Genomic DNA, 72,089 nt, shown 5'->3' with positions numbered 1-72,089 from the left:
ATCCTTGTCAGATGTGTAGCTGGTAATAATCTTCTTCTATTCTGTGGGCTACAAATTTGGTATGTTTCCTTTGCAATACAGAACCTTTTTAGTTTCATGTATTCTCATTTGTCAATCCTATTTTTAGTTGTTTATTTTACATCTATTGAGATTGTTTTTATTCTCTTGGTTCAATTTTGGTAGATCCAATTTATACAGTCACAAATTTATTCATTTTTAGAATTTCCACTTTATGTGAATATTGGTATTCAAATTACTTCCTCATCATCTTTTCATTTTATTGTTATTTGCTGCTACATCCCATTTTCACCTTCAATATTATGAATTTGGTTCTTTTCCCTCTTCTTTCTAATCAGATTGACTAAGGGTTTATGAATCTTATATATGCTTTGAAAGATCCAACTTTTTGCTTCATTAATTTGTTTAATAATATTTCTGTCTGACTTCATTAATTTATGCCCAAACATTCTTTCCATTTACAAATTTATGGTTTGGCCTATTGTTATTTTTATAGGAGGTCAAAGTGCATCGTAGGGTCATTTGATTTTATTTTTTAATATAGATGCTCATGGTTCTAAGATTTTCTCTTCACTCTGCCTTTGATATATCCATAGTTTCTCTTGGTTGTGTTTCCATTTTTATTAGAGTCTACCAACTTTTCATTCTCCTCCTTTATTTTTGTAATGACTGCTGGTCATTCACTAGTGTGTTGCTCACTCCTTATATGCTTTAATATTTTCTGTAGTATCTTTGGTAATGACCTCTAGTTTTATTTCATCTTGTTTTATAACATACAGGGAATTATATCTTATTTCTCATATTTGCTAAGGTTTGATTCATGTCTTAAAATGTGATCTATTTTCATATTCAAACGTACATGTAGAATACATTTGTAATTGTGTGACTACAATAAGGGACTTGGGGCAGGAGGGAAAGGAAAAGGTAATGATACAGTGTCAACAATATCATAATACATAACTTCTGTGAAGGTAGCAGATATAAGGATATGTATGGAAAATTGTTGAAAAATAGAGAGTTGGAGAGAAAGGGTAATGGAGTGTAGTGGATGGGGTTGACCTGACCAAAGTAAAATATTCTCACAGTGGAAATACATTGAGAAACCCCATTGAACATTGACTTAGGAATTAATAATGAAAGATAGGACTGTTTGTATTCCTTTTATTTCTTCTTCTTGCCTAATTGCTCTGGGTAGAAATTCCACTATTATATTGAAAAGGAGTGGGGATAGTAGGCACCTTTGTCTGATTCCTGATTTTAGAGGAAATGGTTTCAATTTTTCACTGTTAATTATGATGATGGCTGTAGGTTTGTCATATATAGCCTTTGCAGTGTTAAGGTACTTTCCTTCTATTCCTAGCCTTCTATTCCTAGTTTTCTTAGAGCTTTTATCATGAAGTGGTGTTGGATCTTGTTAAAGGCTTTTTCTGCATCTATTGAGATGGTTTTTGTCTTTACTTCTATTAATGTGTTGTATTACATTTATAGATTTGCATATATTGAAGCACCCCTGCATCCCTGGGATGAAGCCAACTTATTTGTGGTGTATGATCTTTCAGATACGTTGTTGGATTTGGTTTGCCATTATTTTACTGGGGATTTTTGCATAGGTATTCATTAAGGAAATTGGCCTATTGTTCTCCTTTTCAGAAGTGTCTTTGTCTGGTTTTGGGATGAGAGTAATGTTGGCTTCATAAAATGACTTAGGCAGTGTTCCTTCTGTTTCTATTTCATGGAACAGTTTAAGGAGGGCTGGTATTAATTCTTTTTTAAATGTCTGATAGAATTCAGCAGTGAATCCATCATGTCCTGCCCTTTTGTTTTTTGGAAAACTGTTAATTGCTGCTTCAATTTTGTTTTGTATTATAGATCTATTAAGGTGATTAATGTCCTCTTGGTTCATGTTTGGATAGTTGTAAGTATCTAGAAGTCTGTCCATTTCTTCAAAATTTTCAAATTAGAATATAGGCTCTCAAAGTAATCTCTGATGATTTCCTGGATTTCTGTGGTATTTGTTGTTATCTCCCCTTTTGCATATCTAATTTCATTGATTTGAGTTTTTTCTTTCTTCATTTTAGTCAGGTTTCCACAGGTCTATCACTATTATTTATTTTTTGAAAGAACCAGCTTTTTGTTTCATTAATTCTTTGTATTTTTTGTTTCTATTTCATTGATTTCAGCCCTTATTTTAATTATTTCTCTGCTTCTGCTTGTTTTGGGGTTTGCTTGTTCTTGTTTTTCTAGGAGTTTGAAATGTAGTATTACATCATTGATTTGAGATCTTTCTGACCTTTTAATATGTGTACTCATGAAAGAAACTGTCAAAATGTCCTTATTTGCAGGAGATATGATCCTATACCTTAAAGATCCAAAAAACTCTACCCAAATCCTGTTAGACACCATAAACAGGTATAGCAAGGTGGCTGGATACAAAATCAACTTACAAAAATCAATAGCTTTTCTATACACCAACAATGAACAAGCTGAGAAAGAATATATGGAAAAATTACATTTACAATATCCTCAAAAAAATCAAATACCTAGGGGTAAACTTAAAAAAAAGATGTGAATGACCTCTACAAGTAGAATTAAAACCCCCTAAAGAAAGAGTTTGAGGAAAACCACAGAAGATGGAAAGACCTCCCATACTCATGGATTGGAAAAATCAACATAGTAAAAATGGCTATACTACCAACATTAATCTACATGTTTAATGCAATTCTCATCAAAATCCCAATGACTTTAATCACAGAGATTGAAAAATCTACCCATACATTCATTTGGAAACACAAGAGACTGCAAATAGCCAAGGCAATACTCAGCAAAAAGAGCAATGCTGGAGGTATCACAATATCTGACTTCAAACTATCTTAAAAATCAATAGCAATAAAAACAGCATGGTACTAGTACAAAAACAGACATGAAGACCAGTGGAACAGAATAGAGTACTCAGATATGAATTCACACAACTATACCCACCTTATTTTTGACAAAGGGGTCAAAAATATATGATGAAGAAAAGACAGCCTCTTCAACAAATGATGCTGGGAAAAGTGGTTAGCAGTCTGCAAGAGACTGAAACTAGATCCATGTCTATCACCCTGTACTAGTCTCAACACAAAATGGATCAAGGACCTAAATACCAGACCTGAAACTCTGAAGTTGGTACAGGAAGGAGCAGGAAACACTCTGCCTCTAATAAGTCTAGGGAAGGACTTCCTCAACAGAACCCCAGAAGCTTAGCAACTAAGAGAAAGAATGGACAAATGGGACTTCATAAAATTTAAAAGCTTCTGCACAAAAAAGAAATGATCTTTAAACTAAAGAGACCACCCACAGAGTGGGAGAAAATATTTGCCAGCTATACATCAGACAAGGGAGTGATAACCAGAACATACAGGGAACTTAAGAAACTAAACTCTCCCCAAATCAATGACCCAATTAAGAAATGGGCAACTGAACTAAATAGAACTTTCTCAAAAGAAGAAATTCAAATGGCCAAAAAACACATGAAAAATGCTCAACATCTCCAATCATAAAGGAAATGCAAATCAAAACCACACTAAGATTCCACCTCACCCCTGTTAGAATAGCCATCATCAAAAACACCACCAACAGCATGTGTTGGCGAGAATGTTGGGAAAAAGAAACCCTGGTACACTGCTGGTGGGAATGCAACCTGGTGCAACCACTCTGGAGAAAAATTTGGAGACTTCTTAAAAACGTAAACATAGATCTGTCATATGATCCAATAATCCCACTCCTGGGGATATAACCAAAGGAATGCAACATAGGTTACTCCAAAAGCACCTCCACGCCCATGTTTATTGCAGTGCTAGTCACAATATCCAAGTTATGGAAAAAACCAAGATGCTCCACAACTGATGAATGGATCAAGAAAATCTGGTATTTATACACAATAGAATTTTACTCAGCCATGAAGAAAAATGAAATATTATTTGCAAGTAAATGGATGGAACTAGAGAACATCATTCCGAGTGAGGTTAGCCAGACACAAAAGACCAAAAATTGTATATTCTCCCTCATATGTGGTCTTTAGTGTTAGGGCAAATATGGCAATGTTGTAGGACTTGGGTTATATGACAAGGGGAGAACATATATGGAAGGTACAAACTTAGATAGAAAACCCAAAACATGAAAGCATTTGATGTCCCTACTCCAAAAGAATTAATACAGAAACCTTAAAGCAACAGAATTCAATGTGAGAAGGGGATCAGGAACCAACATAAAGATCAGTTAGAGATGAATCAACCTGAGTTGTAACACATATGTACATAAAGCAATGTTAGGAATCTCTCTGTATAGCTGTGCTTATCTCAACTAGCAAAAACACTGTGTCTTTCTTATTATTGCTTATTTCTACTCTTCAACAGAACTGGAGAAAAGTTCTGTCTGGAAGGGAGGAGGGAGGAGAGGAGAGGGTGGGGGTGGGGTCAGGAGGGAGAAAAGACCCAAACAATATATGCACATGTGAATAAATGAATAAAAAGAAAGAAAGATAAGTTTCTTTTGGGAGGGGAAATGAAGGAGATGAATGTGAGGGAATATGGACGATGGATTTCATGTATTTATATCACATAGAACAGTGAAAACTGTTGCAGTTGCTTTAAATGGGGTGGGAAGAGCTGAAAGGAAGAGATTGTTGGGGCTATCTTACCAATATACATTGTATGCGCCTTCACAATTGTTATAATGAATCCCCCCTGTACAACAAATATATCCTAACAAAAATTCAAAATGAAAAAATATTTTTAAAAATGTGATCTGTTTTGTACAAAGTTCATGAACTGCTGAAAAGAATTTTTATTTGGAAGTATCTGGATTAAATTCTCTGCTGATACTTATTAAGTCTATTTGGTCTATAGTGCTGTTTAATTCTTAGGTTTCTTTGTTCATTCTTTTTAACAGGACATCGTATCTTTAGGGATATTGAAATCTCCCACTGTCATTTGGTTGAGGTTTACCTGCACTTTTAAAAATTTTTTTTTCCAAAACATAAATAATTTTACTTGTGAGAATATTTAAAATATAAAATAGCCATTTGTAGTATAAATTTGAATTCTACATAATTTCCAGAATAAAATATGCACACAAATATGTATCTATTATAGTCATATGTACATATATATGTATATTTGCATATATGTATATGTTTTAAACTATAGATAAATCATTATGAAAATATTTTATGGGTGAACTATAACCCATTCTCATGTCTGATGACATCTTACATCATTTGGAAAGCTATGCAAACAAGTAAAATAATTTTTTTTCAGTTTTCTACTTCTTTTTTTTAAATTAATATATTTGTTGTGTTATGTATGCCAATTTTTTTATTAATTTATTCACAAGTGCATACACTGTTTGGGTCATTTCTCCACCTTGCTCCCCTCCCCCAACCTCTTCCCCCTCCTCCTCTTTTTCCCTCTCAGTTCCAGGCAGGTCCTGTTTTGCCCTTGTCACTAATTTTGTTGAAGAAAAGATGCAAGCGTAATAAGGAAGACAAAGCACTTTTGCTAGTTGAGTCAAGAATAGCTATATGGAGAGATTCCTGCACTTTTTAGTGCAGTTGTGTTGTTTAATGAAAATTTGTTGCATATATGCTTGACAATTATTTCTTCTTGATGGATTCTTTGCCTTACTAATATGAACTGACTTTTCCTGTCTCTTCTGACTAATTTTGTTTAATGGAAATAGGGACAATGATGATATAGGTATAGGAAGAACAATGGGGGCAATACTACAATTCAAATTGGGAACAAGTAGTATGTTCTGTTATACAATAGACTGACTAAAATAAAACAAAATTATATTTCAAAATAGCTCAGGAGAAGGACTTCAACTGTTCTCACCACACAAAAATTATAAATGTTTTAAGTAATTGATATTATAATGAACTTTATCTAATATTTGATATTTATACATACCCAATTATCCCATTGTGTCCCTAAATATGTATGATTATTACATGAAAAATGGAATATCAGTGATAAAGGAAATGAATGAACACTCCCCAAGGAAGAAATACAAATGGACTATAGATATATAAAGTGCTCAACATTGTTAACATTAGGATAATGCAAAATATATCCACAATGACAAATCATTTCACACTGGTTAGAATGACAGTTATGATAAAGACAAAGACTTGTGTGGTGAGAATGTGAGGAACATGTACATTTGCACAGTCTTGGGGAGAATGGAAATCAAGCAACCATTAGGTAAAATATTCTGGACGTTATGAAAAATTATAGCTACAGCTACAATAGCTGAAGGATATGAAATTGGTAAATCAGTACACATCTCTGTCCTCATTATTATGGAGACATTACTCTCAATATCAAAGATATGGCATAAGACCCAGTGTCCATTATCTGATGAAGAGGGAAAGAAAAAGTGGCATATATAGGAAACAGAATACCACTCTCTTTAAAGAAAAGGAAATTGTGTCACTTCTTACAACATGGGTAATGTTGGAGAACGTTATAATAAGTGAAGCCGACAGAGAAAAAACTGGCACAAACTCACTTAAGTATGGGATCTGAAAAATGCCTACTCATAGAAAAAACAAAAGGGTAGCTACCAGAGGCTGCAGGTGGAAAACTAGGTAGATATTTGTAATAGCACATATAATTTCTGTTAGGTGGAATAAAACTTCAGATTTCTAACATTATAAGTATATATAAGTATAGCTAATGATAATAAATTATATACTTGACAAATTAGAAAATCAGAGAATTGTACAAATGTTTTCTTTTTATTATTTTATTATTCATATGTGCATACAAGGCTTGGGTCATTTCTCCCCCCTGCCCCCACCCCCTCCCATACCACCCACTCTGCCCCCTCCCTCTCCCGCCCACCCCCTCAATAGGAGAAACTATTTTGCCCTTATTTGTAATTTTGTTGTACAGAGAGTATAAGCAATAATAGGAAGGAACAAGGGTTTTTGCTGGTTGAGATAAGGATAGCTATACAGGGAGTTGACTCACATTAATTTCCTGTGCGTGTGTGTTACCTTTAGGTTAATTCTTTTTGATCTAACCTTTTCTCTAGTTCCTGGTCCCCTTTTCCTATTGGCCTCAGTTGCTTTTAAGTTATCTGCTTTAGTTTCTCTGCATTAAGGGCAACAAATGCTAGTTAATTTGGTGGAGGTATAAGTATGGAAAATATACTCAAGTCAGAAACAAAAAACATTAAGAGAAAAACAGATATACATATTTACAAAACAGCAAATGTTTAAAAAGATTTTCTCACAGAACATAGGCACATTGACAAATTGTCAACAAGCACATGAAAATGTGTTCAGAATTAGTCACAGGTAAATACAATGCAAAAGCATGATCAACTACTTAACATCCACAAGAAGGCTGTATATCTCTACATATAAGAAAATAACTACTACTGCCAAGCATGTGAGGAAATTATCACCTAATATATTGTGGGGATGATAAAAATGCCAACATCTGTGAAAAAAATTATTGATTTCTGAAAAAGTTAAGCATATGCTTTTCATGGACTGATGTACTTAAATTCTTAGGTATATCCCACAAATGATTGAAGACAAGTGCTCAGACAAAAGTGTGCTTGCAGGTCAATAGCAACATCATCCATAATTGCAAAATAATGGAAATTACCTAAATCCCTTTCAATGCATGAATGGATAAACAACGTGTGGTTATATATACAGTAGAATATTAACAAGACATGAAATTGAAAAGAACAAGTTAACATTAACTATAAAATGGCCAAAATCAAGTAAGGAAGGAATAAGGTAGCGAAGAAGGAAATTAGTGAAGAAAGAAAACCATAAAGAAAAGAGGGAAATAATTGAGCATGAAGAAGTTAGAGAGGGTAGAAGGAGGAAGAAGAAAGAGAAGCAAGTTGGGAAGGAAAGAAAGAAGGAAGGAAGAAATGGAGGGAGAGAGGGAGGGCAGAAGAAAGGAAAGAAGGAAAGTAAGAAAGAAAGGAAAAGAAAGAAAGAAAGAAGTTAAGAAAGACAAAGAGAAAGAAAGAAAGAAAGAAAGAAAGAAAGAAAGAAAGAAAGAAAGAAAGAAAGAAAGAAAGAAAAAAGAAAGAAAGAAAGGAAGGGAGGGGAGAAGGAAGGAAGGAAGAATTATTGAAAGAGTAGCAAAATATCTCAGACATACCCTAGGCATATATCACTATCACTATCAACAGAGCAAGTTCACTTTTAGTGATATATTTCTGTTTTCATGTTGAATAATCCCATCATCAATCTTATAAAAATTGGGTCAAAAATTTGAAACATGAGCTCAGTCAAGTATTCAAAATTATTTCACCTTGTTCTCAATTTCTTCCTTCAGAAATAGAGTGAATTATAGAACATATTTCACAGGGCTGCTTCCATGATTAAATGAAGTCATATCTAAAAATCAACAAGCATATTTATCATGTGGTAAGAAATATGGCTTCACTTTTGTATGATTATTATTCCTTTCTTTAAAGAATAGCATAAAACTAAATTAAGGTGAAGAATATTAAAATTTAAGAGGGTAAATTTTCAGATATTTTATTTTAAGCAGATAGAAATAATTTTATATATTTATGGGATAACATGATGCTTTAATACATGCATTCAGATATTTTATTTTAAGCAGATAGAAATAATTTTATATATTTATGGGATAACATGATGCTTTAATACATGCATTCATTGTGGAATCATAAAATAAGAGTATTCAAGATATTTGTGAAAAATATTTATCATTTCCTTATGATAAGAACATTTAAAATCACTGTAAGAATAATAATTTTCTCTTTGCATATTGTAATTGGTTTATTTATTTTCAATTAGCATACAATGATAGTAAAAGGGGATTTCATTGTTGCAATTCCAAAGATGTGCACAGTGCATTTTGACCACTTTCATTACTTTTATTATATTGTCATACAACAACCCACCCTCTTTTTCAGGTAGTATTTGGTAGATTCCATTATGTTATTTTCATATCATACTATGATACTCTTCATCCCTAAATATATAAGGACCATTTTGAGTAAACAATGGCATCATTTAATATGTTAAGAACTTTAATCCTCATGTAAAAATGTGAAGAATAACTACAGAAGAACCACCAAAGATGAAATTTTAAGGTCATGTATAGGGAAAAGATTTCAAAGGAACACCTGAGCAATGGATGTGGTAACACATTCAAAATCATATTCAGGAATATACCCTAGTCTTTTGGAGTAGGAAAATGAAGCATGTGTTTCAGTGGAGAAAATGGACAAGATTTTATAATTCACAATATTTCCCTGAAGAAACACAACCTTCATTTACTTCTGGGGTTAGTGAACCATCAAAGGCAAGAAGCTGCTCTGTTGAGAAGACTTCCCAGAGCCCACTTAATGTCCTGGTTCCTCAGGCTATAGATGAAGGGGTTCAGAATAGGAGTGACAACAGTGTACATTAATGTGGCAATCATGCTTCCCCAGAAAGAATGAGTCACAGTAAAACTGAGATATTCCACAAGTACAGGGAAACCACACAGAGGTGAGACCCACAGGTGGAAAATGCTTTATTCTTGCTAGCTGTGGAAGACATCCTCATTAAGGAGGAGACAATCTGAGAGTAAGAATAAAGGATCCCACTGACAGAAAACATACCTAGCAAGACAGTTGTTTCATATAAGACAATGTTGTTGATACAGACATCAGAGTTGTGTCTTCAGAAGTGGAGGCAGGTCACAAAAGAAATGTGGGATTTCAGTGACTACAGAGTAGTCTTGACACATTGCCAGCAGAAGATTAAGGAGAGCATCCCAGAAAATGGTGAACCAAGAAATCAGAATGAGGAGGCTACAGAGGCAAGGGTTCAGGATAACCATGTAGTTCAGTGGGTAGCAGATGGCCACAAAGTGGTCATAGGCCATCACTGTCAGTACGAAACTATCCATTCCAGCAAAAACCATTAAAAAATACATCTGAGTGAGACAACCTACGTAAGCGATATCTTTTCTATGTGCATAAATATTCAACAGCATCTTAGGGACTATGGTAGAGGTGAAGCAAATGTCAACAAATGACAGATTACAGAGAAAGAAGTATGTAGTGGTGTGGAGATGGGTGTCCGAGCTGATGGTCTGGATACTGAGCAAGTTTCCAAGCACTGTCACCAGGTACATGGACAGGAACAGTCCAAAGAGAATGGACTGTACTTCAGGGTCCTCTGAAAGACCAAGAAGGAGGAATTGTGATCCTCTTGTACAGGTTTCTGTTTCCATGTCACTCCTGTACCTGCTGGGTAGATGACAAAAGGAATGTCCCAAGAGCAGTCATCTGGCATCTCATAGAGGTACCTGTTTACAGTATCATGCTTTGATTGACATGCTTCATCCACTATTAAGTCCAAAAAATGACAATGCTTCACTTATCCTAATGGAAGCCTTTTTTCTATTTTAAATGTATATAATACATACTTTCTTCATTTTACTAGAAATATCTCCCTTTAATATTGACACTCTAGCAAAGGGTCTTCTTTTAAATTGATATATGTAATTAATTACTTCTCTATGAGATATCTGCCATAATAGAAAATATTTCATAACTTTTCCTTCACTATCATCATTCTGCTTCATACTAGTAATTATGCAATACTGATTAAACTGGATTCTCAACTCAAGCAATCTTTATCATAAGACTTTATGTTTCATAATATTAATCGCCAGTGCCTTACTTTTTCTTTCTAAACATATAAGTCTTACTATTATGTTGGCTGTGAGGTTTAACAATGACTTTCAACACAGCGCAATAGGATATCAATTGATTGTAATTACTGTTTTAAAGTATTGTTAATCCTCAAAACTCCTCCACTGATAATTATTTTATATACATATGTATATATATATATTATGGTAAAGCATAAGTGTGTAATTGAGACATTATGGTTCAGTGTTCCTGGTTAAAGTTTTAGTCCATCCATTTATAATCTATTTGACCTTAAGAAAGGAAGTGAAACTATCACAGATGCAAATATTTCACTTCTACATTACAAGTAGTAATGAATCACTATGTTAGGAATGAGTAAAACGAAATGAGATTATACATGCAGTTTTCCTACTATGGCACCTCTAACAAAAATTAGGCCAGCAACTGGGAACTTATTTATTAATATAAAAATAAAGCTGTCTTACATATTTATAATTTATCACTGTCCCTCTGAATTTGGGTCATCATGGATGAAATTCTGTTTATTATTAATATAACAGGTTTGTTACTTCTTTTAACTGCCATATAGCATTTTTAATTCATGTAGTTCCTGAAGGTTCCTTTCACAGAATCCAGAGAGCTGAATTCTTCTAAGAAGAGTAAAAAAAACCTTGTGGGCTAAATACATAAGAGGAGTAAACAGAAGCACATCACCACTCAAATCAAATATAAGCAGTACATGAAAGTATGCGTTCATATGTTCATGGATGATATAAAAATCAGAAGGTAATATCAAAATATATTTTAAATGTTTGCTTCCAAAAATTCAAGGTTTCTATGAATTAAAATATCTTGAAAATATTAAAATAGAAATATAAGTGCTGAAAATAAATGTTACAAACTCCATGATAACCAAAAGTTAATATTAATGTCTTCAGCATGGAAAATAATTAAAGAAGAAAAACATTCCAATGACCAATTGGAGGATTGGTAGGAGAATCTTCTCTATAACAGGAGTATTTAAGACAGGATAAGCAGGATGGGTCACTGTTAATCAGTGGAGTTAAGAAAGGTATAAACATTCTAATCTTAGTGGTTTCTCTATGAGATAGTGAACTTGTCATAGGAGGGGATTTGAGAGGTCATTGTGGAGAAAACCAGAGAATGAGAATCAGGAGTGATAGAATAGGTGAGGACCATTGAAGAGCTTCCTTAAATCTCAATAATATTTGTTGATATATTTTAAATTTAGGGTCTGATGTGGTGATATTTTTGGCTATTCTTTGCAGGAATGTAATTGGTGCATGTCATATTGTAAATTGAATAAATGCAAAATTTTGGAGATACATATGGAGACAAAATATCATATATATCAAAAAACATCTCTAATTTGTCATATTCCTGAGAATACATACAAAAACAAAATATTAAAAATAAAAATAATACATTGATATCTGTTTTAGGGGATGTGGGTATTGTTTAGTAATAGAGATCTTATCTAATATGCACATGTTCTGAAATAAACATATATTCAAGATTAACATTTAATATTTATTAAAATGGAAGTCATTTAAACAAAAGGATGCTTGAAAACATAACCAAAACAGGTCAATGAAAATAAAGAACAAAAATAATATAGTATAATACTAGTGTGATGCATCTCAGAAATTATAATATACATTACTGCATTTAGCAGTTTGGGCTGAGCCTATCTATTAACTGAAGCAATTGTTTTCAAACTAGACCCAGTAGGGATTCCATTAAGACATTAGTTTTTGTGTTCAATGTATGAACATGATAATTTGGTCTCCTCCAACTTCTAATATTTAGTATTTTACAGGAAAGTTAAAGAGAAGGTAGTTTGTGAAAAAACACTTGGACTGAGTCCTCAACATCAGAAATAATAACATTAATAATAAGTATTAATAATAAGTATGTTTGTAGACACTAAGGTGAAAAAACTACAGTATTGTTATTATAAAGATCCCTGTCTGCAACACAAATCAGGTATTACAAATACTTACGGAAATGAAAACTACAATTAAATCTGTACACAATACATAATATTTCATACATAATGGAACTTTTGAATGCAGGTTTTCTAAGTGATTAAACTTTATAAGAGTGAAGAAAAGTCACAGACTAAAGAAACAAGTGTCATAGAGAGGTACTCTAGAAAAGAAAGAGTGACAGAAGGAAACAGAATAAATTGAAAAAAGTAAACTAATGTGTCTCCAAAATTTAGTGACTTCACTCTCATGAATTAAAGAAATAAAAGATTTTCTAGAATCATTATAATAGAGACAATGTCCAGTACCCATATTCTCTTCCCTTTTCCTTCTTTTTCCACCAGCATGTCTGGGACCCACCGACTTTCTCCAATGGTTATTACTAAAGCTTTCTCTTCCCCACAATCTGTTCCCAGAAAGCCCATTTGAATTATCATTGAGCTTTCTATCAGAAAATTTCAGGGGAGGAGTAATGGGCAGGTTTAAAGTTTCTATCGTCTCAAGAGTTGAATTCTCAGAGCTCCTTTTTAAATAAATTGTTTTAAATTCTTTCAATATTTAATAATGTTCCTTTGAGGTGGAAAGATGGCAGAATGGACAAATTTTCAGTCAATTTTGTGTCTTGATGAGAAACTAAAGAATGAAATTAATTTATTCTCTCCAGGGAGAAATCCATTGTATGATTTGATTTAAAAGTTTTCATGTACCCCCTAAAGAAAGTTTAATTTCTAAGAGGATCCAAACTCAGAAGCTATCTCTCATGATATTCCTTATTTCAAGAGCTATGAAGATTATTTATACTTTGAGGTCCATAATGTTTTAGAAGTAAAGTTATTCTTTCTCTTTAAATATTTTTATGTATATCTTAATTTTTCCAGTTTTTCAATTAATATAAATAATTTTCCTATGAAATATTATATTATATTTTCTGCATTAATATATGTTTTTGTTTCTCTAAAATATGTAACCCAAAGTTCAAGTATTGGGTAATATGTTAATTTATGCCTAATTTGCAATTGTCTCACTTTTTAAAAATTGTCTACCACATCATATATTCCAACTCAATGAGGTTTCTTCAGCAACACAGATATTAAGGAAAATCTTCTAGTAGGAGAACATGCTTGATGGCTTAATAACATATAAATTGAAGAAATTTATTTGGAGAGTAGGTTTGGATGGCACTTAAAAAACATAAACAAGTGAGGCATATAAAGAATATATGAGAGGTATAGCTGACTTATTCAGAATAAGGCTGAATAGGCACAAGGAGCATAGATCTTTGAGAATCCTATTACACATAGGAAGGAGTTCATAAGTTACAGATAATCAGAATCTTATTGCTATATAATGGGAGCAGATAGATATGAGAATATATGAAATGCTAATATTTGACAACATGGAAATAAAGGGAACACTTAGAAAGCTCTTGAAATATCTAGAGATGAGATGATGGCAACTTGCTCTAATGTTATATAATACCATGCCAATGAAGTGGGTAGATATGGAAAAAGAAATCCATTAATTTCATATTGGTGTGACACAACACTTGTGTATTGGAGTCTTTTCATATAAGGCTTTTTCTGTCATAAAAGGACTTTTGCTTTTAAATAAACAGAAAATCAATGCAGTGTTTTGAGAAAACAGGTGACTTGATCTCAGTTAATTTTAAGAGATAATTGCACCTAATGGATTTAGAATGAATTGTAGGGAGTGTGATGCTTGGGATTGATGGCAGAATTCTAGCTATTATGGAGAGGCAAGATCATAGAGGAAATAAAAGAGTTGGGAGGGGCAGGTTTGGGATATTTTAAAGATACAATCAACAGTAATGTTGCCAAGCAAGATGAGGTGTGGAGAAAAAGAGGAGCTTAAGAAGGATCAATGTTTTAGGGTCTATAGAAAAATGCAACAATATCAGTGGAGACAATTTAAGAAGAAAAGGACATGTCAAAATAGATATACCCAAATGGACAAATGCTAGATAATTCCACTCACATGAAGTACTTGGAATACTCAAATTCACTGAGATAAAAAGTAGAGTATAAGTAACTCCAGGCTGGCAATATTTTTATTGTGCTTGGTTGGGATATATTGTGTTACCCTAAAAAGTTATGACAGTATATCAAACATGTCATTCTTGAGTTCATCCCTTCCATTATTGTTCTTTATATCTCTCCTCCCCATTCACGGAATAGTTTCAACAGAAATCATTTTTCCATTTACATACATGTGTACACAGCATTTGCACCATATTCAGCCATCTTCACCCTTTCCCCACCTCCTCCCCCATCCCACCAGTACCAATCCTCCTCCCAGGCAGGACCTGTTCTGCCCTCCTATTCTCTGATTTTGTGTAAGAAAAATAGAAGAAAGAGAAAATGACAATTCAATTGTTTAATATAGTTATACAAAGAGTTTCCTTGTGATACTTCCATGTACGTATGTATTACAGCTACACAAGGAGTTTCCTTGTGATACTTCCATGTATGTATGTATTATGGCCCAATTTGATTAATCTCCTCTGTTTTTCTTCTTTCTACCTTCATCACTTTCTTATGGTGGTTTCAAACAGTTTAAAATTCTATACTAATTCTCATATAGAAAGTACAAAATGCATATAGAGTTTCATTTGATTTAATGAAAAGCTTCAGGAGATGGATTGTGGTGATTGCTCCAAAATAGCATAAATATGCTTAATACTACAGAAGTGTACATAATGAAATGGTTAACTCTACATTTCATTATATATAATTATGTATATGCAAAATTATTTTCATATATAGTTTTTTTTGCTTCTTTTTGATATAAAACTCACAATGTCAGACCTGGGTAATATGATTAATTTATGCTTAAATTTCAAGAGACTGCCTCTGTACCATTTTAGATTGTCTGTGTATATCTGTATGTGTATATTTAATGACAATAGCTCAAGTAGTAATGCTTCGTTTAGATGCCAGTGAATACTTGAGTCTGGAGAGAAGTCTGTGCTGGAGACAGAATTTGAAAAGAGTAGAGCACAGATGTATAAGGCAAAATCAGTGCAGGTGAGAACTGATCAAGTACAATAGTAGCTCAGGTGACAGATGTATATGCTTGCAGAGATATGGCTATGATACAACAAAGCCATATTTTAGTATTTGTCTCTATTTGTTATGCCCATTTCCACACTATCTACTCTCTCCTCAATCTGACACATGAAGTCATTATAATTAGTTCCTACAGAATTTTGCAGTGACCTTACACACCTCCTAATAATTAAGGATAATTCTACTAAGGATATTTCAAATATTCTTGATATATTTGTTTAGTAGCAAAATAACTAATAACTTCATTCATTTTGAAACTTGGCTATTTCTTATACACTTCATTTTTAATACAAAGAGAATCTAAGACTCAAGGCTGTTGGGAGTTCTTATAATAGTAACACATCCCACAGGGAGGAACTCATGTCTCTGAAATTAAACATGTTTAATGGAGGGTAACAATTAGGACAGTACTTTAAAGATTATTTGGAGTTGTTTTTGAAGACAGGTAAAGGAAATTTTAAGTCTCCAGGAGATTTGTAGTATAACTGCAAATGGCTAAATATTCCAGATAAAGGAGAATCAATAGACAAAACAAATTTGCTATTCATCACAGCTATCTTTGGGGAAATGAACAGAAAGTTTCACCATCTACCCTTAGGGAACATAATTACTTAAAGAGTAGAATAATGACAGAATAATTTGTTGAATGACATACACCTCATTCTGCATGGCCTTGTAACCTTTAAATCATTTTTGACTCTCCCCAGGCAAACAATGGAGCACTTGGAGATGAAATTAGGAATTCACTGAATGGAATATCTCCTTGTACTTTCTGGAGAAAAGACGTTGGAGGGGGGAAGGAGACAGGGTAAAAACTGCTTTGCATGAAGCAGTCTGAAAAGGGGCATGAAGTATATATATGTGAAGGGATTAGTTTACGGTAGATAAGAAGTAATCATTGGAGATAAAACGTCATTAGAGTCAAGCACTAGGGAGACAGAAAGAACAAACTTCTCAAGTTGTCTCCAAATCAGTAGGAACAGCATCTCTGGGTGCTTTTTAAACATGCAAATTCTTGGCTTCCATCCCAGATATACTAAATCTGAAACTCCAGGAATCATAACTAAAAATGTTTGTTTACTAAGCCCTTATTTATACATAGCTAAAGTTGGAGAACAACTTCCTTCAAGTACTTGTTAGAATGGCTGATGAAAGACCCACAGAACATTGCATCTTCAGAGTTTCAGGCCTATGTGTATCCAAAAGCTTAACTACGTGTACATCTAAAGAAATAATGATGTCTTCGTTTTTTATATCATAATATTTATGTTCTTTTTCATTCTTTCCTTTTATACATTTGTTAGAATGATTCTTGGCAATGATGTTTCCATATAATTTTTAAGTCTTTAAAATTTTGATTTATCATACATTAATAATATGAGGTGATTTCATTGTTACAATTCCATACATCTATGTAGTATATCTTGAACAATTTATTCCCTCAAGTATATGCCCCTTCCTTCCATTTCTCATGCCCTCCCTTTTAAATAGTGTTTGATGGGCTTCATTATACTAACTTCATATTAATATATAGAGCATAATTTCATCTGTTTCAGTTTTCTTTCCTTCTCCTGTACTCTCTTTTATGGGTCTCCTGAAACACTGTCCCCCATATACATTCACCTCCTGTTATTATTATTCTTATCAAAAATTAGTGAGAGTATGTGATAGTTGGCCTTTGAACTTTGTTATCTCATTCAGCATAGATTGATCACCATTTATTTTCCTGCAAATGAAATACTTTCACTTTCTTTAGGGCTGAGTCATATATGTGCCATATTTTCCTTGTCCATTCATTGTTTTATGGGTACTTCAGCTGATTCCACAGTTCAGCTATTGTGATGAGAGCTGCAATAAACATGAGTATACAGGAATTTCTCTTGCATATTAATATACACTCCTTTAGATAGATGCTCAACAGTGTATGGCTTTAGCTCTAGGGCAAATGCAATAATGTGATTTGACTGGGACCACATGACAAGGGGAGAGCACAGATGGGTGATATAGAAATAGGCAGAAAACCCAAAATATGAAAGTGTTTGACATCCCCACTCCAGAGGAGCTAATACAGAAACTTGAGAGCAACAGAGGTTACCATGAGAAGGGGATCAGTATCCAAGGTAAAGATCAGTTAGAGAAGAATGAACATGGGTCATAATACATGTACACGAAAGCAATGCTAGGAATATTTCTATATAGCTATCCTCAACTCAACAAGAACACTTTGTTTTCCTTATCAGGCTTGTCTCTTTTCTTCAACAAAACTAGTGATAAAGGCAGAACAGGACCTGCCTGGAACTGAGGGGAGAAGGGGGACAGAGGGGAGAAATGACACAAATAATGTATGCACATGTGAATAAATGAATAATAATAAAAAACAGTGTATGGCATGGCCATAAGGTAGGTTGATTTTTAGTATTTGAGGGTCCCCCACACTGATTTCTATAATGGTTGCAGTAATTCACATCCCCAAAAACAGTGTATGAGTGTTCCTTTTCACCACATACCAGCATTTGATGTTTGTTTTCTTGATGATTGTCAATTTAACTAGGGTGATATGACATCTCAGTATGGATTTGATTTGCATTTCTTTTATGCCAAAAATATTGATCATCACTTCTAGTATTTATTAAACATTTGTATTTCTTCTTCTGAAAACTGTCTGTTCAGTTCTTTCACCCATTCACTAATTGGGTTACATGGTTTTTTTCCTGTTTAATTTTTTGAACTCTTTGTATATTCTGGATACTAATCTCTTATCTATTGAACATCTGTTGAAGATTTTCTCCCATTCTTTTTGTTATCTCTTGATTCTGGTAACTCTTTTTTTTGATATGCAGAAACTTTAATTTGATGCAGTTCTGTGTATCTGCTTTTTGCGCTCATTTCCTGGGAAATTGGATTCCTATTCAGCAAATAATTAGTCATGCTGATATCTTATAGAGTTTTCCCTTTTTTTTTTCTGTAGTAGCTTCAATTTCTTGTCATAAGTCAAGATATTCTCTACATTTAGGGTTGAATTCTGTATATGGTGAGAGTTACGGGTGTAACTCAATCTTCTGCTTCTAGATAGCCAGTTTTACTGGCACCATCTTTTGAAGAGGCTGATTTTTCTCCAGTATGTGTCTATGGTTCTTTTGTCAAAGATAATATTACTATAATTACGTGGATTATTTCTGGGTCTTTTATTATGTATCATTGGTCTTCATGTCAGTTTTTGTTATACATGTCTGTGGCATTGAGGTTTATAGATTTTTAACTATACTTTTTAATGCATTCATGGTCTATTGAATGCTTTCTCTCATTTAAAAATCAACATTATTTATGATTTTAAGTATATATTCTTTTTTTAAAAAGAACTGGCGGGGTTTTAATTCAAGGCCTTTGTGTTTGCTATATAGACACTCTACCGTATCAGTCACTCCCCAGTCCTTTTTACTTTATCTATTTTTTTCAAAGAGGATATTACATTTATGTCCAGGCCCCATGGAACATGATTCTTCAATTTATGTCTAGCAATTTATGTCTAGCACAAAGCTTCAACTAAAGCAAAGTGCCACTATGCGTTGTTTCTTCAGTTGTGATGGGTTCTTATGAAAATTTTGCCTGGGATGACCTCAAACCAGCATCCACCAAATCTCTGCTTTCTGAGTACATAGGATTACAGGCAAGATCCACCATACTCAGCTAAATATATATTCTTATTGTTCTAGTTCAAGGGTATGCATCTTCCTCATGCACAAATCCACACAAAAAATTTGTAGTTGGTGTTAAAATTATTTTTATTTCTATTGAATTTTGTTAAATATAGTTATATGACAGATTGATATGAATGGATGTCTCTAATTGAATCACATTTAAATTCATATAAGAAACATTATTGCACTGTGCTGTATTATTTTTGATTCACTGACCAAGATGACCCTAACATTTCCTTCAGCTTGGTGAATGTTATCTTTTAACCTTCCTGTCTCATTTCATTGTTGTTCTTTGAATTAATTCACCTAAAGTATCTTCAAGGTCTTTTTGGTGTACTGAATATTGAATCTAGGTTTTCACACTTTCTAGACAAATGCTATACCACTTAAGGCATGTTTGCAGCTCAATGTCAGTTCTATTTTCAGGCTTTTGGGATGAAATTTTGTACTTTTCCCATAATGCATATGCTTATGTACATTCCCACCAAGTGTATGAGAATTAATCTTTCTTAACATTAGCAATAACACAATTGCATTCATTTTCTATTGAGGTTAAAGGAAATTTCTATGCATTAAACTTGTAGTTTTACAATGAGCAGTCAAGTTGAACATTCTTTTTTGCTTGTTTTATGATCTTTGGAATAAGTATACATTAATAATACAAGGGGGATTCATTGTTGGTGATTTCACACATACATATAGTGTACTTTGAACAAGATTAACCCTTCATTATATTCCCATTCCTACATCTTGCTTCCCTGCTTTTTCAGGGTTTATTGGGTTTCATTATGCTGTAGTGTATTTTGATTCTCTTATTCTCTCAGTAACTTTTCTTTTCCCCTTCTTCTTCCCATTGACCCTTACCAGACTTTCCTCCTTTAACATTCATGTCATATTGTAATTTATTTTATAATTGTTCATGTTTTTAGAACAGTGATTTCAGGTTCTCCATATTTACTCTGATGACATACATAGACTTTATTATGTTGATATGCTTCTTTACAGCTTTTATCATAAAATTTTATCATGTGGAATTTTGTCAAAGGCTTTTCTGTTTCTATTTAGATTATCATGTGTTTATGTTTTCCCTTGATTCTGTTATTTGATCTATTACACTTAATGAGTTATTACATACATTTAACAATCTTCTCTGTCTAGAACAAAACCGACTTGACCATGATGTACAATTATTTCAATTTGTTATTGAATTTGTTTGTAATTATTTTGTTGAGGTGTCTGGCATCTATGTAATCTAACAGGTTCATCTATAATTTTCTTTTATTGTCTGGCTTTGGGTATAATACTGGCTTCATATAATGAATTTGGTAGCATTTATCCCCTTCCTATTGAAAATATTGAGGAGCATTGGGGTTTCTTGTTTTTTGACGATATTGCACATGTCAGCATGAAATCCATTTGGTCCTCAGCTTTGTTTTGTCAGGGGACATTTTATTTTATCTTCTCTTTCACTGGTTGTTGTAGATATGTTTGTATGGTTTTTATCCTGTTGGGCCAAATTGGGAAGGTCAATATGAGTCTAGAAATGTGTGTATTTCTTCTAGATTTTCCAATTTATTACAATATGTTTCTGAAGTATTTCCTGAAGAACCTCTGGATTTTATTGGTGCTAGTTGTGATATCCTCTTTTTCATTTTTAGTTTTGTTGATTTGGGTCTTCTCTTTCTTTTTCGTAGCTACCTTAGCCAAGATTTACCAATCTTATTTATCTTTTTGATCAACATTATGTTTCACCAATTCTTTTTATAGTGCTTTAGTTTCCATTGCATTGGTTACTATCTTAATCTTTATTATTTCTTTCTACTTACTTGTTTTGGGATTAGGTTGTTATTTTTTCTAAGAGCATGAGGTATATGAGTTGAGCAATTTATTACAGATTTCTTCTTTTTTTTAGATAAATGTTCAAAGCTATATATTTTCCTATCAGCACTACCTTTGCTGTATTCTTGTACTTGTGCTTTTATTTTCATTAAATTCTAGGATTTAAAAAACATTTCCCTTCACCTCTTTAACAGAAGGACCTAATGGTCATTGACCAATGTATTGTTCGGTCTCCATGTGTTTGAATGTTCTCCATAGTTTCTTTTGCTATTGATTTCCAGTTTAATGCCATGTGGTCTGTCAGAATAAAGAGGGTAATTTCCACTTACTTAAATTTGTTGTGACATGCTTTCCATACTACAAAATGCTCTATTTTGGAGAAATTCTGTGTGATACGGAGAAGAATGCACATTATGAGGCTAGTGTATGACATACTCGGTACAGGTCTTGTAAGACCATTTAGTCTATAACCTCAATTAGTTCTGAGATTTCTTTGTTGATTTTTCTTGTGCATGACTTATTTATTTCTGAAAGTGGAGTACTGAAATATACCATTATCATTATGTTGAGGCCTATCAGTGCTTTTATGTCCAGTAGTGTTTACTTAATAAAGCTGGGTACCTCAACATTTGGTTAATTCATTTTGATGGATTGTTCCCTTTACTAATATACAGTGAACTTCATTGTCTCCTATAAGTAATTTTGATTTGAAGTCTGTTTTGTTAGATATTAGAATAGCTACTTGTGCCTATGTGTTTGGAAGAACTCTTCCAAACCTTGTATCTTAAGCCAATATTTGTATTTGTAAGTAAGATATATTTCTTATAGGCAAGAATTGGTCTGCTCTTGCTTTTTTAAATACAACTCACCATTCTAGGTCTTTTGATTGGGGAATTGTGACCATTAAACTTCAGAATTAATATTGGAAAGTATGTAGTTTTTTCTTGCCTTTTTGTTTTTGTAATATTTCTTATTTTTTTATTTCTCATTTGCTAATCTACTGTCTTTAATTTTTGTTGCTTTTTTATTGTATTTTCCTTTATATTTCCAACTTCCAAAGTCCTTCTTAACTCCACCATAAAAGTAAAGTCTGATTGAGAATCTGTGTGGACCCAGTAACTTTGCAAGGACTTACACTGCTTCATAAATCCTTAATCACTTGAGTGGAGTGGGAAGGACATACTGCATGTAATGAAAGGGCTTGATTTTCTAACTTGGGAGAAGAGGATATGCTGCTCACAACACAGACCATGTGAGAATGTGTTACCCATGTATGCTGAGCCACAACTTGATGGAAGCTTCCCTGACTTTAATTGATAGACACCATTAAGGAAGCATCTCCTTCTGCTGGGTATTGAGGGGGTGGGGGAGAGAGGGAGGGGGAGGAGTGGGTGGTAAGGGAGGGGGTGGGGGCATGGGGGAGAAATGACCCAAGTCTTGCATGCACATATGAATAACAAAACAATAAAAAAGGAAGCATGTCTTCATGAATATAAACTCAAGGATCATGAGAGGAATTCTTATTTACCTTATCTAATGAGGCTGTATGAACCCAAGATAACTCCCCTATCATGTTTAGGATACCCTGAGTGCTGAAGACCACAATGTTGAGAAAATCTGCTGGACTCTGCTGGGGAACATCATAATGCTTCTCCACAAATAAAGTCACTGGCAGAGTTAGGAATCGCTGCCCACCAGAAGAGTTGTGGAACTAGGAAACACCACTTGCTTGGCTGTAGGTTCCACAAAGAGATATGACCACTGTGGGTCTGCCCACCTTGTAGCACCATCACTCTGAGTCTGTTGCTATAGCACCCATGGCTGAAACTCTTGCCCAGGCTGCAACTATAGAAGAATTGATAGAGGCCCTTCCTCAGAGTGACTCAGAGCTAAATACATTAGGAAAACAGAGATCTGTCTGAGAGCCAAAGATTAGAGAAGAATGCTGGACACTTGGGCAGGACCAAGACTGTATCTACATTTCTTAATGAGACTTATGGGTTTTTTCTTTCTTTGTTTTGTAGATTTTGTTTGCTTTTCTCTCTTTCCCAAGCCATTATGTATTTCTCAATAATAATATCATGCTCTGTCATAATATTTTCTGTACTTTCTCCACTCCTTCCTTATCTTTATAGTTCCTTCCTTTCTCCACACCACCCCTTATCTTTCTTAAATTTAATGGAGAAATAAAACAAACTTCCATGACAAGATTAAGCTAATGCAGTTCATGACCACCAAGTTAGCATTGCAGAAGCTATTTAAGGGAAAATCCTATATGCATAAGAGGAATAAAGACAGTAATAAACAGGAGCCCAGCAAAAAATAAAATTCAAAAAGGAACTGGATGTATACATTGGAACTAGCAGAGAATCAAATGTGATAAGCTCAGCAAACCAGCAAAACATGAAGATGAATAATGATAAAAAATAGAACAAACAACACTACAACCAAACTAGAATAAAACCAGCTGAACCACACGAAATAGGAAATATATCTCAATCATAATCCAAATGCAAGCTATGTTAATTCTTCAATGAAAAAGACCCAGACTTTCTGATTAGTTTAAAAAGTAGGACTCAGCAATTTGTTGTCTAAAAGAAACACTCTTACCAACAAAGAGACACAGACTAAAATTTAAAGGAAGTGAAAAGCTATAAGAAGAAAGAGGAAGTTGAAAGCAAGCAGGAGTAACTATATTTATATTGAACAAAGTGGATTTTAAGCAAAAACTACTCAGAAGAGATAAAGATGACTACATGTTAATAATGAGAACAGTTCATCAAGAAGATAAGAACACTTTTGAAATATATGTATCAACTATTGGTTCCCAGATCATAAAAGAAACATTATTAAATATAAAGTGTCAAATAGGCCCAAATACAATAATACTGGCTGACCACAAAAACTCAATCTCATCTATAGATCCAGAAAAAATCAACAAGCATATTTTAGAACTAAAGAACACCACTGGTAAAATGGACTTAACAGCAATTTAGACAGTAGCCACCCTATAAGAACAAATTACAGATTGTTCTCAGCATTCCAAGGAACTTTCTTCAAAATAGATTATATCTTATGCCTTAAAGCAAGTGTTAACAAATATAAAATGTCAAAAAATTTCCTTTGTCATAACAACCCATAATATTTGAAATCAATAGCAATCACATCTACAAATATTATTCAAATACAATGGCATCATCTTGAATGATCAGCATGTCAATGAATAAATCATGAAATTTAGAATTATGGAATTCATAAGATCCTTAGAGAATATTCTGAAAACTTACATTCCTAATAATTGGAAATTCTAGGATAAAAGGATAAATCTAAAGATGCATATGAATATTAAAATTATACTAAGAAGATATAAATAATTTAATCAGATATATAATGAGTAATGCAATTGAAATCGTAATTTAAAATCTCCCAACAAAATAGTCTAGGACAGAATCCTTTCACTGCTAAATTTTATTGGGCTATTAAGGAAGAACTAATATCAATGCTTCTCAAACTATCCCAAAAGATACAAAATGAAAGAATACTAGAAAATTTATGTCATAGTGTTACTTTAGTAACAAAGTTGGTAAATACATTAAAAAAAAGAAAGTTACAGACCAATTTCCTTGATAAACATAGATGCAAACATTCTCAATGGAATCCTTGCAGACTGAATCCAACAGTACAGTTAAAAAATCATGCTCCATGATCAAGTTGGTTTCATTTCATGGATGCCAAGAATTACATGAATCAAGAAAGGTAGCACAACACACAAACAGAATCAAGGACAAAAACCACATCATCATCTCAACACATGCAAAAAACTCATTGGACAAAATTGAACAACATTTCATTATAAAGACTCTGAAGAAAGTGGTAATTGAAGGAATGTACTTCAAGTTAATACGAGCTACATATGAGAACACATCACCAATGGGAAAAAGAAGAAATCATTTCCTTTTGAGTTAGGAATGAAACAAGGTTGTTCATTCACCATACTCTTATTCAATGTAAAACTATAATTCTGAACCAGAGCAATAAGACAAGAGCAAGAAATAAAAAGCATTTAAATAGAGAAGGAAGACTTAAAATTATTCCTATTTGTAGATAAAGCTGTCTTATACACCAATGACCATAAACAATACACCAGAAAACTCTTAGATCTCATAAACACTTTTAGCAAATAGCAGTATTCCAAATAAACATACAAAAGAAAGTATCTCTTCTGTACACCAAAAATGAATAGTCAGAGAAAGAAATCAGGAAAACAATACCATTCATAGTAACCTGTGAAATATAACCTACGTAGGAATAAATTTAACTGAGGGGTGAAAGAGCTTTACAATGAACAATATAAAAAAACTAAAGAAAGAAACCAAATAAACACCAGAATATGGACAGACTTCCCATGTTCGTTAATTGGCAGAGTTAATACTTTGAAAATGGTTATACCACCAAAATCAATTTATATATTCAATGAAATCCCCATCAAAATTCCAATGACACCCCACAAAAATTCCAATGATATCCTTTACAGAGGTAGAAAAATAAATCTCAAATTTAATAGGGAAGAACAAAATAAGTCCACCCAGTTAGAGCCAGGTTAGTTTTGACTTAAGAACCTAAAACATATATTGGATAAAGTATAGTCTCTGCAATAAATGATATTGATGGTAATAGATTCCATGTGTAGAAGCCTGAAAGTAAAATACTGACATTCACCCTGTCTTAAAATCAATTAAAAAGACTTTAATTATTGTCAGTGTAAGTTTTGACACTATTATAGGAAAATACTGGGAGATAATAGAGATGAGCATCAAGGTTAATATGCTGAAAGTAGAACATATGTATGTATTAAAATGATGAACCTCTTTTGTAAAATTAATATACACTAATAAAACTTTAAAAGGAAATGTTATCTCCTCTGAGAAATTCTGAAGTACTATTCACAATACATAAAAGATGAAATCAACCTGTGTCTATCGATAGATCACTAGATGAAGAAAGCATAATATAATACTATTGAACATTATTTGAACATAAAATAAATGCAAATCCTGTCACAAACATCAATGTGGATAAACTTGGGAAGCACTGTATTTGTTGAAATAAATTGGGCACAATAAGATAAATTTTACATGATCTCATCCATGTGTGAAATTTCAAAAGGTTGATCCCATAGAAATAGTAGAAGGGTTGCCAGCAGGTGGTAGAACGCTCAGTTTTTTGTGTTAGGAAAATGTTGGCCAAAGGCTACAAAATTTCATTTGGATGGAAGAAATGAGTTCTACTATACCACATGGCAACTGTATTTAATAACGATATATTGTATTTCTGAAAAATATTAGGCAGATAAGTATTTTCACTATGAAAATATTAACAGCTTATGTAACATTTTTAGATTTAAATATTTAATAATATAAAACTACTTCTATATATCATACTGTATAGAAAAATATATATATAATTCACCTATATAAATAATATACATTTGTCAAACAAAAATTTAGCATAAACAAAAATAAAAGAGTTGTTTTTCTCTGTAACACTGTGGACCATGAATTATTTCTAAAATATGCAAAGGTTTTTAAAGTAGATAAACCAGACAGAGAGGTTCCTGTGATTTGTTCTTTTTAGAAATTAACCTTTCTTTTTGGGACATCTTATGACTTATAAATCAAATTAAAATTGCATTTTTATTAGAGGAAATAAATCCATCTCCCCCTGCCTCTACCATAAAACTAGGTGAGAAATTTCCACTCACTACCTTCTTTTACCCAAGGGAATTGAATTATTTGGAGAGTAGACAAAAAATGTAGCAATTTATTTAATAGGAGCTCTGAGAATTCAAACATTGAGAAAGTAGAACATTTAATAACACTCATGGTGCCCCTCACTTTTATTTCTCTGGTATCATCCTCAACGAAAACCAAAGTGGGCTTCCTGGGGAGAAATCTTCAGTGAACAGCTGTGGAAAGATTCAGGGTGCACCAGTGAGGGCTAGTGGAGCAAGGAATAGAAGAAGAGAGAATGTGGCTCTGAAATTTACCTCTAAAATAGAATGACAAGTCTTTTCTTTGTTATTGTGTTCCAAGAGGAAGTCCTTGCACATTAATGACACTTCTTTAGTTTCTACAGAGAATTGTTTCTCACAGGTACTCCTGTGTTTCATTATTTAGTTCTTTGTTATCTAAAGTCTCTTTCCATTAAGAGTTACTTTCATGAGAGTCTATAACTCTTTGAAACTCTTTCCTGTAATTTGGAATCTCCTTTCAGGTGTACTGCACCTGATTATTTCCTACTTATTGAAGACCTGTAGTGTACAATGTATGGTCTATTTTGTTTGAGACTTGATTGGAGTTTTGGGTACATTCCCTAAATATTTTTTTCTAGCACATTAGGCTTACACTTTTATTAGCTGTATTTTGTTATGATTTCACCTTGATATCCACAATATACTTAATTAAATTTCTTATGATGTTCAATTTCTATTTCTTGTGTTACCAACCGTTAATTTTTAGATTTTTATTTTTAGTATTTTTGCAGTACTAGGGGTGACCTTTGACCATGTGCATGCTGGTGAATAGCTCTTCCACAGAGTTTCTTCCTCCGTCCAACAGTCCCTTTAAATTTTCAACCAAGTATGAAGTGATTGATGTTGGAAAAGAATTTCTTGGCATGCTCTTCAATTTAACACAAATACTATTACTTTTGTAATGTAACATCTGTTGCAAGTGGATTGAGTAAAAACATTTTAGTTGGTTAGATAATTTTCCTTGGTTTCTTATGTTACTTATACACTCACCTGTGCCATCTACCCAGAACGTACCGGCTATATTTTCAAAATGCGTTGTGCATATTGTGTTTGTAGTTATTATTTCACTTCATTGAGATAGTTTGTGTTGTGTTATACATTATTTGTATTAAATTGGCTTCTATTTGCAAAATTGGTATTAGTTTTTAATCCTTCATTATTGTCTTAAAATTGACGTAAATGCATTTTATCTACCTTAACTATACTTTTCTTATTTTAGCCTTACAATAAGTTGAGGATTTCTCTTTTGTCCAATATTACTTGTTTGTCATACAGGGGATTGAACTCAGAGCCTACACCTTGATTCACTTCTCTTGTATTTTTTGTGGTGAGTTTTTTCAAGATAGGTCCTCACAAATTGTTTACTTGGACTGATTTTGAACCGTGAACCTCCTGATATCTGTCTCCTGAGAAACTAGAATTACATACTACAAATTTTGATCTCAGTATTTATTTTGCACCCAACATTTGTATTTGGTTAGCACCTAATATGTGGTAAGTATGATGTGAATCCCTTAAAAGAATGACTGAAGACATAAAACTATCATAAAACAGACTTGAATATTAACATGAATTTACCAATGTGAGAGGAACATTGAGGAAAAATTGGGGAAGCTAAACTGTGGCCTCACACACTTGGTTGCTTCTTCCCCTTATCCTTTGCTTCCCATCACAATTTGTCTCTTACATCAAGCTCACCATGGAGAAACACGCATTTTGTTATTTTACTGTGTCCTATTTTTCATTTTTACTTTCCCTGATTAACAAAACCCATTATTCATTTCTTAGCTCAAATATTTCTATTTCAGTATAGACTCTCTTGTACACTGCCCAAACTAAAATGGTCATCAATTATTTTTTTTATGTTGAATTAATGTTCCTTCTCTAGACATTCAATTATACTGACCTTTTCTGTCATAGTATATATGTATGTATGTAGTATTTGAATCTTTGATTTCCTTTAACTTTCTCTAGGATGGATATTTAAATTAAACCACTTTTTCTGCATGTTTATTAATTATGAAAACACTAAATCAAACCCATGTACATAGATTGACCATTAATATGGTACATGTTCACTCATGATCATGGATACATGAGCACACACTACCACATGGGTGATGTATATTATTTTAATATTAGCATAATATTTTTGTCCCCTTATCTATGTAGTACTATTTCCTCTTCTGGGAATATTATCAAGTTAGTATTACCCAAGAAGCTATGGGGATCTTCAGTAATTCAAAGTGCCCTATGGCAGTACTCTTTGGTAACATAACTATTGTATTTATATTAATTAAAATATCATCCATGATGGCTGTCCCAGTTTAAGTGGATTTTGCAAATAAAACCCATACAGGAAAAGATTGATTGAGGTGTTAGGAGTAGAAGTTTACAAGGTGGGTTAGTGCAGGCCTACAATTCTAGCACTCAGGAGTTGGACGCAGAACCATTGTTAGTTTGAGGCTAGCATTGAGGCATCTCCTGAAGGATGTGAAAAGATCACAGAGAAAAAAACCACATAAGTTTGCATTTATGAGCAGCTCATATATGTTACAGGAAAAACAGTATAAATAACATTACTTCATTTAATTCTGTTCCTCAATACTATCATTTAGTGATACTTACTACACATGTGGAAAGGTTTGGAACTTGTAGTTTACACTTTAAAAATCTTTGTCAAGATCACAGATATGGTGACCAAAATTATACTCCAGGAAGCCAGACTCATGAATCACAATTCTATTTTTTTATTAAGCAATTATGCTAGCATTTTATTAATTCAAAAATCACTTTATAAAAATATATGTGTATATACCAATAGGAATGTTATACAAGGACTCATTATTCGCAGATTTTGAGTTTGCAAGAAAAAATGGGCCTTCAAGTTAAACAAAAATTTATAACCAAAACTTTAATCCCAAGGATTCTCATAAAACATATTACAAATTACAGCATGAAAAAGATTTCACAGTAACTCAGAAGTTCAGCTCTATAATGTATTCTTACTTGAGAGGTCATTGGTATTTTAAGACCTCAAATTTCCAAATAAATAATGTTATAGTTGCATATTTATCAAAAACAACTACATATGGAATTTATAGCACAAGCAAAAGTAAGCTTTCTCAAAACTTACCAGATTCTATACCAACTGGTTAACTTCTGCACAGGGTTTATACTAGCTAGATTTTTGAAAAACCTCTCATTTAGTTTAATAGTGCAGCTTTTACCATTCCTTGTTGGTCTGTGAACACAGCTACTTTTAAAGAATGTTTATTCATCTACTGCTGTTTTCTGTATCCCAGTTATCCATTTTTTGCTGTTTAATTTTCTATACCACAAGTACATCACACTTTACTAAGGCAGGATTTAGATCAAAGTTTTGTACCATATGTTGGGAGATTTTTTTATAGTCTTTACATCATAAATGAGTTTAAATGTCAGTAATAATAATAATAATTATCATGGTGAGATATCTATGGAGTAAAAAGTCATTTTAATCTCCTATTAAGATAATAACCATAAGCTCATTTTTGAAGAGAAAAATAATGTTCTGAGAGAGAACAATCACATGACTATAATGTGTGAAGATGTAGATACAAATTGTTGGAAATAAACATTCCAGTTTCATTACTGTAACACAGTTATAGCATGGAAAAGTATAGAGATTACCAAAGAAATGATGTGAAGGGCTCCAATTCTTTTGAAATGGTCATTTAAAAAATAGTACCTAGATTTAAAAAGAGGAGTAAAAACTGGAAGCTAATGATTAATAAGAGAGATTTCTGCTAATTTAAAGAAAATCTGGGACTGACAGTGTGGCTCAAGTGCCAGAGCATCTCCTTACTGAACATGAAGCCCTGAGTTCAAACCCAGGTACCACCAAAACATATAAAGTCTGATTGATTATATACACAAAAAAGATAAATATGCCACCATATGGCTAAATAAATCACTCAGAGTTATAATCAATACAAGAGTAAGAAAATCAATCCAAGATTGTGTTTAAAGTGATAACTAACTGCTGCTATTCATTTAATGTTGCTTTTTTCCTGTTTTCTCAGATGATACACCATCTACATGGAATCAAAAAACCATACAGGCATAACACAATTCCTCCTCCTTGGGCTTTTAGATGATCTTGAATTGGATCCCCTACTTTTTGGGGTGTTCCTGTCTATGTACTTGGTTTCCGTGGTTGGGAACCTGCTCATCATGCTAGCCACGTGTATTGATACCCAACTCCACACCCCCATGTACTTTTTTCTTTTCAACTTGTCCTTTGTTGACATCTGTTTCATTTCTACCACTGTCCCAAAGATGCTGGTGAACATACAGATGCAAAGAAAAGACATCTCCTACACAGAGTGCCTTACTCAGGCATATTTTTTTATTATTTTCCTTGGAATGGAGAATTTCATATTGACTGTGATGGCTTATGACCGTTTTGTGGCCATCTGCCACCCCCTGAACTACAGAGTCATCATGAACCCTTGGCTCTGTGTCCTTCTGGTTTTGATATCTTGGGTCATCATGTTCTGGATAGCCCTTGTACATATTCTACTACTAACAAAATTGACCTTCTCTATAGGCACTGAAATCTCACATTTCTTCTGTGAACTTGACCAGCTTCTTCAGGTGACCAATTCTGATACACTCATCAATAACATCTTTGTATATGTTGTCACTGCACTTCTGGGTTTCTTTCCTGTGACAGGGATTCTCTTCTCTTATTCTCGTATTATCTCCTCTTTAATGAGAATGACTTCTGTTGCAAGCAAGCATAAAGCACTTTCCACTTGTTCATCTCATCTCTGTGTGGTATCTTTGTATTGTGGAACAGGACTTGGAGTTTATCTCAGTTCTTCTGTGACTGACTCTACCAGGAGCAACACAGTTGCCTCAGTGATGTACACTGTGGTTACCCCCATGCTGAACCCTGTCATCTACAGCCTGAGGAACAAGGATGTAAAAGGGGCACTGAGGAGACTTCTCAGGAAAGCAGCCTCTTGGCCCTAAGAGACTACTGGACTCACACCTAATTGAGACATCGTGTCTCCTCAGGCAAATACCATGAATTTCAATATCTTGGGCCTTTTTCTTCTTTATAAGATCTGCTTCATTTCTTATATTCATTGCTGTTTGGGTTTGGAGTACTTTTATTTTTATTTCTCCCTAACTACTACTCAGTAATTCCTTTTGGATTCTTTCTTCTCTATACATGGTCTATAAACTTTGTTTTAGAAACATTCCTGCGATTTCCTCCCCAAACCATATATCAATATTTGACATAGTTTCTACAAAACATTGCATGAATATTATTATTCTTTTTGTGAATTTATTGTTGTTATGGTTTTCCTGGAAGAAATATAATGAAATCATCAAGGAAACATGATTGCTCTAAAGGAATTGTCATTTTACATGTATGACATTATCCTTAAATTTTTCTTTGAGATATATTCCTTCATTTACATAATATCTGATTGGACTTCAACTAGAGCCTGACACTGAGCACAGAACTAAATTGGATATCCTGCACTTTATTTATTTATTTAACAAAACAGTGATTTCATTATAACATTTTTCAACTTAAATATTAATAATGAAAGATAAGACTGTACAATAGGTACAATGTGTGTATGGGTAACTCATGGGGTGGAGGGTAAGTGAAAGAGATTAAGTTGAGAGTATAAGGTTGATGGACTTCATATACTTATATGAAATAGAACAAAGAAACCTCTTGCAATTGCTTTAAATGATTTGAGTAGGTGTTGGGGGTGAGAGACAATGGGAAGATCTAATCAATATACAATATAAACTTAATCAGAACAGTCACTATGTATCTGCCTCTGTATAATGAATATATCCTAATTTGAAAAAAACATTTTCATATATAAGAAATATATAAACTTTCCACATTTAAGACAGTGCTAGCATGTATTAAAAAGGTTGAGATTAAAAAACATTTTATACACATATACAATGTAATTTTGTCATATTTATACCCCATCATGCTCTCTTGTTTTCCTCCCAGTTTGGACTGGTCCTTTACACCAAAATAGTCACCTTGTAAAAGTAGGTCTTTTTGTTGGTTTGTCTGTTTATAATTCTGGACTATGAATATGAGGAGAAAAACATGTTATATGTGTCTTTCTGTGTGTGGCTTATTTTGCTCAACAGGGTAATCTCCAATTCCACCCATTTTCCTGAAAGTGACATGATTTCATATTTCTTTATGGCTCAGTAATACTCTGCTGTGTATATATGCTGTAATTTCTTCATGCATTTACTTTGCTCTTTGGGCTCTTTGGGCTATTTTGAATAGTGCCATAATAAACATATGTCTTCAGTCATCTCTTCTGAATCCTGAGTTGGGATTCCTCTATGTAAATAACAAGCAGTGGTAAAACAGAAACATATGGAAGGTTTATTTTTAATTTATTAAGGAATATCCATACTGATTTCCAGAGTGGCTCAATAATTTACAATTCAATGACCAGTGTATAAGAATTCCTTTTTTCTCACTCACCAGCCTTTGTTCCCTTGATGTTAAATATTCCAAGTAGGGTGGAGTGGAATCTCAATGTAGTTTTGATTAAGGTTTCCCTTACCACTGAGCATCTAGATCATTTTCATGTATTTGTTCATTTGTTTTCTTCTTTAGAGAACTATCCATTAATTTCCTTTGTTCATTAGTTGTTTATTTTCATTAGCATAATTAATTTGACAGAGGCATATATTGTGATGATTCTACAAGTATATAAGATGCTTTGATCATATTCATCCCCTCTGTTTCTTTTTTTTTAATCCATTCTACTTCCTCTATTTCATCTTTTCACAGTTTTAGTGGATTTTATAATTTTATTTCATACACATATAATGTAATTAAGTCATAGTTGAAACATATTTATAGAAAGTCCATCTGAGATGCATTGGTAGTAAAGATTTTATGCTGCTTATGTGGGATATCTTTTCCCTCTTCTGATTGTTTTCTTTAGTGTAAAAATCTTTACAATTTAATGCAATTCCATTTGACAATTCTTGCTCTTATTTTTTTACCTTTTGGAGTCCTATTCAGAAAACCATTGCTACACCTATATCTTGTGGCAGTAATTTCAGGTCTCAAGTGAAGTATTTGTTTAATTTTTCATTGATGTAGTTTCAGTCTTCTACAAGTGCATATACAGTACAAAATCATTTGCTGAAACTGCTGTCTTTTCTCCAGCATATGCTTTTGGGACCACTGACAATCAGGTAGCTGTAGCTAAATGTGATTATTTCCAAGGCTTTATGCTATTCCATTGAGTGCTCTGTTTGTTTTTGTGCCAGTACCATGCTGTATTTATTACTATGGCTCTTTGGTGTGTTATTATGGCACCTCCAAATTGTACTTTTTAAAAAGATTTCTCAGGGACATTTTGTGTTTTTCTATGGTTTTTAGGATTGCTTTTTCTATTCTGTGATGAGTATAGTGGGAATTTTAATGGGCATTGCATTGAACCTGTAGATTGTTTTTGGTATTATATTTGCCATTTTCACAATATTAATTCTGCAGATCCATGAACATGGAATTCTTCCCATCTGCTAGTATTTTATACAAGTTATTTTTTGAGTGTTTGTTTATTTTTATCTTAGAGATCTTTCATCTCCTTTGGTATGTTTATTCTTAAACATAATTTTAAGCTATTGTGAATGGGATATTTTCCTGGGTACTTTCTCAACCTTTTCATTATTGGTACATAGAAAAGCAATTAATTTTTAACATATTTATTTTTATTTTTATCATTCTTATTTTTGTATTCTACTTTTCCTAAGTGTTTACTGGATATAAGAGGATATTGGTGAAAACTTTAGAGTATTTTAAGTATAGAAACTTATCATGTGAAAATAGGGATAATTTTTGTTTCATTCACATTTGTATCCAGATTATTTCTTTTTCTTGCCTCATTACTCTGACTAAAAATTCAAGCACTATATTGTATGATAGTGGAGAGAATTTATACTCTTTCCTCTTCTTTATATCACAAGAAATACTTTTAGTTTTCCCCCATTTGGTTTGCTGTTGGCTATAGGTTTATCAAACACCATTTGGGTGAGGCAAGTTATTTCTATTCTTCATTACTTCAGGAATTTTATGATGAAGAGATATTGAATATGTTAAGGTTTTTTTCCTTATTTGTTTAGATAATCATTTGATTTTTGTCCTTAATTGTATATATGGTTTGTATTAAGTTTACTGATTTGCATATGTTGAAACAACCTAGAATCTATCCTTCAAGACAACTTTATCATGGCATATGAGCTTTCCAATGTGCTCTTGAATTTGGTTTGCAATTATACTATAAAGTAGCTGTGCATCTGTGTTCATGGAGGAAATTTGTCAATAATTATTTTTATTTGTGTGTTCTTTAAGGACACAAAAATTTTATTTTATGGAATAGTTTGAGTAGCATTCACTGAACTCTTCTTTAAATATCTGGTAGAATTAAATATTGAATCTGCCTGTCTTGAATTTCTTTGTAGGAGGCAATTTATTACTGCTCCAATCTATTTTTCATTATAGATCTTTTAAATTGTTCAGATTTTATTGGATCTCTTTGGTAGGTCATTATTTGTATAGAAATTTACCCATTTATTTGAATTTCTCAGCTTATTGCAATATGTATTATAATAATATTCCTTAACTAGCCACTGAATTTCATTGATATTTGTTGCGACATAGCCTTTTCCATATTTAATTCCAAAGGGCCTTCTCCATGTTTTTTGTGTAGTTTGACTAAAGGTTGAACAATATTGTATGTCAATGCTTTTTTGTATTAATCTATTAGTTTCAATTTCATTAATTTCCACCTGGTTATGTGTTAAATCTTTATATCTATTGATTTGTGACTTGTCTTTTGCTGGTTTTTATAAGATATTATGGTGTACTGTTAAGTTATTTATTTGAAATGATTTAATTTTTTTAATTTAGTTACTGATAAGCATATAATTTTTCTGTCATCACTTTGCTGCATCCAAAAGCTCTGCTATGTTGTATTTTTATTTTCATTTTATTTAAGAATTTTTTACATTTCCCCCAGGTTTTGGCCCAGTGATTTTTCAAAAGTGGGTGTTCATTCAATCTCAGTGTGTTTGTGTATGTACTGTAGTTCCTCATGTTATTAGTTTCTAATTTTATTCAATTAAAAATAAAATAAAAATCTAAAATATTCCAGGACTACATGGGCTACATTGTCATTTTGCCTAACAATAAGGAAAAATAATGTTTTCTAAAAAATAGAAAATGAACATATCTGCTAAATTCTTAAGTAAAGACAAGCAAACTAAATCTCATAAAAGAACATGAAAATTACATGCAAACAAATTTACAATCTAGAAATTTTGTACAAATTGTTTGACACACTCAATTTATAAAGAGTGAATAAAAATCTGAACAAACAAATAAGTAATAAGGAGACTTAATTCATAATAAAATCTTTCATCAAAAGAAAATCTAGCAATTAATGGCTTTATTTCTCAATTCTTCAAAACATTTAAAATATCACTAATGCCATATCACCAGTCCTTTAAATTTTATGGAACAAATCAAGTGATAAAAATGGAGGATACCTCATTAGCATACTCACAAATTTATCACCAATACTCCAGTGATTTAAGTAGTATCCCCTGTTAGTGTGCTTTAAAAGCAGCCACTGTTTGGTACATTAGGACATTATGCAAATTTAGTGTTTATTTGCTTATTTATTTAGTGACAGGCTTAACTGTGCCTGATAATCACCATGATGGCTCTTCAATTTTTTAGGACTGCATTTTCCCTTAGAATTATGATTAGGGTTTTTATTCACTGGCTCATTTTTAAATGAACTATGTTAACCAACTTTATGTGACTAAGTTTCCATTCCTGGAACTGATGTTACTTGATAATCATCCTCTGTAAAGATTAATGTACTTTAATTATTTACCTAATTTGTTGGCCAATATTAAGTTATACATAGCTAGGGTTTTAATTATGGCATTTTAATATATTCATATAATGTACTTTGATCATATTCACACGTTTTGCTTTTTCTTATCATCCCTCTACCTTCCTCGTTTCCTTTTTCCTTCTACCTCTCCAGTATGTCTGTTTTGTATGTCTAGTATGTCTAGTATGCCTTGATCTTGTTTTGTGTTCTGCTTTATTGTCAAAATGCAAGCATGTGATATGCTTGAAGATGTATTTGTGACATCACATCAAATATGAATGAACCCATTAAGTGCCTGAAAAGACAACTTATGAGACAAGGGATTGAAATGAGTTCCATAAATAAATGCAAATTTTGAATTTGAGAGGAAAATCAAGGAAGAATTTAGGGATTTCTGCTGTGGGCCTTACCACTGTACTTCCTGATCCCATCCTGTGTTTGAGATTGGGATGGACTCGTGAATTTTGTTAAGTTTCAACCACAAAGTCTAATAGGGCAACCATGTATTCTATTCACTTAGCCTGGAATATTTCTCCTCCTCTTACTTTCTGTGTTTTTATTAAAATAGTTTTTTTCTCTTCCTCACCTATGTGTAAGATTTCTTTAAGTATCATCTGCAGTATTGAGTTAGTGCTCATGTATTGATTAAGTTGTGCTTATCATAATGCTTTTTCATTATCTTTAAATTATAAATGATAGCCTTATTGGATACAGTAATCTATGTTTACAGTTATGTTCATTCAGGGTTTGAAATACAATGCTCCATGCTCTCCTATCCTTTAGATTCTGATAAAAAATCTGATATTATTATTTTGAGTTGGATTTTATTTGTGAGTATGTGAGTTGATACTTCTCTTTTGCAGTGTGTTCCTTGTTCTGTATACTTAATTTTCTTACTATTATATGATGTGGGGTTTTTCTTTCATTTTATCTATTTAGTGCTCTGTAAGAGGTGGATGACCATCTCTTTCCAATGTTTTGGGAAATTTACTAATATTATTTTTATTAATACGCTGTCTATGACTTTAACTTATATTTCTTCTCCTTTACTGATGCATATGATTTATAGATTAAGTCTTTTAATCATATCTTAGATGTCTTGTACATAGTTTATTTTTATTATTTTATTATTATCTGAATATTCTGTTTAGTCTACCTCCAATTCAAGTCTTGATATTCTGTCTTCTACTTGACTTAGTCTGCTGTTGAGACTTGCAACTGAGGTTTTAATTTGACCTATGGAGCTTTTAATCGCCAAGATTTCAGTTTGATCCATTTACAGAATTTCTTTGAATTTTTGAATTCCTCTTTCATCTTGTATTGTTTTTCTGTTGAATTCAGGTCTTTATTTGTATAGTTTTTGTTTTTTAAGAACACTTTTATTAGCCTATGTTAATCATACAGTTGTGTCATGCTCTTTGAATTCATTCACTTTGTTATTTATATATCCTTTAATTTTGTTTATCATTCTGAAATATTATTTGTAATTCTTTGCCAGTGATTTTTATCCATTTCACTGTAATTAGAATCTGTTGTGGAATTATTGGTTATCATATTCTTTCTAATATAATAAGTGTTTCTTCATTGGGATTTATGCACCTTGACTAAGTTTTTGGTTGAAGTTTTAATATCCTCTATTTTTTCAGATAAAGTATTCACAATGTTCATACTGAACTGGTCTGTGGTAGTGTTGAAGGATAGTTTCTCACCACTGGACTTTGGGCACAAGTTTGAAGCCAAACATTCACTTGACATGCTCAGTGTTCTGGGTCTTATCTCCAGCAATCTTCAGAGAGGACAAAACTAGCTGCAGAGTGAACCACAGTTGACAGGCATAACAGCTATGTACAAACAGAGAGAACTGATTTAAAACAATCATCAAGACTACATCAATAATCTTATAGAGACTAAATTGCAAGACAATAGTATGTACTAAGATTATACTTGTCAATAAGAGTAGCAATGGAAGGAGAATCATACATATAATATTAACGAGTAGTACCAGAAATACAGAGAATTATGAAAAGTTCGAAGGAATACATAAATAGATGCTGTAACAAGAAATAAGGGAATTGATAAGGAAGATTCCCCCTAACAATTTAAGAAAGAGACAATGAAACAAATAAAACCTAGCAACAACCAGTAAAACCCAAAGTATCACAATAAAGAAGAATTATAGAAGGCATAATAGAAAACAGATATAAATTAAAGGAGACAATAAACTGATCTGTTTGAACAAAGAAATAGAATAATATGAGGGGGTAGAAAGGAAATAGAGAGAGGAAGAAGGAATAATTGCAAATTAAATTTAGAAGTTAGGTGTGGTTCTTCATGTCCACTATTAAATGGTATTATCCTATTTGAAAGGATGATTTAGAGAAACTAGAAGACTCACACCAGTCTGTGTTCTATGGAAAAATCAGAACAAATCAAAAAATAAAAAAAAACTCCTCTAGAAAAGGAAAAGACAGGACAAAGAAATTAAATATCAGATGGGGAAGTCATATAAGCGATATTTGTAAGCTAAATAGAGAGAAAAAAGAAATTGCTTAAAAACAGAATAAACATCAAATGTGAGTATGAAAGACAATCACTGGCTTTAAAACAAGTCTCTACAGAAAAGTAAAGAATTGGAAAAAATAAGAAAAGAATTAGAAAACAGAAAAGTATCAAATAAAAAGAGCTTAACCATTCACTCCTAGAATACCAATCTGTGGGCTGTAGTGTAAACCCAGGTTGAATGCCTACTGGACTTCTCAACTCAATGAGGGAACTTTGTGTGCAGTTTGAATTTCTCTGTTTCTTCATTTCCTTAGCAACTAGAGCATGTGATTTTTTTAGAAGAGCCTGTGATACACCTTTGCAGTTGTATCCACTATGTCTCTGCTTCTTGGAGTGTTGTTCAGTTAAGTAGGAAGTAACTTCCTTTCCCCTATGTGACTCTGCACATTTTCCCATTATCTGTCTTGAAATCAGATTTTCCATTGTAACTAAAGTAGGTCTTTCAGCTAACAATGATCCAATGATAACTCAATCCTTGCTGTGTGTACCCAGAGACCAGATCAAATAGGGATTTCTGACTCCTTGAACTGCTGATTAAGGGTTTTTATATGATGGTTTCCTACCAATACATTGAGAAGAAGAGAACTATCCCAGTGCCTATCCACTGTACACATTCCAGGACCTTTGGTGAGACTAAAAATTACTTTGATATTAAATCCAGAATTAATTGTGTATTCTGTGTCTCTCTTTTTTTCACCTTCCTCCCACTGTCACAAGACTTCCACCCAGACCACTCAGAAAGAATTTACTCTCCTGTTCCACTGTCCAAGATTCTATTTTTAAAAAAGAAAGATTATATTTGTTTACACCTGAAATCACAGTGCCTTTTTGTAGAGTTTATTCATTCTTTCTTGATTTCACTTAAGTCATCACCTGTGAAGATTTGCATACTAAGCCTTTCTTGCTGTGCCTGTGGCCTACTGGAGACAAGAGAGTTTCTCTCCCATTTTTCTGCTTGCAAACCTATCCATCTTCTCTTTCTAAATGTGATTCTATCTGTTGCTGTGAAACCTCAGTGTCTTTATACCCTTACCCATCCCAAGGTTTGTTGTACCCAGCTTTTCATGGTCATTTTCCTAGAGCTTCTAAGGATGTGTGGTTTCCATTACTCTGGTCTCTTATGCCTTCTCTTGTTGTGTTAAAAATATATACTTTTACCCTTTGATATTTGCAACAATTTTGCAGGGAAATTGATAAATAATAGAAATGCAAGTTATACTTGTGATGTTAAGAAAAGAGGATCATCTTTTTGGAATGGTGATATTATGTGGAGGAATAGCAATAGAAAAATTACAAACATCATCTAATCTGATTTCACTCTAAATCCCATTTCACTCTTAATTTAGTGAACTTTTACTATACCTACTGTAGAGGTTATGTGCTTCTGACTAACATAGTCTAAATAACATTCTTAGGTTCTTTTCTCTTTTTTTGAAGATAAAATAGCATGTTTACTTGTGGGAGAAGGCAGTAGAGTCCAATGCTGTTCACAAAGGGTTACTTTTCAATGAAGGACACGTGGAAATTTGAGGTGCCAGTAGGTTATGCCTGAATGAAGGTTCTGGGACTCAGTCTTAACCCCAGAAATCTCAAGACATCTGTGAAAATTTCTTCTTTAGGACAGAAAACGTTCAAAGAGCTGGAATAACCAGGAGAAGTCTAGCTCAGTGGTTCTCAACAGGGAAGCAGTATAACCTCCTCTTGGTGTGCTAGGAAACAGGATGGAAGGGATGTCTGGGATTTTGGAGAGCACTACTAGCTTAGCAGGCAAGACCAGGATGTTAAATGTTTAGTAAAAAACTCCTACCTCTCTGGGCATGATGGCACAAGCCTGTATGGGGAGGCTAAGGTAAGAAGACTGTGCGTTCAAGGCCAGCCTGGGCTATATAATAAGACCCTGCCTCAAAAAAAAAAAAGAAAAAAGAACTTCTAAAGCTGCCTGTCTGGCTTAAATCATAATGGCACCCTGGTTTTCCACCCACAATTCCCTCCCAGCTGGTTCTGATGACCTGCCAAGCAGCCTGAGCAGCAGCAAGCAGTCCAAAGCCCAGAACATAGGGACTCAGGAGAGACCTGAAATCCAACTGTCATCTCAAATCCCCACATTTGGTGAAACAGACGAGCTGCTGCTAGTTTATGGTTAATACATCACTCTGGCTTAATTGAGTTTGTAAATCACTCAGCTTCTTCTTCAATCCAGAGAGGGCTGAGAGGACAATGGTTTCAGGGCGCAGAGAGCCACAGGACTCCATGTTGTAGTAAAACCTCTCAGGCTTGCCACTGGGGTCATAGGGAGCCTGTGACTCGTCCTCATCCAGCTCTGAGTACTCACTCTTTGGCCATTCCTCTGGTTTGGGGTACACTGTATGCCTCAGAGCATTATCTGGATCATATTCAAAAGCCACCCCTGCAGTAGGGTTCCATTTGGCAAGTTCTTTGCCAAAGCCCTTTTTGGCATAGGCTCGAAGTCTCAGTTCCTGGCCTTTCCTCAGCTTGACAATGAGGATGTCGTTCTGCTCCACGTAGTCATTAGGGTCATTATCTCGGTTCTGTGATGTCACCGGAATGACCCGGGGGCTGTTGGAGATGAGGTCTCGAGATGTGACATGACGCGTCTGGTCTTCATTGCACCGAACGTCCCACAGAGCACTGTGGGCAGAACTCTTCACATGTGCAGTCCCGAGAGTACTGCAGCTTGTCCACAATGTCATCACTGGTGAGGGGAATTAATCCAAGCCTGTGAATGATGAACTCATCATGAAGGACTGAGGAATTGGCATCAATCTGAACCCAGTCGATGGCTAGCTATTATGGGCACCTCAGCGATGAAGACCCTCCGAATAGAGTTGGCCACTGCCAGGTCCGTATTCTCGATGATAAACTTGACGTTCTCGTCGGTGAGCTCCGTGATCTGCATGGTGGGCTGGTTAGCATACTGCATCACGCCCCCGGCCCGCGGCCCTTTCTTAGGTTCAAACAGCTGAAAAGTTTAAAAATCTATTGCAAGATGTCTGATCCAAGATTCCAGTTTATAAGTGACAGCCCTGTAATATTCATTGATGGACTTAATATATCTAAAGTAGTTATCATATATTAGCTATTAGAATGAAATATGGGGATTACAAAAGAGAAAATATGAAGTGTTTCAACCATTTTCGAGCAGTCATATCAAAGAGGAAATTGGTTTACATACATAGATTCTAAAGGTGGAATAAAAACCTGTGAGTAGATGATAAAAGAAAGATAAATGGATAATTTAATGAAAATAAAAATAATTATGTGCACTTCAAGTAGAAATGGGTATAACTTCTCTGACTGAATTATGCTTATGTGAAAATTTCAGGGAGAATGCAGGACATCCATGCATGTGGGATATCTTGAAGTGACCACTTTCTGAGTTGCCAATTGGTTAGGGTTCAACTTAACCATTGCTTATTTCCTAAACAGAAAAGACAGTAAGATGGGAAGAGAAAATGACTCAGAAATCACAGAATTCCTACTCTCAGGGCTGTCAGAAGATTCTGAACTGCAGCCCATTCTCTTTGGGCTGTTCCTGTCCATGTACCTGGTTACAGTGCTTGGGAATCTGATCATCATTCTGGCTAGTAGCTCTGATTCTCATCTTCACACCCCCACGTACTTCTTCCTTTGCAACTTGTCCTTTATTGACATTTGTTTGGCCTCTACTACAGTCCCAAAGATGTTGATAAACATCCAGGTACAGAATAAAGAAATTTCTCACAGAGGATGTCTCACTTAAGTGTATTTTTTAATGATTTTTGCTGGAATGGATAACTTTCTACTAACTGTGATGTCCTTTGACTGATTTGTGGCTGTCACCCTCTGACTTACGTGGTCATCATGAATCCTTGTCTCTGTGGCCTCCTTGTTCTGACGTCTTGGTTCATAATTTTTGGGTGTCTCTTCTTCATCTTCTACTGTTAACACATCTGAAATTTTATACAGCTACTCAAGTTTTCCATTATGTCTATGATCTCCCTCACCTTCTCCAAGTGACCCACTCTGACACCCACATCAATAACATCATCTTGTACATACCAACTGCCCTGCTAGCTGTGTTTCCTGTCATTGGGATCTTGTTCTCTTACTTTCAGATTATCTCTACCTTAATGAGGATGTCCTCAACTCTTGGCAAATATAAGGCATTTTCCACCTGTGGTTCTCATTTCTGTGTGGTTTCCTTGTTCTATGGAACAGGGCTTGGAGTTTATCTCAGCTCTACTCTGACTCATTCTTCACAGAAAAACATGATTGCTTCAGTGATGTACATCGTGGTCACTCCAATGCTGAACCCCTTCATCTACAGCCTGAGGAACAAAGACGTGAAGAGAGCCCTGGGAAGACTCCTCAGCCAAGCATTGTCTTGTCCTTGAAGGATCTATTAAACTCAGAATGAAGTGGATATTTTATGCTCTTGAGGAAAACATGAATTTCAATATCCTGACTTTTCATCTCATACAAACATGCCTTAATTCCCAGTGTTTACAAAGAACCTATGGGTTTTGATTATACTTACTTAATTTGTATCTATTCAACAACTCAGTAAGAAATTTTTAATAAATGTCTCTTCCTTTTATGTGGTCCCTAAAACTTCAAGTTTGGAAAGTGTCTTTTTGTTTTTGTTTTGGGGTCATTTTTTGTGAAGGGTTTTTGAAAGATAGGGACTCATGAACCATTTTTCTGGGCTGGCTTTGAACCATGATTCTCCTGATCTCCGCCTCCTGAAGATTATAGGTGTGAGCCATTGGTGTCCAGCAGGAAAGTGTTTTACAGTTATTCTTGAGATTTTTCTCATGAACAAAAGAATGCTTAATAGGCACTGATTTTGCATCCTCAAAAATTATCATTCTTCCTTAAAGTTTGTTTTCAATAAAATAAATGGACTGAAAGACATGGAAGTAAAACATTTACCATATCAGGACTGAGTTTGTTGTTTGCATATATGACTCTATTTAACTTACTCTTCTTTGACATTTTTTCTCTCATTCACCAAACTTCTCAAATGGAAAAATTATATTGAGATGGACAATGGGCTGAACCTAACACTGAGCTCAATCTCTTAATTTTGTAACCTTATGTTTTATGAAAAGGATAATTGTACTTTCAGCATCAAATATAAATTCTACATTTGAAAGTGTTCAATTCATGATTCATAAGGGTATACCTCCTAGGATAACATTCCTTCTCCTAAGATAACTCTAATATTCCTCCATTCTTTGTGATCCTTCATATTTAACTCTCTCCTTCTCATTTCATTTCTTTTTCATTTCTCCCTCCCTTTCTTGCTTGATTCTTTTCTCCCTTATTCTTTTTTTTCCACTCTCACTCCTTTTTCTTTGTTGCCACATTTTTAGTTGTTTCATTGACTAATGTTAATGTACTCTGTTAAATAAGATTCTGATGAATGAATATACGTAAGCTGTTAATCCATTTGTTTGCTAATGAACATTTATACAATTTCATTTTTTGGCTCTTGTGAGTAGTGGTAATTACATTTATTTGTTTGAGTACAGTTATGTATGACATTACAACCTTCTATTTAATGAATGCATAAAATATGACATTCCTATAATATTATAGCACTTGGTAATATTGTAGACAACTATGTCTGTGGAATTACACTGTATGATTTTTGCTAAATGATGAAATTAATGTTGCATTTTCCCTATGTTAAGCAGATCATGACTATATTGCTTTCAATTCTTTGGCTAATGAATATAAGAGTTGAATGATTAAATGTTATGTTAATTATATGTTCAACATTTTGAGAAACAGCCTACCTGCTTGACATACTATATGTCACATTTTACATTTGACTATGAGAATTCTAACATGTCTACATCATTGCCAGGACTTGTTATTTTCAAATATGTAATAACTGTAGCTTTCTATAAGTAGAACATGAGTGTGCTTTTGATTTGCATTTCCCTATGAAAAACTGAACATCTTTTCATGTGCTTATTGGAGGTTTATATATCTTCTGTGGAGAAAAGCTTTTCTAGGGCTTTTTCATTTTTTAATTGTGTGGAATGTTCTTTTTCAGTCCTTTATGTTATCTGAATACTTTACCTTTATCAGATATGTGTTTGGAAATATTTCATTTGATTTCTAAACATTTTTCCATTATATAAATTTTTGATATTAATATATTCATCATTATGCACTATAGAGACCTTTCATGTTATTTCTCTAATTTAACTGAAATTTTGTGTCTTTTACTCAATATCTACCAAACCTCCATTGCCAAGGCTTGTATAAGCAATCTCCATTTCTATGAGTCTGTATATTTGGATGCACATATAAGTTTGTTCTTTCAACACTTGTCTTTCTATTCAAGGTTCATTGTTCCTAATGTAGTATTACTTGCATTCATCCATTCTGTAGCAAATTGAAGGACATCATTTTTTTTCATTTTAAACACTATACAAATGTGCATATATATCATATTTCTTTTTTTTTCATTTTTCTTTTATTATTCATATGTGCATACAAGGCTTGGTTCATTTCTCCCCCCTGCCCCCACCCCCTCCCTTACCACCCACTCCACCCCCTCCCGCTCCCCCACTCAATACCCAGCAGAAACTATTTTGCCCTTATCTCTAATTTTGTTGTAGAGAGAGTATAAGCAATAATAGGAAGGAACAAGGGGTTTTGCTGGTTGAGATAAGGATAGCTATACAGGGCATTGACTCACATTGATTTCCTGTGCATGGGTGTTACCTTCTAGGTTAATTCTTTTTGATCTAACCTTTTCTCTAGTTCCTGGTCCCCTTTTCCTATTGGCCTCAGTTGCTTTAAGGTATCTGCTTTAGTTTCTCTGCATTAAGGGCAACAAATGCTAGCTAGTTTTTTAGGTGTCTTACCTATCCTCACCCCTCCCTTGTGTGCTCTCGCTTTTATCATGTGCTCATAGTCCAATCCCCTTGTTGTGTTTGCCCTTGATCTAATGTCCACATATGAGGGAGAACATACGATTTTTGGTCTTTTGAGCCAGGCTAACCTCACTCAGAATGATGTTCTCCAATTCCATCCATTTACCAGCGAATGATAACATTTCGTTCTTCTTCATGGCTGCATAAAATTCCATTGTGTATAGATACCACATTTTCTTAATCCATTCGTCAGTGCTGGGACATCTTGGCTGTTTCCATAACTTGGCTATTGTGAATAGTGCCGCAATAAACATGGGTGTGCAGGTGCCTCTGGAGTAACAGTCTTTTGGGTATATCCCCAAGAGTGGTATTGCTGGATCAAATGGTAGATCGATGTCCATCTTTTTAAGTAGCCTCCAAATTTTTTTCCAGAGTGGTTGTACTAGTCTACATTCCCACCAACAGTGTAAAAGGGTTCCTTTTTCCCCGCATCCTCGCCAACACCTGTTGTTGGTGGTGTTGCTGATGATGGCTATTCTAACAGGGGTGAGGTGGAATCTTAGTGTGGTTTTAATTTGCATTTCCTTTATTGCTAGAGATGGTGAGCATTTTTTCATGTGTTTTCGGGCCATTTGAATTTCTTCTTTTGAGAAAGTTCTGTTTAGTTCACATGCCCATTTCTTTATTGGTTCATTAGTTTTAGGAGAATTTAGTTTTTTAAGTTCCCTGTATATTCTGGTTATCAGTCCTTTGTCTGATGTATAATTGGCAAATATTTTCTCCCACTCTGTGGGTGTTCTCTTCAGTTTAGAGACCATTTCTTTTGATGAACAGAAGCTTTTTAGTTTTATGAAGTCCCATTTATCTATGCTATCTCTTAGTTGCTGTGCTGCTGGGGTTTCATTGAGAAAGTTCTTACCTATACCTACTAACTCCAGAGTATTTCCTACTCTTTCTTGTATCAACTTAAGAGTTTGGGGTCTGATATTAAGATCCTTGATCCATTTTGAGTTAATCTTGGTATAGGGTGATATACATGGATCTAGTTTCAGTTTTTTGCAGAATGCTAACAAGTTTTCCCAGCAGTTTTTGTTGAAGAGGCTGCTATTTCTCCATCGTATATTTTTAGCTCCTTTGTCAAAGATAAGTTGCTCATAGTTGTGTGGCTTCATATCTGGATCCTCTATTCTGTTCCACTGGTCTTCATGTCTGTTTTTGTGCCAGTACCATGCTGTTTTTATTGTTATTGCTTTGTAATATAGTTTGAAGTCAGGTATTGTGATACCTCCTGCATTGTTCTTTTGACTGAGTATTGCCTTGGCTATTCGTGGCCTCTTGTGTTTCCATATAAATTTCACAGTAGATTTTTCAATCTCTTTAATGAATGTCATTGGAATTTTGATGGGAATTGCATTAAACATGTAGATTACTTTGGGGAGTATCGACATTTTTACTATGTTGATTCTACCAATCCATGAGCATGGGAGATCTCTCCACTTTCTATAGTCTTCCTCAATCTCTTTCTTCAGAAGTGTATAGTTTTCCTTGTAGAGGTCTTTCACATCTTTTGTTAGGTTTACACCTAGGTATTTGATTTTTTTGAGGCTATTGTAAATGGAATTGTTTTCATACATTCTTTTTCCGTTTGCTCATTGTTAGTGTATAGAAATGCTAATGATTTTTCTATGTTGATTTTATATCCTGCTACTTTGCTATAGCTATTGATGATGTCTAGAAGCTTCTGAGTAGAGTTTTTTGGGTCTTTAAGGTATAGGATCATGTCGTCTGCAAATAGGGATATTTTGACAGTTTCTTTACCTATTTGTATTCCTTTTATTCCTTCTTCTTGCCTAATTGCTCTGGCTAGGAATTCCAGTACTATGTTGAATAGGAGTGGAGATAGTGGGCATCCTTGTCTGGTTCCTGATTTTAGAGGGAACGGTTTTAATTTTTCTCCATTAAGTATAATGCTGGCTGTAGGTTTGTCATATATAGCTTTTATAATGTCGAGGAACTTTCCTTCTATTCCTAGTTTTCTTAGAGCTTTTATCATGAAATGATGTTGGATCTTATCAAAGGCTTTTTCTGCATCTATTGAGATGATCAAGTGGTTTTTGTCTTTGCTTCTGTTAATGTGGTTTATTACGTTTATTGATTTTCGTATGTTGAACCACCCCTGCATCCCTGGGATGAAGCCTACCTGGTCGTGGTGGATAATCTTTTTGATGTGTTGCTGAATTCGATTTGCCATTATTTTGTTGAGGATTTTTGCATCAATGTTCATTAAGGAGATTGGCCTATAGTTCTCCTTTTTGGAGGTGTCTTTGCCTGGTTTTGGGATAAGTGTAATAGTGGCTTCATAAAATGTGTTTGGCAGTTTTCCTTCCCTTTCTATTTCATGGAACAGTTTAAGGAGGGTTGGTATCAGTTCTTCTTTAAAGGTCTGATAGAATTCAGCAGAGAATCCATCAGGTCCTGGACTTTTCTTTTTGGGGAGACTCTTGATTGCTGCTTCAATTTCATTTTGTGTTATAGGTCTATTCAGGTGATTAATTTCCTCTTGGTTCAGTTTTGGATGATCATATGTATCTAGAAATCTGTCCATTTCTTTTAGATTTTCAAATTTATTTGAATATAGGTTCTCAAAGTAGTCTCTGATGATTTCCTGGACTTCCATGGTGTTTGTTGTTATCTCCCCTTTTGCATTCCTGATTCTACTAATTTGGGTTTTTTCTCTCCTCGTTTTAGTCAGGTTTGCCAGGGGTCTATCGATCTTGTTTATTTTTTCAAAGAACCAACTTTTTGTTTTATTAATTCTTTGTATGGTTTTTATGGTTTCTATTTCGTTGATTTCAGCTCTTATTTTTATTATTTCTCTCCTTCTATTTGTTTTGGGATTTGCTTGTTCTTGTTTTTCTAGGAGTTTGAGATGTATCATTAGGTCATTGATTTGGGATCTTTCAATCTTTTTAATATATGCACTCATGGCTATAAACTTTTCTCTCAAGACTGCCTTAGCTGTGTCCCATAGGTTCCGGTAGGTTGTGCTTTCATTTTCATTGACTTCTAGGAACTTTTTAATTTCCTCTTTTATTGCATCGATGATCCATTCTTCATTAAGTAATGAGTTATTTAGTTTCCAGCTGTTTGCATGTTTTTTGTCTTTACTTTTGTTGTTGAGTTCTACTTTTACTGCATTGTGGTCAGATAGTATGCATGGTATTATTTCTATTTTCTTATATTTGCTGAGGCTTGCTTTGTGCCCTAGGATATGATCTATTTTGGAGAAGGTTCCATGGGCTGCTGAGAAGAATGTATATTGTGTAGAGGTTGGATGAAATGTTCTGTAGACATCTACTAGGTCCACTTGATCTATTGCATATTTTAGATCTTGGATTTCTTTATTGAGTTTTTGTTTGGATGACCTATCTATTGATGATAATGGAGTGTTAAAGTCTCCCACAACCACTGTGTTGGCGTTTATATATGCTTTTAGGTCTTTTAGGGTATGTTTGATGAAATTGGGTGTGTTGACATTGGGTGCGTACAGATTGATGATTATTATTTCCTTTTGGTCTATTTCCCCTTTTATTAGTATGGAATGTCCTTCTTTGTCTCGTTTGATCAATGTAGGTTTGAAGTCTACTTTGTCAGAGATAAGTATTGCTACTCCTGCTTGTTTTCGGGGGCCATTGGCTTGGTAAATCTTCTTCCAGCCTTTCATCCTAAGCATATGCTTATTTCTGTCGGTGAGATGAGTCTCCTGTAAGCAACAAATTGTTGGATCTTCTTTTTTAATCCATTTTGTCAAACGGTGTCTTTTGATGGGTGAATTAAGTCCATTAACATTAAGTGTTAGTACTGATAGGTATGTGGTGATTCCTGCCATTTAGTTATCTTAGTTGTTTGAAGGTTTGATTGTGTGTACCTAACTTGATGTTACTCTCTACTGTCTTGCTTTTTCTTATCCTGTGGTTTGGTGCTGCCTGCCTTTTCATGGTTAAGTTGGGTGTCACTTTCTGTGTGCAGGATCCCTTGCAGAATCTTTTGTAATGGTGGCTTTGTGGTCACATATTGTTTTAGTTTCTGCTTATCATGGAAGACTTTTATTGCTCCATCTATTTTGAACGATAGCTTTGCTGGGTAGAGTATCCTGGGGTTGAAGTTATTTTCATTCAGTGCCCGGAAGATCTCACCCCACGCTCTTCTTGCTTTTAATGTTTCTGTTGAGAAGTCTGCTGTGATTTTGATGGGTTTACCTTTGTATGTTACTTGTTTTTTCTCTCTTGCAGCCTTCAATATTCTTTCCTTAGTTTCTGAACTTGTTGTTTTAATGATGATATGTCGTGGAGTAGTTCTATTTTGATCTGGTCTGTTTGGTGTCCTGGAGGCCTCTTGCATTTGTATGGGAATATCTTTCTCTAGATTTGGGAAATTTTCCGTTATTATTTTGTTGAATATATTACGCATTCCCTTCACTTGCACCTCTTCTCCTTCTTCGATGCCCATGATTCTCAAGTTTGGTCTTTTGATGGAGTCGGTGAGTTCTTGCATTTTCTTTTCACAGGTCTTGAGTTGTTTAATTAATAGTTCTTCGGTTTTTCCTTTAATTACCATTTCATCTTCAAGTTCTGAGATTCTGTCTTCTGTTTGTTCTATTCTGCTGGATTGGCCTTCCGTTTTGTTTTGCAGTTCTGTTTCGTTCTTTTTTCTGAGGTTTTCCATATCCTGGCTGTTTTCTTCTTTATTGTTGTCTATTTTTGTCCTGAGTTCATTTATCCATTTATTCATTGTGTTCTCTCTTTCACTTTGGTGTTTATACAGTGCTTCTATGGTTTCCTTTATTTCTTCTTTTGCTTTTTCAAATTCTCTATTTTTATTGTCTTGGAATTTCTTGAGTGTCTCCTGTACATTTTGGTTGACCCTATCCAGTATCATCTCTATAAAATTCTCATTGAGTACTTGTAGTATGTCTTCTTTTAAATTATTCTTGTAGGCTTCATTGGGTCCTTTGGCATAGTTTATCTTCATTTTGTTGGACTCTGGCTCTGAGTTTCTGTTCTCTTCATTCCCCTCTGGTTCCTGTACTAATTTTTTGCTGTGGGGAAACTGGTTTCCTTGTTTTTTCTGTCTTCCTGTCATTGTCCTTGGTGTTGTTACTGTCCCTGTACTGTGTGTAATTAAGTATTTTCTAGCTTGTAATAATAACAATGGTAATATTGAGAATGGAAGAGTGAGCTGAGATGGAAAGCAAGAAGTTAAAGAAAAGGGGAAAACAAATATACAGACAAGAGGGAGAAAGCAGAACAAGGTATCAGACAAGAGAGTTTCAAAGGTATAAACAGGGAGTGTTAGTGTACTAATCGACAGTAAGCTGAACAGACAATAGAGAGACAGAGAGAGGATTGAAAATCAAAGATAAAAAAAATAAAAAATAAGTATATGAAAGTAATATCTAGTTATAAAAATGAATTAAAATAAAATGGAAAATAGGAAATTAAAAAAAAAAAAACAAAAAACTTCCAAGTTTATATGCAATGCAATTTCAGTCTTAATAATTTGGATTTCCGTCTTAATCTCCAGTCCTGGAGTTGGTGCCTCAGATGTTGTTCTGTAGTTGTCTCATCAAAGGGGATGCATAAAGTAGAACAAAACTACACTCACACACACACAGAAGAAAAAAAAAAAAAAAGCCCCACCAAGTGTCCCCAGTTCAAATGCAATACAGTTTCAGTAAGTTTTTCGGCTTGCAGGTGTAATTCGGTTGTTCTCTCATCAAAGGTAGGGAGAAAAAGAAAAAAAAGCATCTGGAGACAGTTCTGAGAGTGGTATCTGCAACTGTGGTTTGCCTGCCTGCTGCTCTCAGCCTGTAGCTGGAGGCGTTATTTATGCAGATCTCTAGGGTGAGCTTAGCACTCACCTGGTCCCACATGCTTTGTTTGCTCAGAGTTCTCCTGTGCGGCGGCCTCTGCTACAGCCTTTCCCCTTTCCAAGCACTGGGAAAGGTGCCACTGCCCCGCGTTGTCAGGCCTGCGTGTTTATTTACAGTTCACGTGGGAAGTGGGTCTTCCCTCCTCTCACAAGCGTCCCCGCTCCTGGTTGCTGGGCGCACCCCGCTCCCGCCAGAGCCTCTCCGGCCCGCCCGGCTCGTTTATTTACAGTCCCGGGAAGGGTTCCCTGCCCCCAATCTTCAGCGCTCAGGCGCCCCACCCTTTTTCCAGCGTGTCTTAACTGTTCTTATTGCTTAGTACTCAGTTTCTCTTTTTTTCCCGGGTGGAGGTCAGTCTGTCCAGGGGGCTATGCTGCTCTGGCCCAGGCTTGTCTGTGGGGCTACCGCGGTACCGCAAAGCTCACCTGGTCCGCGTCTTCCCAAGCCGTATGGGCGCCGGCCACTGGCGGCCCCGGGGGGCCTCCTCGGTTCTCCGTTTAACGTGAAGTGGAGATTCTCTGCGCCGGCTGGAGATGTGGAGGGGTCAAAGTTATGCCTTTTCTCGGTGATTATGCCTGCAAAGTGTGTCTCCAGCGTCTCTCCAAGATTTCACTATAGGAGGCTCGCTTTCTGCTTCCTACCTCTGGCCGCCATCTTGGAATTCTCCTACCATATTTCTTTACCTATTAACTCAATGCTAGGCATTTGGTTTGATTCTATATGTTAACTATTGTGAATAATGAGGTCATGAAAATTGAGACTGAGCTTATGTTTTGACATACTTATTTTAGATGTTATGGGTGTTGCTGCACTAGAATGATTCTTGGATTATACCACACTATCATTTTTATTTTTAGGAACCTCCATACATTTTTCCCAAAGTATATACTAATTGAAACTCTAACAAACAGTGTTCAGGAATCCCTTTATTCCACATCCACACCAACACTTATTATCATTTATCTTTTTTGATAATAGCCATTTTTGTAAGTGTGCAGTGTTATGTCATTGTAGATTTAATTTGAACTACACAAATGATTAGTATTGATGAGCATTTCCGTGTATCTGTTGGTCATTGTGTGTATTGCTTAATAAATGACTATTTTGCTCCTTTGCCCATTTCTAATCAAGTGGTTTATTTTCTTTCTGTTGAGTTGTTTGGTCTCCAGGTATTTGGCATACTTATCTTTCATTTAATGTATGATTTCCAAATATATTCTTTCATTCTATAGATTATGTCATCACTCTGTAGATTGTTCTCTTGTGTGTAAACTTCTCAGTTTGGTTCAGCATCATTTTTCTTTTTTTTTTTCCATTTTTTTCTTCCTAGGTTTTGGGGGTCTTAAAAATGATTGCTGCTCAAGCAGATTTTATTTTTCTCCAGTTCACTTACTCTGCTTTAAGTATATCAGACCATACATTTTAGTATTTAAGTTTTGTGTAGAGTGAAAGATAAGCACATAATATAACTTTTATGATGTGAAGAGCAGTTTTCCTAAAAAATTTCTTGGAAATACTAGCCCTTACTCATGATATACTCATGGGTCATTATCACAATAAATTGACCTTAATTTAATCCATAAATTTTGTGTTTATTTCTGGTTGTCTATACTATTGCATTATTCTTGGTTCCTATTTTTATGTCACTAGTAGGATCGCTTTTGTAGATGATTTCTGGATGCATAGAATATGGTAATAGTGATCAAGACTAACACACCTATTTTTGCTTTTCTTACACATATGTTTGGTGTCATATTTAATAATCCAGTGCAAAATTCAAGATAATAAGGATGTTTCTTTGTTTTCATCTAAGAATTTTATGCTTTTAAAAATTGCATTAAAGATGTTGAACAATGTTTGACTTCATTTTTGTATACAGTAAAAATAATTTTCCTTGAATGAAAGTTGTTCATAGAAAGCCCTTTAGATGTGTCTGTGAATCCTATCATTTCAGACAACAGCTGTAGCATGCACAACCTTTTCAATATCACATGGAAAACTCTCCAGAATAAGTCATGATAAGGCACAAAATGTACCCCATAAATTTAAAAAGATTGAAATCATATTATGAATCTTTTTTTCCATGATTATACAAAGCTAATAATCACAGGAAGAATATAATGAAATTAATATATATGTAGAAATTAACAAACATGCTTCTGAGCAACTAGTGCAGCAATGAGTAAGTTAAAGAGGGAAAATTTAAAGAACACTTGAATTAAATGAAAAAGGAAAAAAATACTAAATCCTGTGGAATATAGTAAAAACATTTCTAAGTGAATCACACGGTAAATAACATCTGTATTTAAAAAGAAGAAAGGAGTGTACATCAGTGGTTTATGACTGTAATTCTAGGTACTTGAGCTACTGAGATCAGGAAACTCTGAATCTGAGGACAGCCCAGGCAAAAATTTAACAAGTTTGAACATCATACAATAGGTAATCATGATAGCACACAGCTGTCATCTCAATCTACTCGGGAGGCTGAGATCAAGAGGATCACACTTCCAGGTCAGCCCAGGCAAAAACATACATGAGAATCCATTTCAAAGGGAAAAAGCTGAGCATGGTGCCACGTCCCTGTCATCTGTGTTATGGCAAGAAGCATGAATAGGACGACCATGGTCCAGGCTGGGCTAGGCAAAATATGAGTCATTGTCTTCAAAATAATCAGAGATAAAAGTGCTGGAAGTGTGGCACAAGAGGTAGAGCGTCTACTTTGATACCAAGAAGCCCTGTATTTAAACCATAGAACTGAATAAAAAGAAAAATAGTAAAAATATACCTAATAAATTACCCAACATTGCAGCCCAATAACTAGGGGTCTAAGAAAGAAACAGCCCAAAATTGTAGGATGAAGTATTAAAGTAATGGTGTTAATAAAAGAACTAGAGATTTATAAAATGAAGAAAAAAGATCAATGAGATAGTGAGTCTTCTAAATAGCTAAAAATCAACAAATCTTTAGCAGAATAAAAAAACATGAGAAAAACTCAAATAAATAAAATCTGAAATGTAAAAATAGCAATCATATTAGCATCACAAAAGTAAAAATAGCATAGGAGATTAATATGAGCAATTATATATCAAGTTATTGGGTAACTAAAAGAAATAGATGCATTTCTTGAAATATACAATCTACCTACAATGATTTATGAAGAAATAGAAAATCAGAACAGACAATAATAAGTATAGAGATCATGTCAATCAAATTGGTATTTTAACAAAAGAGTTACATTGTAAATAGATCAGGAACAGATTAGATGGCATCATTGTTTAATTCTCCCTTACAATTAAAGAAGAAATTATATTAATTTATCTAATAATTTATTTGCATTGTACACAATGTAATGCCATTAAGTCATAAAAGGATGAAATCTTTTAATCTGTAGCACAGTTAACGAAACTGGATGACATTATGTAATGTGAACGAAGTCAGGAACAGAATGAAAAGTACTTTATGAAATAAACTATGCAAGAAATCTAAAAAAGTTTGTTCTCAATACTACTGTATAGAATAGAACAGTGGTAACTGACACTGGAAATAGGGGGGATGGGAATATGTGGAGAGAATGGTCAATGTATATATAGTTACATGTAGATAGGAGGAATAAAGTCTGATGGTCTATTAAATTGTAGAATGACTACAGTTAATAATAATATATTTTAAATGGCTAGAAAAGAAGACTGTGATGTTCGCACTGCATGTTGAGCTAATGGACATATTAATTGCTTTTAATTTACAATCCACAATGCTTATACGTACCACAATATCCTATTGTACCCTATAAATATGTCAGATTATTATATGTCAATTAAATGTCAATTATATGTCAATTAAAATTTTAAGGACAAAGAACATGAATAGACATTTCTCAAAGAAGACATAAAATGGACAGCAGGTATACAAACATGTTCAACATCAGGGTGATGGAAATTAAACCCACAATGAGATGTCACATCATACCTACTAGAATGACTATTATGACAGAGACATATGATACCTAATGTGATGAGGATATGGAGAACTGAGAACACTTGGAAACTCTTGGTGGAAATGTAAACCATTATGGAAAACAGTATAAAATCACATCAGAAATTATAAAGAGAACTGCCATATTTAAGCAATATGAAATCTTTATGTCAACACACATGCTTATTCCTATTATTAAGGCAATATTACTCACAATATCCAAGAAATGGGATCAGGATAAGTGTCCATCATTAGATGAACAGATAAAGAAAAGGTTGCAAATGCATTAAAAAAATGAAATGCCACCCACAGCAACAAGAAGGAAATTCTGTCACTGGTAACAACATGGAAAAATTTGGAACATGTGAACTGAGTAAGGGTAAAGGAGGGTGAATATGGTTTATGTGTTTTCTATACATGTATAAATATGGAACATTGAAACTGGATCAAGCCATTTTTAAGAATGAGGTCAAGGGAAATGTATGAGCCAAACCTGAGTACCTTGTACACATATATGGAAATGTCAAAACAAACCCCTTGTACAATTATTATATACTAGTAAAAATGTTTAAAAATAGAAATTTTCTTTCAGTATTGCATGATTTTTATTTCATTTCTTCCAAGGAAAACAAGAAAGAAACTCAGTAAAGTGAGGAAAGTTAACATTCAAGTACATATATTTTCAGCTATTTTTTTTCTTTTAAATAGATATATAATAATTGCATAGACTTATAGGATATGGTGTGATATATAAAATGTGCATATATTGTTGAATGATCAAATAAGAGTAATTCACACATGCATAACCTAAATATTTGACATTTCCTTGTAGTGAGAATATTTAAAATCACTAAGGAGATATTTAGGAATAAATCATGTCTCTATTTAACATGTGATGAGCTTAAATCCTCATGTGAAAATGTAAAGGAAACCTGCAATAGAATCCACCAAAGGTGAAAATTTAGGACCAAGTATAGGGAACATAGATTTTATAGGATTTCCTGGGGTATGATTGAGCTAACCACATACAAAAACATATCAAATGGTCTTTAACAATAGAAAAGAAACAATTAAATTAGTTCTGAGGTCAGTGATCCATCAAAGGCATGAGGCTGCTCTGTTGAGGAATTTTCCCAGAGCCCCCTTCACGTCTTTGTTCCTCAGGCTGTAGACGAAGGGGTTCAGCATAGGGGTGACAAAAGTGTACATCACTGAGGCAATCATGCTTCCCCTTGAAGAATGACTCAGAGTAAAACTCAGGTATTCCACAAGACTTGTCCCATAGTACAGGAAAACCACACATAGGTGAGACCCACAGATGGAAAATGCTTTATATTTTCTAGCAGTGGAAGACATCTTCATTAAGGAGGAGACAATCTGAGAGTAAGAAAAGAGGATCCCATTGACAGGAAACACACCTAGCAAGGCAGTTGCTACATATAGGACAATATTGTTGATATGAGCATTAGAGTTGGAAACCTTAAGAAGTGGAGGCAGGTCACAGAAGAAATGAGGGATATCAGTGCCTATAGAGTAGTTCAGACGTGTTATCAGTAGAAGGTGAAGGAGAGAAACCCAGAAAATGGTGAACCAAGAGAGTATAACTAGGAGGCCACAGAGTCACGGGTTTATTATGACCATGTATTTCAGTGGGTAGCAGATGGCCACAAAATGGTCACAAGCCATCACTGTCAGTAGAAAATTATCTATTCCAGCAAAAAGCATAAAAAAATACACTTGAGTGAGGCATCCTCTGTAGGAGATATCTTTTCCGTTTGCATGAATATTTACTAGCATCTTTGGTACTGTAGTGGAAGTAAAGCAGATGTCACCAAAAGACAGGTTAGAGAGGAAGAAATAAATGAGGGTGTGGAGGTGGGAGTCAAAACTGACAGCCAGAAAAATGATTAGATTTCCAATCACTGTGATCAGGTACATGGACAGAAATAGACCAAAGAGAATGGGCTGTAGTTCAGGATCATCTGAGAGACCCAGTAGGAGAAATTGTGATCCTATTGTGTTGTTTTCTGTTTCCATATCACTTGTGTATCTGCTGGGTACAAAACAAAATCAATGTTCCAAGAGTGTACATCTGGATTCTAAGTGAGTAACCATTTTACCTTAGTATCCTTTGATGTATTTTCTTCAACCTCTATTGTGTACAACTAATGACATTGGCAAATGGCAGCCTGCTTCTTTTTTATTTAATTAATAAATCAATTGATCTATTTATTTTTATTTTTCCTTTGTTGTGCTGGGAGGGAGTACATTGTGACATTTATAAAGGTTCTTACAAATGTATCAAATATATCATGCAAGAATTCACCCCCTCCACTGTTCTCCTTCAACAGGTATCATTTTTGCATTTACATACATGTGTAAACCTTTTTTGCACTGTATTCACCCTCCTACCTGCTTTCCATACCACTTCCTCCCTCCCACTAGAACCCCCACCCCGGGCAAGACCTGTTCTGCCCTCCTATTCTCTGATTTTGTAGAAGAAAAAAATGAAAAATAAAAAAAAATAAAAATGACATCTTTGGTTCATTTTAAATGCATAAAATCTTCATATTTTATTCAATTTAATAGAAATTTCTCCTTTTTATCACTATATTTACTTACCATATTAGGTTGCTCATTTAAATTAATAGACATAACTGATTTATTCTTTAATATGAGGCATATAGCATAATTGAAGATTTCTCATAACTCTTCTTGGATTATCTCTATACTTTCTCATTCTGATATACATGCAATAGTGTTTAATCAGGAAGTCTCCAGTCAAGTAACCTTTCTTATATGACTCCACAATGCTTGTGAGATGGTCTTTTCTTCTTTTTAAAAATGATTGTTTCTGTTACTTTAGATGAACACAGTAATATGCTGGTAGATGATAGTTGATATTTTTATAAACATTATTAATACTTACAAATATCCTGTATGACATCTCTCTACTATGTGTCTCTCCAATGGTACAGCATAAGGTTGTGATACAGAAGTTTGGCTTCTTGAGTCTGACCTCATGATTAAAATTTTAGTCCAGCTATTTACCATCTGTTTGACCTGAAGAAAGATACTTAACTATCTTAGAGGCAAATGTTTTACTGCTACAATAGAAGTAGTAAATAATCACTACATGAAAGGAATGAGTGAAATTGAATTTGGTTCAACTAACAAAAAATAGTCAGCAAACAAATGGAAATTTGTTGTTAAAATCAACAATTAAGGTAAAAATGTGTTTAATATACTTTAAAAATTTAAGGTTTCTATATATCAAATAATCTTGAGCATATTGAAATACAAATGTAAATTTTGAAAATGTTTACTAATACCATAATTGAAAAAAGTTAATGTTTTCAAAATGGAAACTAATTAAAGACAAAAAACTCTGAGTTACAAATTATACTGGGAAAACATGTAGGAAAGTCTTCTCTGAAATACAAATGTTTGAGCATGGAGAGAAATGTGAATCACTGGTAATCAGAGGAATGAAGGAAGAAACATTCCAAGCTGAGAGAAATAATGTATCTGCTACATTAGATAGTGAACTTGGCATTGGAGGGGATTTGAGAGGCCATTGTGAAGAACCAAACATGAGGGTTGCGCAGGATGGAATGTATGAGTCCCATAATAAATCTTCCTCTGTTCTTAAGTCTGAGCAATATTGGTAAATATATCTTTATTTGTGGGACTTATGTCACAATTTTGTCTCATCATTTATCTTTCAAGGTATGTACCTGACTCATGTCATTTTGTCGTTGCTGAACAGTTGCATCTATAATGTATATTGAAAAAAAATATCAAGCACATCAAGTTTGTCACATTCCTGAGTGCACACAAAAAAGAATAATAAAAATAAACACAATTCATTGTGATCTACTTTAAGGGCAGGGATATACTTTGGAAAACCTTAGTGAAGATCATAACTAGCGTGCATAAGCTTTAAAAATGAGGAATTCATGATTACCATAAAAATCATTTAAAAAATAGAAGCTGCTTAAGCAGAAGTATGTTTGCAAACATAATTGGTCAATGAAAATAAAGAATACATATAATCACAATCAAATGATGCATTTCAGAGATTACATGTTTCTGTTTTCAGCAGGTAGGACTGAGCCTGTTGACTAAATGAAGCTAAGGACATTTTCCTAACCCAAAAAGAAATGGTTGTTTTCAAACCAGAGCCAACAGACTACATTAAAATTTTAAGGTATTTGACTTGAATGCATGAACATGCCAGTTCAGTCTCCCACAATTTGAATCATTCAGTATTTTACAGAAAACTTAAAAGTAGTATTATGTGAAAAAAGGAAATCAAACTGTGTTGAATGTTTGAATTAAGGACATTAAAGTTTGAACACTAAGGTTAAATAACTGTGTCTAAAACCAATGAGACCATTCAGGAAGACAAATCAAGAAGAAAATTAGTTATTGATTTCTGTTTAGTGTCCTAACGATTTTTACTGGTTTAATTTTTTTTTGTTGACAAGTGTCATTCGTTTGATAATGTAGTTATTTCATCTTAGCATCCACGATGTGCCTACAATTAACAAGCTTCATTAGAGAAACTTTAGCTACCCACAAACCAACAATTTTATGTATTCAGAATTACTGTTTGTCCATATTTGATACAATAGCAGGCCTTTGTTATAGCATTTGAGTTATTTTGGATAGGGAAAGGAAGGCATAACATTGAGTAAAGCATGTTTATTTTTATTTCCTTTTGTGGTGCTAGCATTTGAACTCAGGGTTGCATGTTTGCAAGGCAGGCACACTATCACTTCAGCAACTCTGCCAGTCCCTTGATGAAAGCACATTTAAAATGCAACATTAAATTAATTGTGTAAGAGTTTGCCACTCTGCCATTTGATTTACAGAATTCTTGACTACCATTTAAGCTTTGCATGAACAATCTATTTGTTATCAAATAACTCAAGGAAAATTTGTCATTTCAAAAGTGCATACAAAATATTAAGTGAAGAAAAATTAGAGAACATAACAGAAAACTCTGAATATGGACATACCACAGAGAATATCACATACTTAATAGAACTTTGGTAGTATTGAATTATTTAAAATATGGAGGCAAGTTATCTAAAAGGAGATTAGAGTTTATAGGAAGGGTTGAAAAAAGTTGAGGATTCTCTCAAGAGAAACTCTCATGAATAGATTGTCAACAAGAAAGAGTAGTGAGAGAAGGAAACAGAAGCTGGAAAAGAGTACACTAAGTGGAATCTAATGTTTCCTCAAAATACAGTGACTTCACCTTTACGGATTAAAAAAAGTAAGATTTTCCAGAATCATTATTACAGAGATAAAACACAGTACCCAGGTTCTCTGCTCTTTTCCTTCTTATTCCAGCAGCATCTCTGGAACACAGTGATGCATTCAGGTGGTTGCGACTGAATTTTTCTGTGCTCCACAGTTTGTTCCCAGGAAGCCCACTCGGGTCATCATGGAGACTGGGATCAAAGAATATCAAGGGAAGGGTGAAGAGAAGCAGAATTAACGCTTCTACTGTCTCAAGGGTTGAATACTCTCAGATCCTCATTAAAATAAGTTGCTTTACATTCTTCCCATACTCCAATCAATTCAGTTCTTTGGGGTAAAAGATGTCAGAACGCAAAAAGCAGTCAGTCAATTTCATGTAAGCTATAGAGTGAAACAAATTTATTTTCTCTAGGGAGAAATTCTTGATTCTTTTATTTAACTAAAATATCACAAAGTATCCCCTAAGGAAAATTTTATTTTTCAGGAACTTTCTTTCTGTAAAATCTTTGAAGATTTTATTTATATTTTAATGTCCACAATATTTTAGAAACAAAGACATTATTTCTTCTGAATGTATTTCTTACTTACTTTTCTTATTTATTTGTAAATTCAAAGCTTAGGTTTTATGTGTTTGCCATGTACAACATGATATTTTGTGGTGTATATGCGTTGTTAAATGAATAGATCTGCCCAGTTGATATAGGTATTACCTTCTATTGCTATCAATTTTGGGGAGAGTGCTAAATAGCCACTAAGAATCTTTCAAGAGTTCATTAAATCATCATTAACTATAGTTATCACTCTGCACAGATTTCTTGGACATCTTCCTTTGATCAAAATTACGATTTTCTGTCATTTGATCAACATTTCACCATTGCTTCTCTGACTTTTCACAGCCTATGAATCTGCTCTTTATTTCTTTGAGATTAACTTTTTAATGTTTCACATAGTTGTGATATTAGTTGGTAGTCATATTTCAATGCACAGCTTATTGCCCTTAATGCATTTTTTCAGGTTTATCCATGTGGCAATAAATGATGATATAACATTGTTATGTCTCAATAGTATTCCATTGTATGAATATACATTACTCAATAGAAGTTTACCTTTTTGACAGTGATTTCATTTCACATACTGAGTAAGAAAATTAATAGATCATACTGTATACTGTATTTATCATGAATCTTCATAATGTTTTCAACAATGACTACACTAATTCAAATTCCTATCAAGTGTGAAAATCTTTTTCCACCTATTCACCAGCTTTTATCTTTCATCATTTTTGTAGTAGTCATTGTACCTGGGGTGATATGATTTCTTATTTGGTTTTGACTTCCAGTTCCCTGATAATTATTTATGTTTAGCAAGTATTTTATATCTATTTGCCATTTGTATATGTCTTTTTCAATAAATGTCTATTCAGGTTTTTCACATTTTAAAATCAGGTCATTTATTTTCTTACTGATGAGTTGTTTGACTTCATGTATATTTTTTATGTTAATCTCATCATATTTGTGATTTGCAAATTTATTATCCCATTCTGTAGGTTGTCACTTCATTTTTTTGATTATTTTCTTCAATGTATAGAAATTTATTAGTTTCATGTGACCCCATTTTTGCTTTGCTAGTTGGTGTTTCTGAGGTTAATTCAAAAATGATTCACTACACATCAATGTTGCAGCTTGTGTTCTATATTTAAGTCTTTAGTACTACTTGAGTTGATTTTTTTATTTCATATGAAACAAGAGACTAATTTCATTATTATGCATGTGAATATTCAGTTTTTTCCAAACAATTTCTTAAATTACACTGTTCTTTTCTATTGTGTGTGTTTTCCCCATCTTTCTCAAGTATCAGCTGGCTGATGATGCAGGGTTTTACATCTAGATTTTTCCATTGCATCCTATTTGTTTTGCAGAAGTGATCCTTCTTGACCAGTAATCTGTGGTCTCAGTCAATGTGCCTTCCTGTGTTTAGAACACATCTTTCTTCTGATTCCAGGTGAGATGCTGAGCATTGTCTTAGTGAAGCCAACCAGGTGACTCAAGTCCACTCATTGTGCACTGAGATTTGTTGCATATGTTTTTATAATTGTTATATCCTTCTGAAGGACTGTTCCCTTCATCACTATGAAGTGACCTTTGTCTCTTCTTATTTTTCCTTGAAGTCTACTTTGTCATATATGAACATAGCTATTCCTGCTTGATTTTGGGCTTCATTTGCATGAAGAATCATTATCTAATCACTTGGCTTTGGTCTGTGTTTGTCTTTGCCAATTATGTGCATTTTGTAGGCTTAAATGGTTGAAACTTATTTTAAAATTCAGGCTTCCAATCTGTGTCTTTTAATTAGAGAATTAAGACCATTTACAATTAGAATGTACACTTAAGTATGTAGTAATTCCTGTCTTTTTGTTGTTTTTGTAATGATTGGTTCTTTCCCAATCCTTACTTTCTTAACTGATATGTAGATTTATTCTTTTCCATATTTTCCTACTTTCATTTATGTTCCTCTTCTGTGTGTATGTTTCCTTTAAGTGTTTTCTGCAGTGTTGGGTCAGAAATACATTAGCTTTCATTTATTGTGGAAGATTTTTTTCTCCTTCTCTTATGAGTGATAGGTTTCCAGTCTGCAGTAATTTACACTGTCAGTTACTTTCTTCCAGAGCTTAAAATACAGATTCCATGCTGTTCATCCTTTAAAGTCTCTGCTGATTAATCTGATGGTTATCTGAAATAAGTGAGTTGGCATTTCTCTCATGCAGCTTATAATTTTCTTTCCAATTCTGCATATTTAACATGTTAACTATAACTTGTCTTGATCAGTTCTTTCCCAGTCTTATCTATTCAATGTTTAAAGCCTCCTATTTCTGAATGACTATCTCTCTCAAGCTGTGTGACATTTTCTTGTATAATCTTATTGAGTATATTCTATCCCTTTGGCTTGCGCTTCTTCTTCTATGCTGTGATTCATAACTTGGTATTTTAATAGTGCCCGAGATGTCCTGCATGTTCCATTCATACTTCTTTTTTTCTTTTCTTTTATCTGACTCTTCTAAGTCATCTATCTTGTCTTCAATCCATTACAATCTGAATTCAATTTAATCCTATCTATTGGAGAGAGTTGAAAACATCTTTTTATATAAATTATTGAGCTTTTAATTTCCAGAATTTCAGTTTGATTTCATTTTCAGGGTATCTGAATACTTATTGAATGCCTCTTTCATGTCCTGAATTCTCTTCCTTATTACACTCAACTGTTTGTGCTACCATTGAATTTATTCCAGTGTTTGCATATGTTCTCTTCAAATTCACTGATCATTCTTCTAATCATGCTTTAGTGTTCTTCCTCTAGGCTATAAGCACTATATTGTTCTGTCACTATATTGTTTCTGTCTCTGAGATTGTTGACTTTTCAGAGTGTCATGATGACTTATTTTTTTCTTGTTTATTGTTTGCATTTAGATTTGTGAATGTGAACCCATGTCACGGGTTGGCACCACACAAATGCTGTCTAAGATATACAGAGTGAAAAATTGTCCTGTTGTAATTTAATTAGTCTGCCAAGGGATTCGCTGTCTCTCCAAAAAGATACACTTGGTTTAAGACTTGCAAGAGGTATGGGCTTATTCCACAGCTAGGTCTGCCAGTTTATCACCAAGACTGCCTTGCTTACCTTTTGGTAAAGTTTTCAGATTACCCTTATTCTGGGAGAATTGTGCTGAAACTTCAAACTCTCTCCTAATTTACTCTGCCTCCTTTCTGTTTCTCTGTGCCTTTCAGCTTTCATGTCCATCTTTCATGGTTTTTGGTGGTCTCCCTCTCTTTCTCTCCTCCAAAGATCATCTCTACTTTTGTACCCTAAGTCTTCTCATTCACAGAATCAAATGAAGAAAACTTCTACTGTTCCATCCTGCCCTCATGACACCTCAAAAATACACTTATTTTCTGATTATCCCTATATTTATTTGGATGGGATTAGGAAGAAGAAGAAAGATATTATAAAGGGAATGAATAATTAATCTCAAAATAAATTTTTACAACTATAAATTTATGTAGAAACAGGAAGCAGGCTGTGAAACACGTTGATGAATATATGAAAATATTGAGGTCCTTAAAAATAATGTTTAGAAAATGAATACTAACTTGGAACACCAACTCCATCTAGGAAATTGTCACTGAGGTCTACTCAAATGTCTTAAGTACATGGAAGCATATGTACACTACTGCATTTTTGTGATTTTGTAATTGAAGCAACAACATATTTATGCTGAGTAATAATATTCTAAAGCATAGTCCCCTACTTTGTATCAATGCGCACTTTGACAATATTGCAGTAGAATTGGAAAAGCTGTTTATGAAACTCTACGTAGGAAATAACAGCTCTGTCTATTATTTTACAGTTAGCAGTAATCAAATTATGCAGATCGGAATATTCTGTGAAAAATTTGGAAAACAAAACTAAGGTTCAAGTAGCATTATTGGCGCCCAAGATATGTCTCTGCTTATATTTTATATCATAGCTCTGTTTATAATCATGTTATTTAAATCCACATGGGTAAGCTATATCGTCAAATCTAAAAGTAAATCAGGCTTCTTGTTATCGTGACATAGAGAAACTTGTTTCTAGATAAAAACAGTTTGGATAAATTTGAATATCATCATGAGTTTTGTGTGCAAGGTGAAAGAAATGGAGGTAAGGGAAAACAGTGGTGAGAACTGGATGATGTAAACCTGGTTTTTGGAGACCAGGGAGCAACATTTCTGGATTCCTTTCTTCTATATTCTTGGTCATTAAGGATACACACTACTGGGATTGTAATAAAGTAAAATTGCTTGTCTAACAAGGAGCTTTGGACATTTAGTCCCCAGGGACATAGAGGCTGTAATAGCTAGTCTTGTGATTACTTCACTCCACAGCCTTGCCCCAGGGAAGATGCAACACTGGAGTAATTATCCTTTTTGACCAGGATCCCAAAACTTAGTTTGTGTACACTTACTGAGCAGACATCATCCTTTATCACCATCTGGATGAGGTATTGAACACCATTCCACTTGAAGCCAACAAGGTAACATAAATTCCCTAGGTTAGTACATGGGAAATAAGGAAAGGTGTACTCATTTGCAGTTTAATTCATTTTATTCACTATATATTTGATACAAATTCATACCAAATGAACATTTCATGATTTTATTCTAATGTTTTGTACATGAACCATGTTCTCAGTGGCATTTGCACTATGCAAAGAATTTCTTCATATTTCATTTGTAATGCCAGGAATGCTCTTTGTAGTTTCTTTCCTCAACTTTCTTGCATATTGCTGCATTCTGAGGACCGTAAACTTTCATGTGCAATTACTCATCACAGAAAATAGAAACCATAATAGGAAGCATAAGTACAAGGATCCCACATGTAATTGCTATTCTGTTCTGAGTGTTTTGGTTTTATTCATTTATTATAATCAATTGTCCCCATTTTCCCATATTTGTTGAAGCATAGTTGTATTAATTTTTGTATATTTAAGAACAATGTGGAGAATAGGTATACATATACATGGTAAAATGATTATGATAATCAAACTAATTAAAACATCAATCAGGCAAAACCATTGTAGGAACTGGACATGCAGATTCTCATTCAATTGGAGATTTTTCACAATACTAGTGGCCTGTCATGGATTCAGGATTCCATTCAAATTATGTGAGTCCAATATTTCAACAAATGTTCTGTGCTATCATAATCTCTTATCTATTCTTCTGAAGAAAGAGACTACTTTAGGACTCATTATAAGTATATTCTAACTATAAGTCTATTTTATCTTATCTATACTTTCTGAAGAACAGAAAATCATTTTTATTTTCCTCTGATTTCTTGGGAGCCTATGTACTTAATTCTTTCTCTCAATTAGCTGTTTTTGTTATTGTCAAAAAATTAATGATTATGTTATTCTGTTACCTTAAGGAGAAAATTCCCATAGGATAAGACAGAGAATGTCATGGATAGAACTGTCCAGCTTGTGTTAGAATTCTATGTGAAAGGAGGTTATTTGCATTTCCATGGGCGGTTGTCATGAACTTTAAGTTTCAGGCATTATTTTGTAGTCTTTGTTCAGGTCCATCTGGAAGGATAGCATCTACCTACCACAAATAGCTCTATGGTGAAGGCAGGGAAGGCCTAGAGTCTTTTTAGAGAAACAACATATTAAAATTGCATAGCTAAATTATAAATTTTGATTATGTCCTATTCAGCAGTGTAGGTAGAGGTTGTTCAAGAGGGTCAACACAGCAGTAAGAATATCTGAGCCTTGGGCTATATTTTTGCTATGAACTAACTACACATATTATTTCCAAGATGTAACTTCACCTTACCAAAGTGTCCTCATAGGCAAATAGGAATAATAGCATGAGGCAACAATTCTGAAATTCAATACTTTATATTACTTTCAGGCATGCCAACGTTTGGGCTCTAGGGGACATATTTCATAACAGCTTTCTTGTTTTTTGATTTGATGTCATGGAATAACTGATTTATAAGCCATAGCCTATGATTTGTTTTATTCTTGGCACTTAGAAAATGCTTGAGTCCAAGCTGATATTAAATATAAAAAAGATAAGGGAGTGAAGCAAATATAGCAATGAATAAAGAGGGAAGGTATCAGAGGTAATATCTGAATTTTTTTTAGTTTAGAGTACCAATGAGAATCTTTTGGTTTTTAACGAATTGTTTCAACAAATATAACATACTTAAGAGCTGTTCAGAGGGCTACTCTCATCCCTAGAATACATCAGCATTAAGTGTTGGGTGAGGACAAAGAACTTGGATTTTCCAAACCTTTTCACCTGCTATTGTCACTGCTGTCCAAACATTTTGTTGTTCTCTCTCCATCTTTTCCATCAGAATCACCATTAGCATGGAATCCAGAAACCGAACATTTGTGTCAGAATTCCTTCTTTTGGGACTGACAGATGATCCAAAACTGCAGCCTCTTATTGTTAGCCTGTTCCTGGCCATATACCTGGTCACCACTTTGGAAACCTGCTTATTATCCTGGTCATCAGTTTTGACTCCCCTCTCCATACACCCATGTACTTCTTTCTCTCCAATCTATCCTTCACTGACATCTGTGTCAGCACCATCACAGTCCCCAATATGCTTGTGAACATCCAGAGAGAGAGAAAAGCCATCAGTTACTCAGGCTGCCTCATGCAGGTCTACTTTGTCCCTGTTTTTGTGGAAATGGAAAATTTTCTGCTTGCAGCAATGGCTTATGATCATTATGTGGCCATCTGCCATCCACTTAGGGACTCAATAATCATGAATCCATGCTTGTGGATTCTGTTTATTGTATTATCTTTATCCATCAGTACTTTGAATTCCCTGCTGCACAGTCTCATGGTATTGACACTGTCATTCTGCGCAGACCTTCGAATTCCCCACTTCTTCTGTGAACTTGCTCAAGTCCTCAAGCTAGCCTGTTCCAATACCCTCATTGATAACATCCTGATATATGTTGAAGCTTTGATGTTGGGTGGAGCTCCTCTCTCTGGAATTATGTTTTCCTATATTCACATTATGTCCTCCGTCTTGAGACTGCCATCACTGGCAGGAGAGTATAATGCCTTTTCCACCTGTGGGTCTCATTTGTCAGTTGTGTCCTTGTTCTATGGTATAGTTGTTGGAGTGTACATTAGCTCAGCAGTTACCAACACATGCAGAAAGATTGCAGGCTTCCATGATGTATCCTGTTGTCCTTCAAATGGTGAACCCCTTTATCTACAGCTTGAGAAACAAAGACACAAAGGAAGCCTTGAGAAAACTAATTGGTAAGATAGCTTCTCTACTTTGATGTGACATTGCTTTGTACTTGGTTTTCTAGGGAAAATAAAACTCATAGGACTCCTTGTTGGTCTGAATGCATGTACCTCATGTCATTACATTTTTAAAAATAACTGTGTTATATGATGACCAAATATATTTTAACTTGGATAGAAACCTGAATTTGCTTTGCCTCTAGTTTTGTGAGTTTTCACCCATTGACTCAACTCTAGACATTAGTTTTGCTTGGCTTCCATAGAACCTGAGCCTCTAGTAGAGACTAGTTTAAGTAATTGTTTTTTTCTGGAACTCCCAGAGAAAAAGGCAAGTTGGAGTAAGTGTACAAGGCAGAAAACTATTAAAATAAACCACGATCATGTTAAAATATCCTCCATCTGATCATGTTTAGTGCCTTCAGAAGTACATTCTAAATTTAATCTCCTGTGAGACAAAGAAGTAGAATAAAATACTGAAACCTTACAGTGGCAAAACACATCCTTTAATGATAAGAATATTCACCATGTGCAGTGTCACCCTAAATGAGTATAATTACATGATATTAGATATCTGAAATTATTTTGAAGTTCATTAATGGGAATGTCTTCACCCTAAGGAGAAAAAAAAATCCTACATTACTAAAAAAAAAAGAAAGCAAAGGGTAGCCTTCGAATTCAATTTTTGTAAAAGATAAGTAATGAAATGGAATAGAGAGAGGATTTCTTTCCACCCTCCATGAAATGTCCTCATCTGAGAACTGCAGCAAATGTTGGTATCCGGTGTGACATCTAACATCCATGATGCCAGAGACAGAAAACAGTTTCTGTCCCTGGGTCCACTGATAAGTAATTTTTCCCTGTGTCAAACACAACATGATCAAAGTACTTATATACACATGTAAACAGAATAATGAAACACATTAGAATTGTTTTAAAAAGAGGGAGTGAAGATAAAGAGAAATAGAACAGGTGAATTTGATGAAGGCATAATATATGCATGCAAATATCTCAGTGAAACCCTTTTGTAAAATTAACATATGCTAATAAAAAAGAAAAACCCAGTATATATCTCTATAGTACTTTTTATGTTGGGCCACAAAATCTTCTATGATCTTGACTCACTAACTTGTTATTAGCTTATACAATAATTGGTGAATGGTACAGTTTGATAAAGGGGGATTTGTAGAAGAATTATTCCTGCATTATCTGGGTGTACTTTAATGTAAAAGAATGTTCCTTAATATGAAAGAAGTGGAGATGAAATTAAAAAGGAGTAATTTTAGCTATAGAAACTAGATTTATGGAGACAACATTTTATTGTCAGTATTCGATCACTTTTTCCCTCCACAATATTCATTTGAATAGACTTAAATGAATGTTTTACCATTTCGCTAGATGTACTTTTATACAGTTTATTACATAAATGTGCTTTTATTTGATCCTGTTATATATTAAACTTGAAGGATGAATTTCAGGGCATATTAGTTTCATTCTTCTGCTTCAGAATCAATTATGTTGTTGGACTTAGTGGTTATGCACATATATTCCATATTGTATACTTTTGCATTTGGTAGGATGACATTAAAATAAGGTTTATTTCTGAAGTTGAGGAAATTTTGGTAGCTATTTTTCTACCATTGCAAAAAGTCTTTTTGAGTGTTCTTCATATCCTCTGAGGGAAAATCGTCTTAGACTTAGGTTATAATTATTAACTATAAGATAGTAGCTTTTCCACTTTGAGTCATTTCAAAGAGTCTCCTAAGTCAACTTCCCTGTAGATATGATTGATGTGCCAAATCTTCTTCTAAACATTTCCTTTATCTTGTCAGTCTAAGTAGTGTAAAATGGCATTTAAGTCCAAAGTCATTACACACATAATAGGCCATTCAGATTCTTCTTGTGAAATATGTGTCTAGCATGTTAACTCTGGGCTGCTTGCTGTTTATAAAGAACATACTCACATTACTTCACATGTTTGGAATAGCAATGCTTCAAAAATATGCATATATAAATTATATATATTTAATATTTAATTATACATAGATAAAATGTATATGCATATATATTATTCTTTAGGACTGCACCACAACTTGCCCACAAGTGCAAGGTTTGAACATGGATTAATTTTTAAATATTTTCCCTATGGTCTGTAAATAGGCCTTAATTTTTAAATCCCTACTTGCTTCCATAAAGGACATTTTCTTGCCTTTTGCAATTGAGGCTGAAAGCACATGAAATTTATTTTTGCTTTGATGTGGGACAAGAATGCAAGTTCATTTTTATTTCTTATTATCTTTTATTAAATTGTCCTTATGTTTTATCTAATGGTAATTCAGCAATGAAGAAAATATTTACTGTGTTTATTTTTTGTGGACTGTGTTTTTTCTGAGTAATTGTTTTTCTATACCTGTTCTAACATCTGCTGACTTGATTACTTAATCCCATCTGCTAGCACTAAGTTTGACATGCTAATAAGGGCTGTTTTTTCACTAAATTTACAATCACGTATTACCTTCTGTCACAGGATAAATT

The 72,089-nt window shown here is 33.9% G+C and overlaps 1 protein-coding gene and 4 pseudogenes across 1 annotated transcript; 3 read left to right on the top strand and 2 right to left on the bottom strand.

Annotated features, from left to right (window-relative positions):
* The first annotated feature begins 31,234 nt into the window (after window positions 1-31,234).
* On the top strand, window positions 31,235-32,173 carry LOC109680695 (olfactory receptor 7D4-like). The gene has a single exon (XM_020155419.1). It carries the CDS (start codon window positions 31,235-31,237, stop codon window positions 32,171-32,173), a length of 939 nt encoding a protein of 312 aa, XP_020011008.1.
* A 9,637-nt stretch (window positions 32,174-41,810) lies between these two features.
* On the bottom strand, window positions 41,811-42,636 carry LOC109680699 (DNA-directed RNA polymerase II subunit RPB3 pseudogene; annotated as a pseudogene).
* A 505-nt stretch (window positions 42,637-43,141) lies between these two features.
* LOC141416377 (olfactory receptor 7D4-like) lies at window positions 43,142-44,075 on the top strand (annotated as a pseudogene).
* A 13,498-nt stretch (window positions 44,076-57,573) lies between these two features.
* Window positions 57,574-58,512, bottom strand: LOC109680685 (olfactory receptor 7D4-like; annotated as a pseudogene).
* Window positions 58,513-68,656: 10,144 nt separating this feature from the next.
* LOC109680696 (olfactory receptor 7G2-like) lies at window positions 68,657-69,622 on the top strand (annotated as a pseudogene).
* The last annotated feature ends 2,467 nt before the right edge of the window (window positions 69,623-72,089 follow it).

Source organism: Castor canadensis, chromosome 14, assembly GCF_047511655.1.
Source record: "Castor canadensis chromosome 14, mCasCan1.hap1v2, whole genome shotgun sequence".
NCBI lineage: Eukaryota > Metazoa > Chordata > Mammalia > Rodentia > Castoridae > Castor > Castor canadensis.
This window is presented reverse-complemented; position numbering and strand designations above follow the sequence as displayed.

Excerpts from the sequence above, each read along its gene's own strand:
- LOC109680695 (XM_020155419.1), top strand. The coding sequence starts at position 31,235 with ATGGAATCAAAAAACCATACAGGCATAACACAATTCCTCCTCCTTGGG.